The sequence below is a fragment of the Astatotilapia calliptera genome, chromosome 5, assembly GCF_964374335.1.
Source record: "Astatotilapia calliptera chromosome 5, fAstCal68.1, whole genome shotgun sequence".
In the NCBI taxonomy this organism is placed as follows: Eukaryota; Metazoa; Chordata; class Actinopteri; order Cichliformes; family Cichlidae; genus Astatotilapia; species Astatotilapia calliptera.
Window position 1 is genome coordinate 14,210,012 of NC_137426.1, and position 56,243 is coordinate 14,266,254.

At 40.7% G+C, this 56,243-nt stretch overlaps 2 long non-coding RNA genes and 1 other non-coding gene across 6 annotated transcripts; 2 read left to right on the forward strand and 1 right to left on the reverse strand.

The window, feature by feature from the left end:
* The first annotated feature begins 17,267 nt into the window (after positions 1–17,267).
* LOC113023126 (U6 spliceosomal RNA) lies at positions 17,268–17,373 on the forward strand. The gene has a single exon (XR_003272519.1). It is a non-coding gene; the product is annotated as a U6 spliceosomal RNA (small nuclear RNA).
* A 10,922-nt stretch (positions 17,374–28,295) lies between these two features.
* Positions 28,296–37,934, reverse strand: LOC145428676 (uncharacterized). 4 transcript variants are annotated; one of them, XR_013908994.1, is made up of 6 exons: positions 37,772–37,928; positions 35,087–35,206; positions 34,705–34,774; positions 33,426–33,471; positions 29,288–29,494; positions 28,296–28,533 (listed from the first exon to the last, which is right to left on the reverse strand). It is a non-coding gene; the product is annotated as an uncharacterized LOC145428676 (long non-coding RNA). The 4 variants fall into 4 exon arrangements; XR_013908992.1 differs by lacking the exon at positions 34,705–34,774 and having other exon boundaries at positions 37,772–37,934; XR_013908991.1 differs by lacking the exons at positions 34,705–34,774; positions 37,772–37,928 and adding an exon at positions 37,348–37,492.
* Positions 35,825–36,338, forward strand: LOC145428677 (uncharacterized). The gene is made up of 2 exons (XR_013908995.1): positions 35,825–36,076; positions 36,159–36,338. It is a non-coding gene; the product is annotated as an uncharacterized LOC145428677 (long non-coding RNA).
* Positions 37,935–56,243: the final 18,309 nt, after the last annotated feature.

Consider the following 56,243-nt stretch of genomic DNA (forward strand, 5'->3'; position numbering starts at 1 on the left):
GGACGTTTGGATGCATTGCTATGACAATAACCAGGCACATTAGGTGGTACTCGATTGTAATGGAAAACCAGTTGATCTGAGTCAAGTGGAAAGCTGTGGCAAGTCAATCCAAGTAGGTACTAATGGAAAGGGGGCTTAAATTTAGGCATTATCGAGTGATTTTGGTTGAGAACAAGATCAAAGTTCGGGTTAAGATAAACCTCTGCACAATATTAATGCACTCACTGAAGAGAATGTGTCACACGTTAAGGTAATGAGTGCAGAAGTGCTAAGAACTGCAGTTCTCCTAAAGAATTTGGTGTTCCCTTTAAAAGTGAGTCAGTCACCAGTGAGTAAAATGGCCAGTTTTACAGCAGAAACATGCAGCCTGGTGTAAAACCTGTTCTTTATCTCTTCTTCTTTTTGTCTTTCAGTTGGTCCCTGTTTGAGTCACCACAGCAGATCACCTGCCTCCATCTCACACCAACCCTCTCTGTTTCTTCCTTCACTATGTCCATAAACCGTTTCTGTAGTCTTTCTCTTCTCCTTCCGCCTGGCAGTTCCTTTGCCCCATATATATTCACTACTCCTCTTCTGCACAAGTCCAGATCATCTCAATGTTGCTTCTTTAAATTTGTCTCCAAACTGCTCAACCTGAGCTGTACCTCTGATGGACTCATTCTAATCCTGTTCCTCCCAACAAAAACAAAATCTGCACCTCCTGTCTTTTTGTCAGTGGCACAATCTTCAAACCATCATCACTCCGTATTATCTAACTAATTTATGTCATATCGTTAGTTCATGTATTGTAACTTATTAGGGATAGATACCAGATGGAGATATCAGAGAAAGACACAGCACTCAAAGAATGGAAATCTGTAAGTGAATTCTCTGAAAGATGATTTTTAAGTATTCTATTACTTGTTCTAATTATATTTAGAAACCAATAAGTTGGGGACAGAGCAAGAATAACAACCTGCAGCTAGCACTTCAAAAGCACACACGTGCTATCCAAACAAACCATGACGTCCACTGAGGTAAAAACAGGCATGAGCTCCTTGATATACAAAACAAACAAACCCAGAGTAAAGACACAGAGATCAGCATCCACTGTGTTCACGAGCAGAGTGCATGATCAACTGGATCCATCCGATGCAGAAACACTTTCCCTGCGAGTCCTGAGGTGTTTTACTGTAATTCGCAGTCTGTTTCATGTGTGCTCATTCAATTTCCATCAGGTAGTCATGTTTATGTGTGATTTCTATGAAATATATAAAATATCCTCAAAGAAGCGCTGACATGCTAATGCGGATGATGAGTTCTTGAAATAATTAAAATGATAACTACTTGTTTGCTTTGTGTTTCACACATGTACATGTTTAAATTACACAGTTTACACGGAGATTGTGAACTTGACCTTTGACACACTTAGAAAAAAAACACCTCACTGGTTAAGTTGTGTTGTAAACACTTTTATCTGTTTTCATCACAGCAGCCTTTTTTTCTGCCTGTTCCTCACTTTGGATGTGAAACAATTGAAACAGCTCAAACTGTGAAGGTCAAAAACATCTGTTGTTGAAATGCAGATGTTGCCTTTGCAATTTATAAGCCAGAATGCTGAATTGTAAAATTCAGGATATTCACATCTTGTACTGGTTAATAGTCATGTTGATGTTCTAATGTAGCTACATGCTTGTGCTGATAGTGTCTCTAAACCATGAGACTAGAAGGGTTAGGGATCATTGTCCTTGGCTGTCAGTCTTTGTCAGCTATCTCAGCCAGTTCCATGTATGAAGCCAAGTGGAGCTTTATACACTGCAATTAATGTTAAAACGTTTAACAGGGATGGGCCAGTGTCCAGTGGAGCTTTTTTCTTTTTCTGAACTCGCTGACTCTTTCCCCGTATGCAGCTTGCATTCCAATGATTGCACTTTGTAAATAATCACGACTGATGTAATTGTGTCCTTCTTTGAACTCTCTCAGGCAGAGGAAGTCTGAGAGTGTGTCTCTCTCAACATCCTTAGTGAACGTTCTCAACTTGTTTCTCCCTTTCCTTGACCACGTTTTCTTCATCATGTTTGGGTGGCTTTTCGTGTCCAGTATGAAATGCACTTTTTTCATCTGCCTGGGATCTTCCAGTTGCTTCTGCATGTAAATCAGCCCAGGAAAGTTTTCACGTTCTACATCTAAGCCTGTGGACTGCCACTGGATTTTGTTAAGCAGCGCTATACCTGAATACGCACTCCTTCACACAGTCTGGTGAGAGCGTTTGCACGCACAGTACTTCTTGGTGCAAGATGTAATGAAACATAAACAGTTTTCAGTTCATTAACTTCTGCTATAAAACCCTCTTCCTCCCATATTTGGCCATGATTTCTTTCCATCTGAGTTCACAAACATACACATACAATGCTATTTGTTCAATATTGTTCAGGTACATTGACTCATCACGGGTAACTGACTATGCTGGAGCTGAACTGATATTCTGTATTTGCTAACTAGTGATGTTTGTTGCCAATTTTAAGGTCAGAAATACAATCACAAGGGTGATTGTATTTTTGGAGAGAGGCATATTATTATTAGCTTTTTAATTATCTCAGTTTTGTTTTTGAAATCTGAGATTAGAAGCTCTGATGTTATAATAAATTTCATTTAATTTGATTTACAACAACAGTCGCCTCAAGGCACCTTATACTGTAAGGCAAATAAGTGATAATAAAGACCCTAAAACACAGCACTATTTCTGTTGGCCATCTGTGAATGGCTTCTTGCCACTTGCTGTTACCTGAACTGCCTCAAAACTACCAGCAGCCCTGGGGTTTGAAGATTTGAACCAGTTCTTAGAGCGACTGTTGCACTGCACTGCTGTCAGTTTTAAACAGCCTTTCACATGATCTTGTTTGCGTTGGTTTTACCCAGGTTTTTTCACTTTATGTCTCCTTGCTTGTACTCTCTCATTCAATCAGAATCAAAATCAGAATACTTTATTAATCCTAAAGGAAATTATGTGGGTTATAGTTGCTACAAGACAGAAAGATTACAGAGGTGGAATATATATGATTGACATTTGACTCTAACCTGTGAACAGTGTCATTTTCTATTTTACTGTAGACAGTGTTCAAAAAGGTGTAACTATTGCAGTCTTTACAATGTATTAGATGAAGGAGTTGTACAGGGAGATGGCCACGTGCAGGAATGACTTCCTGTGTCATTCAGTGGTGCTTTTTGGTAAACTCAGTCTCTTGCTGAACATGCTCCTGTGACTAGCCAGCACGTCATGGAGTGGGTGGGAGTTATTTTGTCCTATGTTTTTTGTTATATGATTATTTTAGATAAACAGACATTTTTAAATGTGCTATAGAAATAAACTTGACTAGGGAGCAGGCAGGAGAAGTGGGGGCGTGCAGTGGAATCCAAAGTCAATAGCAGCGTGAGAGAATATATGAGTGTGAATGAGAGGTGGAAGGTGAGCATGCAAAGAGTGGCAACAGTGGAGGTGGATGGGTTTAAATGGCTGGCGTCAGCCATACAAAGCAACAGACAGTGTGCAAGAAAGGTGAATAAGAAAGTGCAGGCTGGGTGGAGTGGGTGGAGATGAGTGTCAGGAGTGATTTGTGACAGAATGATAGCAGCAAGAGTGAAAGGGAAGATTTACAAGGTGGTATTAAGACCTACTATGATATATGATCTGCCACTAACAAAATGACAGAAGTTTGCAACCTCTGGTATAAATGAAAACTCTTGAACGTCAAAGAACTGAAGCAACGCTGTAAAGAGTGGCCGAAAACTCCTCTACCGATTCCTCCATCACAACAATGGGAAAACCAATCAAGCCAAATGATAATAACTTCAAGTTATTGCTGCTAAAAGTGGTTCTACAATAGCTGTTCATTCATAGGGTGTACTCAGGTTTTTAGATTGCATCTTTGACCGGATCAGTTTATGATACATTCTTGTTAAACTGAAATTTTGTGTGGATAGACCAAAATATCTTGCAGCTTTTTGAGTTATCCCAAAAAACAATCAAACAAACTGAAACAACTGTTTGAACCTCCTTAGCAATGACAACCTAAGTGTATTTGAATATAATGTTTTATTGTTTTTGCTGAATGTGAGCAAATGCCTGAAACCAAAAGTTTCAACAGACCTTAAAACCAGAGGAGTAGGTTGTTACAGCAGGCTGTAATCATGTGTTCACTGTTGCTTTTTTTATACTGTCACGATGTCCACTGACTTTGGAGCGTGTGCTGTATTGTAAATCCCCTCTTTCTACTCTTTTCTTCTTCCCTGTCTCTCGCACACACACAGAAAGTCAAGCACCGCAGGGACGTACTTAACAAGTAAAAACAGGAAGTTGCTCACATCCCACCACACATTCCACACACCCTTGCACACACAAGCCCCCTAAAGCACACAGATAATGGAAAGAACAATCGAGGGATGGACAGAAAAAAGGAAACTCTAAACCGCTGCTTTAATGCTCATTGCTGAGGAATGAATGGAATACCACTCGTGTCCCTCTAGGCTTTCCTGCAATTGGCTGAGACAAATTGTGTGGGTGGCAAGGAATTCCGTGATTGGCTGCAAAGGAATGCCGGGACCGTTTAAATTGGACTAGGTTCAAGTTGCTGCGTAATTTAATATTGAAGTGACTAACAGACCTCTTCCTCTTCTCAGCGATTTGAAAAAAAAAAAAAAACTCCATTTACTTACGGGAAGGTTGGCAAACCAGACACACCCTCTTGATTTTTTTCCCTTTTTTTCATTTATTGATTTGAAGCAGAATGCCTTACAACACACTGAGTCACCGGATGTTGGCAAAATAAATACCAGCATTTAACCACAATACAAGGAAGGTACAAACATCAATTGATGTGGAAGTTATTATGAAAGATGAGGGCAGAAAGAAAATGTAAACAAGTTTTGTCTAAGAATACAAGGGTCACTAACACTTCCTTTCATCAAACATTAATTCCTGGGAAAAATGATCCTAGACTGATTAATGAATGAGACAAATGTTTGGCCAAAAGCAACGAAGGAAAGGACAAATAAGGAAAAGAGGAAATAGGCAAAATGGGAGAAAGAAAGGAATAATGAAAATGAGCAGGGACAGGAAAATTGAATCCACAAGAAAGAAGAAGGGGAAAGAAGAAAGAAAGGGAAAGTGGAGGGAAAGAAACCAAAAGAGAAATATGAAGAGAAGAATAAAGGAAAGAAAGGCCAGGGAGGTGTCGAAAAGAGAAAAGAAGAGGGCAACACAGAGAAATATTATAATAGAGGAAATGGGGTTGGCTATGAATACAAGCTCAGCGACAACTGAGGGACTTTTAAAGCAATAGACTAAGGAAAGTATATAAAGTTATAGCATTGAGGATAATTATAGAACACTGGAGTCTGAAAAACAGGAACGTGAGCATGCAGGAGAGGAATATCATGATGCCATGAAAATGTGCTCAAAGAGGATATGAAGGAAGACTTTCTCTTTTTCTGGGAAATAGAATTAATAATTATGCAATACTGGTTGTACTGGGAGCAGGTATGGTTGTGACTGTAAAACACGAGTTGAATAAAAACTCAATGACTGATAATTTTAAAATAAAATCCAAGCTCATGTGTAACGATACATTTAAAACAAATATTTCATCTTCTCCTCTTTGGTCTTCATCTGAAAAACAAAAATCCAAAATTAAAACACATAATATATAGTAGAAATTAATTTATTGCCACTTGACACGTGCACAGCTTTGAGTTGCATCATTAATAGTACTCGACCTTCTGACTTCAACTCTCCTTGGCCCCAAAACACACACACACACACACAAAACAGGCCGTGACCCCGTCTCATCAAAGGTTACCGAGGGTCATCGATGATGAGGACCAAATAGGATTTAGGACATTTTCACATCTCTAGTTCAGTTCGTTTGATCTGAAGAAAAGAATCTGGCACTTTACTCTTTTTAGGTTCAACACACAGATGAGCAGGTGTGTCGCTCACTGGTTTGTTTTTTTTATGTCATCCTGAATCATCCGCACACACATGACAAAATCTGATTCAGGTGACTGACGGCAGATCAGTTTGCAAAAATGAAATGAGTGATGATTACTGACAATCACTTCAGGCAATGTCATAGCTAAATATAACCTTTTCTTTGTTAAATATAATTTTGACTCCAATTTGCTAAGCTGTTATTTCATTTTTTAAAAATTCAGCTCTTGTGCCTGATTTTTATACCTTTTGTTAAAGGACACAACGCTTGTTTTGAAGCCAATGGACTGCTGCTATGTGTCTGTGAGCGCAAGGGAGGGAGAAAAAGGAGAGTGGAAAAGTACTAGCTGTCACCGAGCAGAAACAGGAGCTGGAAGCATGTAAATAATAATAATAATAACCACTGCAGCCAAAAAGAGTGTCTGACAAGCCCAGTTGTAAGTAAGCTCTTAAGACTCGACTGTACACTGTGTTCTCGACTTCCTGTTGGGCTCGCTGTAATCACAGCACAATCTCAATTCCCCTGACTTTTTCCAACGCAGATGCCTGAAGATGAGTAGGGTGACCTGGACTCTGAAATACACCCACAGTTCAGCAGATCTGAAAGATAGTCTTTCACTTCTTGCTGCAGAGATTTTTGGCACAAATATGTAGGTCTTTGGAACAGGCAAAGGCGTAAGACATAATGTTGACACCCCGCATGTTGGTATTAGCCATTGAGACTGGGAGACGAGCTCAGTCCCTCTTGGATGACAAGACCCTCAGGGATGGTGATGATTCATCATTCGGGACAAACAACAGACTTTGTCCTGAAAACTGGGCTCCAATGTGTGCACGGACACATGTGGTAGTAATCTGTTCAGAAGCCAGACATAGTGTCCACTTGAGTCCGGTGTCTATAATAGTTTTAGTACTGATTTGGTAGTGTTTACTGATACTGAGAAGATTTGTCTAATATTTTGAATCTTGTGTGATCTTGGTTGCTGCTTGCCCCATTTACCACCAACTTCCTTTATTACATTAAATCCAATAATGGGCTTTTATGCAACACTGGGATTACTGGATACTAGCATTAGAACTAGAAGACGATTTTCAGGGTGACAGTCCAAGTAAAGCTCTGTTTCTATCCACTCATCACATGGGATTTCACTACCATTAACTGCTAAAGGTACTAGTGGTTCTGTTCCCAAAAGCTCAGTAAGTGGCGTGACAGTCTGTCTACATCCTCGAGAAAGATGGCCCTCCTGACCACAGCGGTACCAGTATCTACACAGGTCACCAAGCTGTCACGGCCTAGCTGCACATTTGGCACATTCTCTCTTATACTCTTCTTGCCCTTAACCTTGTTGCTTCTAAAGTCTACAGTGTTGGGAAGGTTACTTTTAAAATGTATTCCACTACAGATTACAGAATACATTACAAAATGTATTTTGTAATGTTTTCTGTTACTTACTAAATGAGAGTAATGTATTCTGAATACTTTGGATTACTTAAGGAGCCTCCGGGATGTAATCTGCCAGCCATATTTGGACAACAACCTAGTCCAGTCTCCTTCATTTGATTCTCATGTTAAACACATCAGAGCTGTTCTACAGGGATAACAAAGACATTGTCACGGTCCGGGGCAGCGGCCGTGTGGAAAGTGGAAGGAGGACCCAAAATGCAGCACTTATTCAGATGTGAGGGTGATTTATTGTTAATAACAAACACAAGGTGGAGATGGCAAACAGAACTAAGGACGAAACTAAACTGGGATAAACTACACAGAGGAGTGGCAAACCTGAACATGAAGGGAGAACAGCAGGGAGAACACGCAGAGGATTACACCAGGTAGGAACACAGACGACGCGACGAGGAGCAGAGGAAATCACACGCTATAAATACACAAAGAGACACTGGGAAATCACACACAGATGGGGGAAACAGCTGGACCTGATTAACCTGACGAGACAGGGGAACACTAACACCAGGGACCAACAGAGGCAGCACAAACCCAGAACCCAGTGTCTAAAATCCCAAGCACAAACCATCCCAAAACAGCCATGAATAATAATGAAAGTAATAACAATAAGTACATAAACATAAAGTCACTGAGTCATGGTCGCAGGACCATGACAGTACCCCCCCCCTCAAGGGCTGGCCCCCGACAGCCACAGAAACACACCACCAGATCCGGGCGGGCGGCAGGGGGCCCAGGACGGAGGGACCGGACCACGACCACGGACGGAGGCCCCAGAGTCCCAAAACAAAGATGAACACAAAACCCACAGGGGAGCAGAGTCCAAAGCACAGTTCAGGAGGCCGTCAACGAAGAAGGCAGCGGACCAGACGAGGATGCAGACACGAAGGCTGGACCAGACGAGGATGCAGACACGGAGGCTGGACCAGACGAGGATGCAGACACGGAGGCTGGACCAGGCGATGGAGACACGGAGGCTGGACCAGACGATGGAGACACGGAGGCTGGACCAGACGATGGAGACACGGAGGCTGGACCAGACGATGCTGATGATGCTGATGCTGATGATGCTGATGATGGACCAGATGATGCTGATGATGCTGATGATGGACCAGACGAAGATGAAGATGAAACCGGGCCAGGCGAGGATGAAACCGGGCCAGGCGAGGATGAAACCGGGCCAGGCGTGGATGAAGCCGGGCCAGGCGAGGATGAAACCGGGCCAGGCGATGAAGAAGCTGCAGCTGAAGCTGGGCCAGGCGAAGCTGACACTGTAGCTGAAGCTGGGCCAGGTGAGGATGAAGCTGGACCAGAATCAGGCGAGGATGAAGCCGGGCCAGGCGAGGATGAAGCCGGGCCAGGCGAGGATGAAGCCGGGCCAGGCGTGGATGAAGCTGTAGCTGAAGCTGGGCTAGGCGAAGCAGACGCTGAAGCTGAAGCTGGGCCAGGTGAGGATGAAGCTGGACCAGAACCAGGCGAGGCTGAAGCTTCAGGCTGAGGCGTGGCAGTAGCAGGTGGTAGCGCTGCAGGTGATGGTACTGCAGGAGGCGGCGCTGCAGCCACAGGTGGAGAAGCAGCCGCAGGTGGAGAAGCAGCCGCAGGTGGCCGGACGGGATCCTCGGGCCCCCCAGCCGACGTGGCAGCAGGTGTGGCATGAGGCTGGACGAGCTCCTCGGGCCCCCCAGCCGAAGAAGCAGGAGGCCGGACGGGCTCCTCGGGCCCCCCAGACGACGTGGCAGTCAGTGTGGCATGAGGCTGGACGAGCTCCTCGGGCCCCCCAGCAGGCGAAGCAGGAGGCTGGACGGGCTCCTCGGGCCCCCCAGCAGGCGAAGCAGGAGGCTGGACGGGCTCCTTGGGCCCCCCAGCTAGTGAAGCAGGAGGCTGGACGGGCTCCTCGGGCCCCCCAGCAGGCGAAGCAGGAGGCTGGACGGGCTCCTTGGGCCCCCCAGCTAGTGAAGCAGGAGGCTGGACAGGCTCCTCGGGCCCCCCAGCGAAAACAGCCGCAGAACCAGTGGGCACCGCAGCCCCCGGCACACACGAAACAAGACCAGTAGGCACGCGGGCCTCCTGGCACACATGAAACAAAACCAGTAGGCACGCGAGCCTCTGGCACATGTGAAACAAAACCAGTAGGCACGTGGGCCTCTGGCACATGTGAAACAAAACCAGTAGGCACGTGGGCCTCTGGCACATGTGAAACAAAACCAGTAGGCACGTGGGCCTCTGGCACACATAAGGAGGGCTGCAGCTGCGCAGAGCACTGACCCTGCTCAGGCAGTGACAGCCCGGTGCAGTTCACAGCTGGCATCTTGGCCACCAGGGGTCCAGAGTAAGCTGAGGGTAGTAACCCCGCCTCTGGGGAAGCCCCGGAGTGAGTAACAGTCACTAATGTTGCCAGCTGTTGAGGAACAGGTCCGTAATGTAACAGTTCATCTCCCTGCCTAGAAACAGCGGTGGAAAAACAGTGTGAAAACTGTGATTCAGCTATTACCGGAACCGTGGGTTGTAGCGATGCTAGCGGTGATGGTGGTGGCTGAGTGGCTAACTGGAGCGGCGGCAGAACAGGCAATTGCGCCCCCAGGGAGGCTAACGGCTGAGCTACTGACTGGGGAGCTTGTGGCCGAGCACTGAACTGAGCCGGAGAATGGCGATAAAGTCCTGGCTCAGAAGGGGTGGCAGAGACACAGTCTGTTAGTCTTGCAGAGGGTCTGCTGGGTCCATCTTGTGGTCGCGTCGTACTGTCACGGTCCGGGGCAGCGGCCGTGTGGAAAGTGGAAGGAGGACCCAAAATGCAGCACTTATTCAGATGTGAGGGTGATTTATTGTTAATAACAAACACAAGGTGGAGATGGCAAACAGAACTAAGGACGAAACTAAACTGGGATAAACTACACAGAGGAGTGGCAAACCTGAACATGAAGGGAGAACAGCAGGGAGAACACGCAGAGGATTACACCAGGTAGGAACACAGACGACGCGACGAGGAGCAGAGGAAATCACACGCTATAAATACACAAAGAGACACTGGGAAATCACACACAGATGGGGGAAACAGCTGGACCTGATTAACCTGACGAGACAGGGGAACACTAACACCAGGGACCAACAGAGGGAGCACAAACCCAGAACCCAGTGTCTAAAATCCCAAACACAAACCATCCCAAAACAGCCATGAATAATAATGAAAGTAATAACAATAAGTACATAAACATAAAGTCACTGAGTCATGGTCGCAGGACCATGACAGACATGGTGTCAAACTCACACTGGTGTCCACAGAAGTGTGACGTCTTCAAGAAGAAAGTGCATTTCCTCAGTTGGATGTGGCAGTGGCTGCTCAGATAAATGAGCAGTGTTGGGACTAACGCGTTATTAAGTAACGCGTTACAGTAACTACGTTATTATTGTGGTAACGAGCACGGTAACTAGTTATTATGCCAAAATCAGGAACGCGTTAGTCGTTACTGGGATTTAGATAGGGTCGTTACTCGTTACTTCGTGTGGTGGCTATCGCGGAGCTTCCACAGATTCAGTAACATTAGCAAGTGTTGGAGGCAGCAGGTGGATGAAGGAAAAGAGACCCGAGGCAGCCGCCGGTCCAAGTGTGAACTGAACTTCCGGTAAGAAGTTATGACCTGCAGTCTCTCTGGGTCAGATATAAACCAAGTTTAGGTGGAGTTTATTTTCGTTATTCTGACTTTTTCCGTACTGCGTGCTAGCTAGCATGACGGAGTTTCTATACAGCTGGGTGGTGCTATGAAGTTAATGATGTTGAACTTTATTTTGTTCATAAGTTATTAGAGTTGCCAACCGCCCCGTCTGGTATTCAGAGAAAATATTACGCGTTTCTTATTGAGGTGAAAAGGAACAGTTTGTCCCGTAATTCAGCTACAATGAAAAAGGCACAAAGCTGGAGTTATTCTGTGTCTTTGCTGCACAGCTGCCTCTTCTTCTTTCATTCTCCCCCCTCCCTCTCCCGTTTCTACTTCAATCATGAAAACTGATCAGTGATCAGCTGATCGGCTCTCTTGTTTGTTTATCGCTCACTTTGCGCCGAAAGAGGAAACCAGTGGATGTCGCGGTAAACAACAGCAGCACGTTTAAGCTTGATCAGCTGTTGTTAGAATTTATTTAATATTAATTTCTAGTATCAGCTGATGTTTGCTGGAGCCACAGCTGCAAAAAAGCTGCTGGTCATGATATGGTTTGGTTATCTGGTGAGAGGGAAACATGAAGATGAAACCAGGAGATGTCCTTACTGAATCATCAGAGCTGAACAGGTGATGGAGAAACAGGTTTACCTTTTAGTTAACATGAATGAGTTGAAGGGAAGTTATGAACTGTTTCTGAGAGACAAATAACCCCAGGATCCTTTTTTAGGTAGCTGACAGCTGGTAACTGTGCAGGGGTGGATCTAGCAAAGTGTTGCCAGGGGGCCAGGTAGGGCATTAACAGGGAAAGGGGGGCACAAAGAAATACTTTTCTGTCTTATTCTCATTTAAAACGTCTCGCTTTAAAAAATAATTATCTGAATCTTTCAACAAACAATTGATAGATTGATACATATATACCATCAGAACAGTACATCACTGTCACAACAGCGTTTGTTTTCATTCAAAGGCTTTATGATTTTTCCTATAATGGTGGGCCAGTCTCTAGTCAAAATGCCCGGGCCAATTTTCTGTCCCAGTCCAGCCCTGTAAGCAGCTCATCTGCAGTCTGGCGTTACCTACATCTTCCTATTCAGAAGGCAGAATTTCTGAGTTCTGAGTACAATCGAAAGCAGTTTTTGTGTTGGATGTAAAAGGCGCACATGACTCTGTGACGTAGGCTAGAATCATGGCAGCAGTCAATGACGGTCCAGGCGTGGGATTTCTCTTGTGGAAATATGCACATTATCTTTTCCTTTCTATTGGTAGGTGGCACAGTGCACTTGTGGCAGGTAAGCAAGCTAGAAGACTGGCAAAGTTATGGAAGCAACACATTAACAAGAGAATTCTGAGTAAAACCAAAGTTACTTTCCCTAGTAACTAGTTACTTTGAAAGTAACGAATAACTTGAAGTAACTGAGTTACTTTTGAGAGAAGTAACTAGTAATGTAACTAAGTTACTATTTTAAAGTAACTTACCCAACACTGTAAATGAGTGACCGGCAAAGTAATCCATTACAAAAGTAAGCTGTCATTAACGCAGAACTGCTGCTGTGTTTCAGGCAAGAGCAGTATACAAGCACTATAAAGAAATATAAGAAATGTTTTGGTAAACTGGACTGTACATACTATGTTGTGTATTGTTTATTGATTTAATGCCTGTCAGTTACCCTGTTAACTAAGGGCCGATTACTCAAGGGTAATTACAGATAATCACTTAGAAAAGTAACGCAGGCCAGTCATGGTAATGCAAGCCGACAGTAACACAGTAACTTCTGATTAGACGTTGACATTAAAATCACAAAGGTTTTTCCTACAAATGCATATTCGCCTGGCTGTGTCACATGAATCTGTGACAGCTGTTTTTATAAAGCAGTTAATCTTTATTTTCTTATTTCATGTAAACAGGTCTTCATGAACACAATCTGAACCTTGTATGTAAGAAAACAAACAGAAAATTCCACTTTTAGATGAAGAATCAAGGACTCCGGTGAGATTATTATCAGCAAACCTACGAGATGTTATAAGAGAAAACAGAAGCGAGTTCTCACGCCCTTACGGAAAAAAATGGTCCCATAATGAAATCCCACAAGCACACAACAAGATAAAGAGCTTTTTTTTTAAATTATTAGACAGAAAGTAGTTTGAACCTTTGAACTGATGATTAAAATGTGTTAGAAATGTCTTTATTTGCATGCAAAAATGCAAAAGCACAAAAAATAAAAAAATTACGTTGAATACTAGACCTGGATGAATTTAGTTTGCAAACTTGTACTCAGTGGACTTAAAGAAGAGAAGAGAAGAAAAGAAAAAAAAAAGCTTAATCTTCAACACCAGTGTTCCCAGCCTGAAGCAAGTCCTGCCATTCACTCACACACAAAGAAACTGAGAGATGCACTGCTTTGTTCATCTTCTAAAGCAGTGACTGTGTGTGTGTGTGTGTGTGTGTGTGTGTGTGTGTGTGTGTGTGTGTGTGTGTGTGTGTGTGTGTGTGTGTGTGTGTGTGTGTGTGTGTGTGTGTGTGTGTGTGCGTTCAATTGTGCTTATGTGAGCAGATCTTTAACTCTCCGCTGACCTTTGACTTTCCATGTCTGTGTCTCGGTCTGTAAACGCAGCCTGTGATTTTCCTCCAACAACGTGGCGCACATCGGTTCTATCGCAGCCGTATCAAGACTTCTTTCTTGACCATGGTTACTTGGTGTGTAGTACAAACATTCAAAACATACAATGGCATCTCATCTGGCCAACAAGTGCTTAGGCTGAGCTTTTAACCAGGGCCCTGCTAGAAAGTCTAGCTATGTCAGTGTCATTTACCTTTAACTCTTTATTATTTGATTATTATCTACTGATGTATGCCTTATTTTATTTCATTGATACATCAGTTGTCTTCCTAGTTTGTTCATGGAGTATGAATTTTTACCTAAATTTTATATGTATATTAAATGCTTCTGTAAAACACTTTTTAACACTGAAAGTATTATTAAAATTAAGTAGTTTTTATCATTATTATTCCTCTTAATAAAAATATTGTAAGCTACTTTAATTAAGCAAAAACTGTGCTCAGAAAAGGCACTAACAGCCACTTTTCGCCATATAGCTACAGTATAATAACAAATATTATAAAACTATACATGGTTTATATGGTACTTTTCATTTCACTTTTTCATCCTTCAAAAACTGAGAAAATATGATTCTTCTCTTTTTCAGAGGATTTTAAATTCAGATTAGTTTCAAATTCCTGTCTACGCTCAACATAAAGTCGCATTAAGCCGATATCATTTCAAACTTGTGTTAAACTGTTAGCCCAACAGTGACTCATAACCAAACACCTATAGCAGTTTAATCTATAAGACCTCTGGATATTAAAATACACTACATTGATGCAATTTAAACAAATGTAAACACACAGGTAAGCATTTTCTCCTGCTAGCCTTTGTTACTTTACCTTCTAGCAGCCATTCCCCAGAAGCCAGTGACTCTCTTTTTTAACTGTAATACATGGGACTCAAACCATCTCTCTATAAAACACAGATGGAAAAAGACCCCTAAATCATTGCACCCCAAATATACATGTAGCATTTCTTCAGTAGCTTTCATAAAGCTGCCATGATGAGACACATAACAGCGTTCGTCTCAGCAGATTCGCGCAAAGTGAACCGAATACTTTCTGCGAGAGTGGACACCCAACATAACTCAGCTGACCTCTGTAACTCCATCTGGTTTTGATCATGAACCAGACACGCCCCCGGACTTCGTAGCCATCCCACTGCTCTGTGTCCCTCATTCATTCTCTTTGCTTTTTCTCACACTCATTCATACACTCATCCTGTGCTTCTGTCAGACTAAACAGTGGAATAACAACCAGTGAACGTGCCGTTCGTCTGCAGGGCGAGTGTTTACACAGTATCCCCTCTCCCACTCTGCGATCACTCTCTCTTTCGTGCACGCTCATTGTCGTTTTATCTCTTGATGTTTTTCCAAGACTGCTGTTCTTGCTGTTTTTCCACTCAGGCTGTAATGACACAGTATGGACGTTAATGGACTGTGCACATGTGTTTTGAGGAAAGAAGAAAGGGATCATATAGCACCTCAAACACATAGTGATAAGGTCCCCCAGCCTAACAATGACATCATCAAAGTCCAGTTCAAACAGCTAAAACAATTATCTTAACGAAAAAGATGAAATAAAATGTTTTGAAGTATTTTAAAGTTATACATTCAACCCTGTTAGATTGCATCAGCGCATCGACTGACTTCCTGCTGCCCTCATTTTTTACTGTTGCAGATTAATTGTCAGATTATAGTCTGCGGTTTTCAGATTGTCTCTCAGATAAGGCCCGATTTAGGCTTCTGCAGGGGAATCTTTGTAAAGCCTACGATGTAACACACGTAAGTGTTTGACATCAGTGCTGACATTTATGCCCGTGTTGGTACATTATGTGTTGATTACCATGTGGTTGTGTCTCAGGGTTTTATAAGCAGTGTCAGCCATGATTGAATCAGCTAACATCCTTTTAGCTAACTTTTTCCCTTCTGGGTCCCCACTCTTTGGTGTGGTCAAACATTTGTCCCTCAGGTTTTTCTACTTCTTCACACATCCGTTCTGATAGTTTCAGCAGTCTATATCCAGGAATTTGCTGACATTTGTGAGTCCTTATTTTGATGCTGTTGTTCATTTTGTTGCTTATCATCCTCTACCTGATAAATTAAAAAGCAGACTGAAATTTATAAAAAGAATCAATGATTGTGAATAGTTGTGGACTGCATTGACCAGCTACAGCGTATTTGCAGCTGAAGTTACCATAATTTGTCTCACTTCCTTTAACTTAACATAAGCAGGGTTGGACATTTTTAAAAAATTAAACATTTTCATGAACATGAATATACAGAACTTTATCCAGGATTTTACTGCTGGCTTCACCTGGATGACATTGAGCACAACGAAGGTGCTATCTCCTTGCAGCTGCTTTGCTCACTAGCAGATTGCCGCAGTCAACCTTAGTTCGAATAGAGCATGTCGGCTTGTAGGCAAACACTCACTAACTAAGTGCTAAACCATAGTGAAACTGGAAACAGGGAATGGTCATCTTCAAAGTAAAACTTTACAGCTGAAAACTTAAATGTTTCGAAAGATCCATCCATTCGCTTCCGCTGGAGCCTATCCCAGCTGTCATAGGGCGAGAGGCGGGGTACACCCTGGACAGGTTGCCGGTCTGTCACAGGGCTAACACACAGGGACAGACAACCATTCGCACTCACATTCACTCCCGCATTCACACCTATGGGCAATTTAGATTAATCAATTAACCTATTCCCAATAAGTACATGTCTTTGGACGGTGGGAGGAAGCTGGAGTACTGGGAGAGAACCCACGCAAACACGGGGAGAACATGCAAACTCCACACAGAAAGACCCCGGCCTGATGGTGGAACTGAACTCAGGACCTTCTTGCTGTGCGGCAACAGTGCTAAGCACCGTGCCACCGTGCTGCATTGCATCTTTCGAAAGATGCAACTTTTAATTTGAAGACAAACCTTCTGGTTTGATCTAATTGTTTTAAGTTTCCGTACCACTCAGTAGGTAAGTAAGTGTTTGCAGAGACGTTGGGATCTTCCACTCGAACTATGGGCGACCCCAGCAACCTGCTAGCAAGCAAAGCAACTGCAAGGTTTAAGAGCAAAAGACAGTCTGGCTCTGTCTTTTGCAAACTGCTTGCAATCAAAGCCTGCTCAAACATGATTGGTGAACAGAGCTTGGACTACAAGCACGGCATATTCTTGCCCTTTGCCTACAAATTCAGTTGCCAGAGATTAAACAGTCAAGACCTCAGCTTCATGTGAGGGTAATTTTGACTCATGTCAAGAGCTTAAAGATGAAAAGAACTGTGTAGCAGGAAGCACTTCCACTTGCATTTAGTTAGTCAGCCTAACCGCCGTGTGCATATGTTTTAAACTACTCTGACACGTTTGCCTTTCTTACATGAAGCACACAGCAGGTGGTAGCTCTCACAAGTGGAAATACTCTGTTTTGGTTTAGGGAAGGAGATTTAGAGTTTGGAGGAGGGAGTACACATGGCACAAACTGACTCACCAGGCAATAAGATACGCGATTGAGCTTGGCAGCCTATACCACTATGTCATCAACGTGCAATGTAGGGCGGAAACGCTATTGTGGCGGAGGGGGTGGTTTGTGTGCTTGCTTCGGCAAGCGCGTACGCTAAATTGGATACGATACAGAGAAGATTAGCATGGCCCCTGCGCAAGGATGACACGCTAATTCGTGAAGCGTTTGTGGCTCAGCTGCAGGGGAGGGGTGGAGCAGCGGATTCAGGGCGTTGTGTCAGCGGGAGGCTGGTTGTCACAGACAGCAAGCATCTTCTAATCTGGCCCTCCCTGTTTCAGTAGCCGCCAGGCTCGGAGGAAGACAGCCGATCGGAGCGGCTGATAGGAGCGGAGCTGGCAGCGGGGATCGAAATGACAGAGGACAGACACTGGAAAGTGTAAAATAAAATAAAAGTTGCACAGAACAGCCATATCTGGGTCGTGTCAGGTCCTTTTACAGCTATATCATGAGGCCAGAAACTAAAACAGCTATTTTTAATTGTTGCACTTTGTAGCATTCAAGTTATATATAAAACTACTTTTTAAAAAAAGGATCTGGTGTGAGTGCGAACATTGCAGCACAACTTGATAAAGACCACGTTGAAGACCACGTTCAGTCTGCCAAATGCTAGAAAATGTATAAGCCTCCAAAGGGCACGTTCCTCATTCCAGTGGTGGAAAAAGTATATTTAAAAACGACTACACTTTTTTCTAGCCATTTTCTACTTGTACTCTGTTACAACTCAAAGAAAAAAAAATGCAAATTCTGTTTGATTACAATATATCTGACAGCTTTATTTGTTACTGTGCAAATCATCAGACACAACGCTCCATGGATTCTGCTCCAAAGCAGGGCCTCTGTGCTCATATGCATCAGACACTAGGGAGCGAACAGGTTAAAGACCCTTTAATGACTTCACAGGACATCAGAACATGCAGCTCACTCGAGCAGTGCATGTGTGAAAACAGTGTTGATATTTTTCTTTTTTTGTTTCATTTTGTGATTTCTGTGGAACTGAGAAAAAAAGCTATCGCAGTTTTGTTTTGTTTTTTTCTCACTGATTTCCTGTTGTTACGGAAGCCCCACCTTTTATCAAGAACATGCTCACCCCAAATAAAACCACACATCCTCTCCAACGTTGCCTTTTATGTTTTTATTTCATCCTTTTTGATTTATTTTTGTCTTTATCCCCTGCACTCTCTTTGTGTCATTTTCATGCTCTGGCAGCTGAATGTGGAGCCGGTCTGTTGTCTAGTTTAAGGGGCATGTGTGATTTTTCATGCTGTGGATATCGGATGTGAAATATCTCCCTCTCTTCCTGAGACCCTCTGCTCATTAAATCAAGTCTGTGAAAGCTCCTGGGGGGTGGTGTCGAGGCAGGGGGCTGGGTAGGGGGGCACCTGTGAGCCATTTGTGGATCTGACCCCTAATTTTGAGAAACCCCCCGCAGTAACGCAAGACTTCTGGGAAAGAGAAAAGTTGAGCTGTGCTTTGAATGTAGGAGGCCTTCAGTAGCTGATAATGACATGTCTGCTGAGTGTTCAGCAGTAAACAAAAAAAGGGTCTTTAAAAGCCATACAAGAGAGTGAACTAAAATTATCACATGGTTTAAAGGTAATCCTTAAGACTGTGATACAATGGGTACCCCGGAATACTCACTGAACTGATTCGGTTTTGTCACCTGTGAACAATGAACATATTTCAACTTTTAAACCATCATAAACTGGAAAATTTCCATAACTTCAGATCAATAAGTGAAGCTTCTGTGTCATGATCTAAACCTCCAAAGGTGCAAAAAAAATGCATCTTTGTTTATTTTGCCTGTTGAGCAATTCTGTGGTAAATGTGGTTAAACTTATTGTTATTTATTTGTTAGTAGCTAAATGTAAATCCATTCATCTCCAAGGAGAACAGATATGCTGCATCGGATTTAGCTACTTGCTCACACACCTGCTTTCTTTGGCTAAAGTAATACAATATTATTCAGTAACTATTATTGCAGGGCAGAGTGGTGCAGTGGTTAGCAATGTTGGCTTACTATTGCCTTCATTTCCACTATTTGGCTGGGGTCTTTCTGTTTGGGGTTTCTTCTTCTGTGCACGTTCCTCCTGTGTCTGATTTAGAAAATAGATTTTCGATGAAATAGATATTCATCTCCCCCAATAAATGGAAAAAAATGGATAGATGGAACAATATCTTTAATTATAAGCTAATATGGTAATTAGTAATAATTAGTACAAATCCAAGGTATGCAAAAAGCATACATAAAACACATTCACTTATATGGTTACATTTAACATCCCAGTTGACCCCATTTCCCATTTTGCGAAGAGATGTTACTCAGAAATCTATTTCTTTTTTTTTATCTGATTGATTTTTGGTTTGTTTGTTTTGTTTTGCTCTCTGTTTTTCTGGTGATATTCTTCTTATTGTTGTTGTTGCTGTTGTTATTATTATAACTCTAGGACTTTTTGGTAAGTTTGAATACAGCAGATCCACATCAGTAACATCTGCTCTTCTCTCATCCTAATTCCTCATTATTTCTTCTTCATATCTTTCATTGACCTCATGATGGTTTCCAGTGAAGTCAAACTAAAGTTAGGAAAAGCCTGGACTGTGACAGTCACTGAGTCTGTGTGCACTGAAAAGTGTTACTTGTTCTTCCTGCATCACAAATGAAGGAAGGCTGCTATAACCAACAACAATGCATGCTACAGTACATGCAGTAAATGCAAACCAGTTCTTATTAGCATTTTTCTGAGTTTCATAACTTGAAACTACTTAAGCATAAATCCAACATTGAACATAGCATTATGGTAAAATGGGATTACTTGTGTGCATGTGTGTGTGCATGTGTGCTATCTTGACCCTTCAAGCACATAATTCCCTCTTTGGAGTTTTCCATTGCAGTCCTGAAGAAATTCCCACGCCTTCTTAGAAATGACTGAATGGAATTCCTCAAGCAGCTTTTCTCATTCTCCTTTCCTTTTTTTTTTTTTGTTGTTGTGACTGCAAGAAGGCTGCAGGCCTCCATTCATTCTCTATGCTTGTCTTTCATCTCCCTCTTTATTCTTTTATGCCCTGCTCCTGCTCTCATAACCTGTGCACATCTTGTCTCACTTTCTCTATTCTTCTTTCTATGATTTTTTTTCTCTTCATTTTCCTTTTCTATATTTCTTTCTGCTATTATGGTAACTGCAGTGAGAGTGAACCACTTTAAAGCCCTGCTCTCTTCCTGTAAGATTTCAAGGCATGTTTTCTTCTTGTTGCCATGTTTTGACTTTGACAGGAACTTGCTGCAGCCATGGAAACGGAGCAACCTCACTTCACCTGTTTGTGTATATGTGTGTGACCGCAGACCACAGACATACACTAATACCCACATCTGCAGATCTTTTCAGGTTGTTCTGTGATGTTTGTGTGCTGCCAAAAGACAGCAAGCTGCAGGGAAGCTTCCTGTCTGAAAGGAAGAGGCCAGAGTTGATTTTGTACTTCTAGGAAACCAAAGTAGTTTTATCACATCAGAGACAACCGGAAAGAGCTGTAGTATGAGGCTGTAGGAGGAGCTGCTGAGCATGACTTTATTCCTTTGTGCATTTATTTAATTTTAAAGTTTAATGTTGTGTTTTGTGTTTGCTTCTCGTTGTGTTTCTTTGTTTTGTGCATCACTTTTCGTTGATGCATGCATGCAGAGAAGTGACATTGTTATGCAATAATAAGGAAGTGACATGTGGTATATTTTTAAATAGATTTAGATAGATTTGAAACCAAACAGTGCTGTTGCTAGCCTCGAACAACAAGCAAAAAAAACACACTGCAGATTCTGACTTCAATACTAAGATCCAGCTCACCCCTGTTATAATAATTCAAAGCTAACTATACTCTTTAAATAGTTTGAATCTAACATTTGATTCTAACTTCAAGCTATTTTTGGTTGTCAGAATTATCTCTACTTTGTGAGTGTGTGTGCATGTGCACATGTACTAATTCATACTTCATATAAATTAAATACATGAAATGCAATGCCTTGCATGTGCTAAAGAAGAGTTGTAAAGACATTACATGCAGCATGATGATGAAGACAGCATTAGCATTTATACATTGTGGTAAAAAGGATGCACATCCTCTTTCTATTATAAGACGTTCTATCAGAAAGAAATAATCTGAGAAGCTCCTAAAATTAGGTAAATACAACCTTACATGAATTAACCTACATGAACTAAAGAACATGGCATACGTCATCATTTTTTTTTTTGTAATTGAAACAAAAATTAAGAAGCAGTCCTGTGGAAAAACTAAGCACATCCTTATTGTTTCCATGGGAACTAACAGGGTAATTAGCAGCCAGGTGCTGCTAATCCAATGTGCTACATTAACGCATCATCAGCAAATGTGAGCACCACAGCTGGACTGGCCATTGGGCGTACCGGGCATTTGCCCGGTGGGCCGATTGTGATTTTTTGTTTTTATGGGCCGATGATTTTTTTGTTTGTTTGTTTTTGTAACGGTATAAACAATGAAAGGTGATGGATTAGCCAATTGGTCATAATGGACTCTGAGGAGCTCGGATGCACGCTCCCCCTTGCTTGGGCAACGGCTCTGAAAGCAATCTTATCAAAGACAAACAGAAGGAAATAGTATTGAGGTGGAAACCAATGCGATTTGTCCCGGACCTCAGAATGCAAAAAAGACACAAAGCTGGAGTTACTCTGTGTCTTTACGGTGCGCACCTGCCTCTTCTTCTCTCATTGTCTGCCCCTACCTCTTCTGTTGCTACTGATCAATGATCAGCTGATCGGCTTTTCTCTCTTGTTTGTTTATTGCCCACTTTGCACCAGAAAGAGGAAACCAGCAGCACGTTTAAGCGTGATAAGCTGTTGTTAGAATTTATTTAATATTACTTTCTAGTATCAGCTGATGTTTGCTTGAGCCACAGCCGTAAAAGCTGCTGGTCATGATATCGGTTTGGATATCTGGTGAGAGGGAAACATGAAGATGAAACCAGGAGATGTCCTTACTGAATCATCAGAGCTGAACAGGTGATGGAGAAACAGGTTTACCTTTCAGGTGACATGAATGAGTTGAAGGGAAGTTATGAACTGTTTCTGAGAGACAAATAACACCAGGATCCTTTTCTAAGTAGCTGACAGCTGGTAACTGTGCAGGGGTGGATCTAGCAAAGTGTTGCCAGGGGCTCATGTAGGGCATTAAAAGGGAAAGGGGAGCACAAAGAAATACTTTCTTATTCTCATTTAAAATGTCTCACTTCTAAAAAAATAATTATCTGAGTCTTACAACCAAAGTGGTCATCTGATGTAAAATGTATTGAAATCATACATATACCAACAAGACAGTGCACATCACTGTCACAACAGCATTTGTTTTCATTCAAAGGCTTTATGGGCCGGTCTCTAGTCAAAATGCCCGGACCAATTTTTTGTCCCAGCCCAGCCCTGGTGAGCACCTCTTTAAAAGCACAAACGTCAGCATGTTAAATGTTAAAGTTAATTTTAATAGAAAACTGCTAAAAAGAGTTAACTTTCTCCTCCATAGTGGTGTGAGAGACAAAAAGTGACACGGAAAACAATTATTTATTTAACTTTATTGTTGCTGCTAAAGTTGGTTCAACAAGCAACTGAATTATGAGGTGCACTTAGTTTCTCACTCAGCATTTCTGCATTTTTGGCTCAGTGTTTGTCAAATAACACAACATGAGAGTACATTGAAATACAGGTTAAATTCTAATGAGTTTTAAAGTCAACATTTGGTATGACCACCTTTATTCTTCAACACAGCCACAGCCTCAATACATATTGACACCTATTTGAACATAAACTGGATTCACAGATTTTAGGTCTTGTTCTTGTATAATTTGGCGTGTTTCCGCCTTTTCTCCTTTGCTTCTTTTTTTAAGTTCAAGACATGTAAGACAAACTTTTTTTATACATACAGTACAAACTTTATTTTTTCTCTTTTAAAGTCCTGTAAAAACAATTTTTATAAAGCAGCTTTTACTTTGCATTTTAATGACTATTTTGTGTGTTTTCACTTTTTTCCAGTAATCTATCTGTAAAGCATTATGTAACCTTGTTTTATAAAAGTGGCATTAGAAGTAAAGCTTTTCATGATAATTAATAACTGTGACTAGATTTTCCCCTTATTGTGACAATACCAATACTCTAATTTTATATTTCCAAACTAATATAGAAAATGCAAACACAGACACTTCAGCGTGTCCTGGTTCCACAGGTAACATCTTGCATATCTATCATCCAGGAGGCATTTTAGTAGAATAATTACATCAGACTACAATCTACTTTTTAACTCTGATGTGCTAGCAATTTTTTTGGTCCAAAGGTTCCCTTATCTTTTGTCTTGTCTTCCTTTTCTCACCCCAGCCGGTCGCAGCAGATGCCCCCAGCTCCCTTAGCCTGGTTCTGCTGGAGGTTTCTTCCTGTTAAAAGGGAGTTTTCCCTTCCCACTCTAGTCAAGGTGCTTGCTCATAGGGGGGGTCATATGATTTTTGGATTTTTCTCTGTATGTATTATTGCAGGGTCTACCTTACAATATAAAGCGCCTCAAGGCGACTGCTGTTGTGATTTGGCTCTTTTTAAATAAAACTGAATTAAATTGAATTGAACTGAAAGGGTCCATCTACAACACAAAGTTTTAATTAATATGTTGCTGCATGGTTTGGGTAACTTGTTCTGAAAAACAAGTAATCCAGATAATTCCCACACTGAAATCTTTGTTGGCTGAGTGATTCTTTTCTGAAGTATTCCAAAATTTAGTTCCCAGGAAATCGTGAGGCTATGTACCGTTGTGTATGAGATTTTAAAAATGGTATTTAAGAACATGCAGCACATGAGTAGTGAAATTATAAAAGCATTAACATGACAAGACAGCGACTTCAGTGAATGCAGTACAACAGGGGTCCCCAATCCCAGTCCACGGGGGTCGGTGTCCCTGCAGGTTTTAGATGTGTCCTTGATCCATCACAGGTGATTTAAATGGATAAATTACCTTCTCAACATGTCTTCAGTTCTCCAGAGGCCTGGTAATGAACTAATCATGTGATTCAGGTGTGTTGACCCAGGGTGAGATCTAAAACCTGCAGGGACACCGGCCCTCGTGGACTGGGACTGGGGACCCCTGCAGTACGTGCTTGAACCCTGAAACAGGTTTATCGTTACTTTGGGATTCATTTTTAAAACATAAAAGTAGATGTTGCTGTTCCTTTTTGCACAACAAATCTATATTCAAGTATAATTTTTAAAGAAGTATAACTCATTCATTTTCTTTATTTTACAGCAATTTTGCCTTTTTTTTTAAAAGGGGGAGTTTGTACACAGCATCTTGCAACAAATTACATAATTTAAAATAGATAAACTAGAATACAGATAAAGAGTTACTTGGGAAAGCTAATAATTACCTATACCTCAATGCCTATGCCAACTGTATATATAGAAGTAAATGTGTAATGTAAAGTGTGGAGGAACTGGACAAAAAAAATCGGCCTTATCAGCAAACCTCCCCTGTGTACATAAAGATTAACCAAACAAAAGTTCTGGAGCCAGCGGTACTTCCATTAGCCACATCTCTTCACTAAGTTAAGTCATCTGTCAACTCACTTGAAAGGGCAAGAAGGCACTCCCACATTTCATAAAGGTAGGTATTACCCAGAAGGCCATTCAACTGTACTATGTACTCACAGTCTGAGGCAATATGTACTTGTGCTGTCAGTAAACTGAGAAAGGTTGGGCTTTGTCAACCTTTCTCAGTCACAAATGCTGGTCTTGCAGTCAGGAGTTGGAGCTATCACAAAATATGATATTTGCCATGATATTTGTATTTTTTAAAAACAAACAAACCAAAACTTTCACTCAGTATCAATTTTAGCTTATTTACAACATTGTTTATTTGGATCAAGATGCTCAACACAGAGGGCAATAAACCAGTCCAGTATGTGAACTGCTAAAGTGTAAAAAGGTAAATTTATTTTCCAAATAGTTTACATTGTAGAAAGACAAAAGTCCAACAATATCTCTAATCAGGTGAATGTCAAAACAAAAAATATATATTTATCTATCGTAAACCTGCAGTACTCAGTTTGGTGCTCTGTGTTAGGTCTACAAACTAAAGTTACTCATTTAGGCCAGCTACATAATACGTACCTGCAAGTTAAAGGGCAGAGCAGTGTGTTTTAATGAAGCATCTATTGTTAGATCAGAGCTCAGTGAACAGAAAAGTAACAATAGTAGAAATAAGAAGCCTGAGGATGAGAAGAAGTTAATGATTAGATTAAGAATTAAATCTGGAAAAGTTTGGTCAGCTTCAGTACTTCAGTCAACAATGTAATGGCCTAACTGCACTTATGTAAGTGACAGTAAATATGACAGTAAATACACAGATTCACGTTTGTTCCATCCTTCACTCAGATTGAAATCAAACTAGAAGCATTTCAGAAGCTCCTGCATAAAGTCTTATTTTTTCTTGCCTTATTTTGAAAATTCTGTCGTTCCTCTTCCTTACCAGAACTTGCATAAAAGTTTGAATTTTTGTTTATATTTAACAATTAAATGGTAAGAAAATGTTTGTGTTTTCAGTACAACTTCATGGTGATTTTGGTTTATGTTTCTAGTAAACTTTTTTTAATTATACAAAAAGATATTACTTGGAATAATCAGGTGGAAAAAAGAAATACCTGCCATTCCTAAAAGCTATTCATCCATCTTTAATAATCTGCCTGTCTGCTGTTATTATTTCAACATTTTCTCTCATTCACTCTTATCTTTCATTTTCAGTCACACATTAAGAAGTCTGACCTGCTGGCACATGCCCTAACCCTTAACTGCACACACGCACACATGCAGAAAAATCCCATGGGAATCAGTGTGTGGGTGTGTTTGGCTTGGCAAGCTCTGCATAATTTCATTTCTTCATGTTATGTAATACACAAAGAATAGAGGTGTACATGTGTACCTGAAGTCTAAAGAGACCAGGAATTGATGCCAAAACCTCTGCAACACCTTTATTTATTTATTCCCAATTTCATCACAGCATTTAAACACAACATTTGTTTGAACATATTTCACAAGTCTTTTGCACCACTTGGCAAAACCAGAGCTGAACTTTGCACACGTTCACGCACACGCACAACAGCTTCCTGTGAGTCCTAGAAATATGTCAGATTGCTCAGCCAAAACAATGAAAATGCTCGAGAGGATTTTGTTTTGCCCAAAGTTCAGCCTCTCAGGCATCTCAGATTCTCCATCCAGGAGTTCAAAGCAAAATCCTTCAGTATTAATGGCAATATCCTTTCTTTGTGGGTATGTCACATCATGTTCTTGTTATCAGAGCATGTTTATAGTAAATTATTCTTGGAGCCTCCTAGGTTTGGGTCACAGATTCAAGCAATAACTAAATGATGTTTGTTAATAAATGTAGTTTTGTGAAATCTTAATGCAAACAGTTACACAAACATTCTGATTTATACAATGGTGAGCATTCAGTTAGCATTAGCATTTGCAAAACGATCACTAGCTAACTTTGGCTAGCAGCAATCCTAATTTTATAACATATTAATTACATGGTATAAATAAGGAAAACCCTTGAAATGCTTTTATATGAAAAAGGGTATTTTTCCCACATTGCAAAGCTATGACATCACAAGAACTTGACTGGTCATTTGCAATTTTGATCCTGGACCAAAGTTAATGATGTAAACGCTATTAATGACGTTGTGCTGTGACAGTCATGACAGACTGGGGGTTTGTCTGGGATTCATTGCCCAGACTTCTCTAACTCAAAGAAACTAATACAAGATTCACTTCCATTTTAACCTAATCATTTATGTCTGCTATATCATCCTGATTATCTCACATCAGAGCAATTCAGTAGTAACACAGCCTATTTATCTTGCGCTGATGGATGGCATTACCTTGAGCTCCAGTAACACTGTGAGTAATCTTGGAGTCATTTTTGACCAGGATATGTCCTTCAGTGTGCATATTAAACAAATATGAATGACTGGTTTATTCCACTTGCAAAGCATCTCTAAAATAAGAAGCTTCCAAAATGATGCTGAAAAACTAGTTCATTTATTACTTCTCGGCTGGACTTCTGTAATTTTTAGGAGGTTCTCCTTAAAATTCCCTGAAAAGCTTTCATTTGATTCAAAATGATCTTGTGAGTGTACTGTATAAGGACTCTTATATTGGTTTATCTTTGCTGGCTTTCAAGGTTTCAAATAATCAATTGTATCTTAAAGACCTCGTAGTACTGTGTCATTTCATCCTCAGACTGTGGGCTTATTTGTGGCTCCTAGAATACTTAAAAGTAGAATGGGGGGGAGAGCCTTCTGTTTTCAGGCCCCTCTTCTCTGGAACCAGCTCCCAGTTTGGATTCAGGAGACAGACACCTTCTCTACTTTTACTATAAGGCTTAAAACTTTCCTTTCTGATAAAGCTTACAGTTACAGCTAGATCAGCTGACCTTTAATATTCCATCAGTCACGCTGCAGTCGGACTCAGCTGCTGGGGGATTCCCATGATTCATTGAGTGTTTCATCTTCATTTACCTGTTTCAGTCACTCTGTTTGTACATAACTCTGGATTTAATTATTAGCTATTATTAATCGCAGGCTCTCTTCCGCAGCATGTCTTTTGTCCTGTCTTCATCCCCTCACCTCCAACCAGCTGCAGCAGATGGCCGCCCCTCCCTGAGCCTGGTTCTGCTGGAGTTTTCCTGTTTAAGGGAGTTTTTCCTTCCCACTATCGCCAAAGGGCTTGCTCATAGGAAGTCATATGATTGTTGGGGTTTTTTCTGTTTTCTCTGTATTATTGGAGGGTCTTTACCTTACAAAATAAAGCATCTTAAGGCCTCTGTTCTAATTTGGCACTATATTAATAAAAATTGAATTGATTTGCTACTGTCTTTCAAATTGTACTGACTTTAAAAACTATAGCGCCACTGCAGACACCGCCTACTCTGAAGCTTGGTTTCAGATTTAACAGAAGTTAAAGCCTGGACTAAGATTATTAGTGCTATTTAAGCTTTACATAATGTATTTCACATGAGATGGCTGGCTTAAATGTTTTCCATAATGAAACGAGCACTATAAAGGAAAAAGATTCGTGTTTTTTTTATTCATCTTTATAATCATGGTCTCTCTGTTTTCTCAGTTTGATAGTAGTGTGAGTTTTACTGACAGAGTGATGCCTCTGTCATACACCGGCACGGCTCTGTAAACAGTGTCCTGCCCTTTCTCATTGTTCAACATGGGAAAGTATTTAAGAGTAGGAGTGAATCACACTGTCAGCTCTTCTGGTATTCAGTGTGTTGCTTATGTTCAGTTTCTGTGGAAAGAGTAAGATAATAAAGTCAGAGTCAACTTTACTCTGAAGTAAAGTTTAAAAACAAGTTTTAACCATCGTGTAAATGTTATACTGTGCCTTCTTAGGATGTTCATGCACATCTTAAAATAATTCAACCTAACAAACCTTAAATTATGACGATATAGATGCCTGTCTGGTAAGTCTCAATAGTTCAGTCTTAGATGGAGCTAAGCTAGTCATGTCTTAGTTATCTGACCAGTCTGGTAGATGTTTGAGTTTCAGGAAGGTTTTGCAATCCTCTTGAACTTTTATTTCCTTACTCACACAACTGACTAATCCTTCAGTCGTGCAGAGCTGTCCCTTACATATACCACAAGTCTATAAAAGGTTTAACCAGTCCTTCAGGTATTTGTCAAGTCCCTCAAGTTGCACACTTTTGACTTGAGGGACTTGCACACTTTTGACTGGTCAACCACACAATATATGTTTAATCCTTGTGTCAGCAGAGTTCACAGTTAACCAAGCCACAGTAGTAGCTAACACAAATCATTCTCAGTTCATCAGAAACTGATGACTGATGGATCCAGTTCACTTTAACTTGAGGGGTACCCCCTTTGTTCCATTTGTACAGGGTCCACCCTCAGTAAACCATCACTGTTTGGTTAACAAATAATATATATATATATGACAAAGTAGGTCTGTCTTGAAAAAGAGATTTTAATATTGTGAGACCTTTACTTGTAAAAATAAAGGATAACAAAAGCTACGTTCTGACCTTTTACAAATCTCTTGAATATTTCCTTTTCTGCTGACACACAGTTTCATCCTTTTCCAGAGTCCAGTATACAGATGATGTGATTTCCTGGCTGTTGATCTACTTATGATGACATCACAGAAAATTGGCAGGCACACGGATATCTCCACAGACCCTCAGACTCACCATCTGATAATGAAACTTACGTCAATCAGACGCGAGCAGACCCTAGAAGAGTCATGGACACAGAATCTGTAAGACCTGTTAAAATCTGCATGGTGACAATATGTAAAGAGTATAGTTAATCTGTTGGCACCTTCAGTGCTACTGAGTGGGCATCATGAGCTGGCCTATCTGGAAATTAAAAGTATTCCCAATAGTGCAAACCTGTCTGAAGTGGACTATCTATGTCTATCTGGCTTCAGAATGTGAGTCCAAAGTTCACGTGTAAACTGTAGACATTCAAAAAGTTTATCAGACACAGAACTATTTAAGCCCGTCGCACTTTTAACCACGACTTTATCATTTTATCGGCTAATTCAAACACTGGGTCATTGAGTGAGGGACTTGATTTTCTTGGTCAACAGCTGTTTGCAATCTATGAACGACAAGCTGTTCAGCTCCTTCAGAACCAAAATTAAAATTTTCCGCAGGAAAATGTGTTGTAATAGTTTCTGTGTAGATAACAGGTGTCATGAGAACATCACTGCTTAGACAAAAGATCACGTGTTTCACAAAATATGTAAGTTCTGGAGTGATTCTAAGTAATTTACACAGAAATATGGTGTGGGAAGTTATATAGATATACTTGTGTTGTATGGGGAGTACGGTCTAACGCAGGGGTGAATCACATGTCCCGTCGTGATTTGGAGCTTGGTGGGCCTGGAGCAGGTATAAATCCTCCCCGTGTGTGTGTGTGTGTGTGTGTGTGTGTGTGTGTGTGTGTGTGTGTGTGTGTGTGTGTGTGTGTGTGTGTGTGTGTGTGTGGGAGAACTCCTCAGGGAAGTCTATTAGTTTTAAAGGTGTCACTCAGGAATGGAAAGTAGCACATGGGCGTAGACGTATATCCCACGATCCTCTGGGACCTAGTTTTAATTTCACAACTCAAATGACACACACTGTTATAGATACATTGTTACTGACTCACTTGTCATCAATATCCTCTTCTTTCTTTCAGCTGCACACTTTTACTCTCGTCTTTCCTTCTACTTCTTTGGTTACCGTTTTCCTCCTCTCTGCCACCATCTCTTTCCACTTCACTTCCCCTTCCCTCGTTATTTCTCTCCCTCTGATGTACAGATGAACAGTTTGGACATAAATTTTCCCGTGTACATCTCTGTAACAGGCAGTAACTTGCATGGCGGGTGTACACGCTACGTTAATCTCCTCAGGCTTTACGGTACAGCTTTATTACAGCTTTTATGTGAAGGATGCCTTTGATTCATTATCTGAAACATTGCACAACTTCATACACTGCAGCACATTGAATAAATGTAATTGCAGAGACCTCAAACAATAGCAGAAGATGGACGTGTTTCAACCTTTAGGACATACATTAATCTACTTTTAGATGTTGAAAGACTGAAGAGAGTTTAAGTTTGTGTAGCCTGGATTAAAGGTAATTGTTTATATCAGATTAATCACACTTGTATCATCAGATGATTCAAGAAAAGACAAGTTTACACCAAGTAACACCCTCAGGGCCAATGTGAAATTGCATTGGCATAATGCTTTTACTTGATGGTCACTTAATGCTGGCTTTCATGTAACAACTGGTTGAGTATTCATATGCAGTCATATTCCCAGAGTTTCACAACACTGCCATTATAACCTGATATTGGTGAGTATTCCTCTGCTGGTACTTTCTTGTCTAATAGGTTTGCTGCAGAACCACTCTGCAAAGTCAATATATAGCAATGTCCCACTTGGTCAGTGCAAATTTGCAGGTCAAAGTTTGACGTTTGTTCAAGTTTGACCTGAAAGATCATGCTGTGAGATAAGAATTCTCCAGAAACAGGCGCTTCAGTCGGTTTGAGCATTCTGGTGCATCTAGTTTAGTTCTTTAAAAGCCTAAATGCCTTCTCCATCCACATTGAAAGTGTAAGTTTAATGTATTATTTGTTCCCTGACTGGTTCTTGGATGGAATTTCCACCTCAACCAATAAACATTTGCTTTATTGTTTTGTTTTTTGTTTTTTTATACTGTAGGTACAGTTTTATTTGATGTAGGAGATGTCTATTATGAAGATAGTACATGTGCAGTTTTTAGTGAAAGCATGAGGTTAAAACATGTATTAGATGAAAGTTATTGTTTGTCCGTTTCCTTTATGTCTTTTTGTTTTTCTCCTCTTTGTTACCTTAATGGGTTTTATGGGAAAAACATAAAATGCGTTGCTATGTGAGGACGGTGGTTTTCTCAGTTCACTGGGAGAGCTACAGGTCTGAAGCAAGAAAGCTACACTTATTAGTTAATCAGGGTTTTCCCTCGTCACTTAGCAAGTTGTGTTTTCTGCTATGGGACAATTTCCTGCACTCAGAACACGCTCCGCTGCCACAGGGAGACGTAAAGTGATACGTGCAGAGACACATTATGGGCCCCTTTACTTCCTCTGGTAAGTGCAACCATGATAAGAGTCTGGAAGTACATACTGTGGAGGCATTTGCAAACCGTGAAGACATTGCACAGCGAGGAGCACTTCTGGCTCTTCCTGCTCCACCTGCACCTGCCCTGAAAGGCCATGTGTCTCTAACAGTTCACTGGACATTATACGGGATTCATCGCAGCTGTGTTTTGCAGTCATCTGTCTCATGCACGTCTGGTCAAACACATACTGTATTTCAATCAATACAGTGGTCTACAATGGCTCCTTACATGATAGTTGCCCTCCCTTTCTTGAGGATCCTCCAGCTCCACTTTCCTGGCTGTCAGTAAATAGAACGAAAATTTTATCTCCAACTTTTATTTTCCCAAACAATGTACCAAAAAAGGAAGTTAAGGCATCTCTTCTAGGCTTTACTTCTTTAATCTTTGCTAAAATTTCCAGCCCCTCTGAATCACATTACACCTGCACAGGAAGAACAATGAAAGAAACCTGTTACTAGGAACTTAACTGACACTATTAAAAATGTTGTTTTTATTTCTAAAAATTGCCCACACTTTTCAAACCACTTTCAAATCCTGGAGAAAAAGTGATTTATTTAAATAATAATAAGACCTGCTGCTTCTGCCAGCTTGACACATGCACGCATGCTGTAACAGATGCCGGCTGCTCTTGCTGCCTTATTTGGTCGTTCCTGTGACACGCTGCACTGATACACGTGAGAGTTTCAAGACTGTTCCTTTCAGCCAAAAGATCACGTTTCAGTGCACAACTGCACACAGACATGGACACACAGAGCGTGCACGTAACAGCTGCTGCAAGCCAAGATATTTCTCCGGAAAAAAGATAGTCGAGAAAAAGAAACTAAAGGAAGCAACTTAGAAAGGAAGATAGGGGAAAAGGTGAAGGGAACAAAATTAAAGGAGAGGACAAAAGACAAAGAAGGGCCACTTCAAGTTTATTATATGCATGCACTTTAATTTTTTTGCATGTTATCTAATGTTAATTAAAATTACTCTGAGAGTCAAAGTTTAGATCCATTCCTAAACCAATACATTGCATGAAATGGCATGCAAAAAAAACAAAAAAACAAATATCAACAAAAAACACACAAAATGTGTTCAAGCGCTTTCATGATAGCAGGGTGTAGATAGAAAAGAAGGAAATCTTCAGCGCTTCAGCACAGCAGATGCAACCTGCCGTAAGACACTTTTTTCAACACAGAAAGCAATGAGCTTAACCCAAAGAACTGAAAAAAAAAAAACCATGGAAAAGGCTCATTTTAGTGCAGTGAAATGGCTGGAGCGTTATGTAGGTCTTCAAAATGCATATTAGCAGTATTCACACGATTGGCATTTGACAGCAAATTTTGTGGCAGTTGTTGCGTCAATTTTGATGAGACCAAGTTTCCTCAGTACACAGAAAGCATCTCCAGAAGAGGAGATAAAAGCAGAAAGAAAGATTTGATGTAGAAAGATTTGCTGCTTTTACTCAGTGGGAAAGGAAAACACCAAGTGACGCATCTTTACAGTGGGAGCAGACTCCAGACAAATACATACTTTCTTATCTTCTGTCCACAGCACAGCTTTCTCGCCTTCAGGGTGACTGCAGGTACAAACATAAAACAGAAAGATGTTGTGAAGCAGCTTCTCTATGCTTAACACATTGGGAAGCTTGAATGAATTATTTTTTTTAGTTTATCAGTACTTGTGAGTGTGCATTTCTTTCTTTCTGCATAAACCTTTGTCCAAGAGCAGTTTCCTGATGGTGGAATCTTGTGAGTGTGTGAGATGTGTCGAAGTATGTGATCAACAGTGAAGAGGATACAACCCACCAAAAGTAAAAATGAGAAAAGGATCCACAATGTAACCTGTCTACAGCTTCAGCTGGACCAGTGATGGTAACAGCTCTCAGAGCATCATTTGCCAGTAAAAGTTGGCTAATGCTAACTATTCAATTCAATTCAATTTTATTTATATAGCGCCAAATCACAACAAAAGTCGCCTCAAGGCGCTAACATGGTGACAAGCAAGCTAAAGAGGCACCTGGAAACCAAACATGCCTTCAGAGATAAACTAGATTTACTTCAAAAAAAGCACTGAGTTTCATGCAGAGACCCTTGGGCTGTGAAAATGGAAATGAAGTGGTAACAAAATATCATGCTATATCTATGGCCTGTCAAAAATGGCTTTGTCTGGCAATACAATCAAAAGAGGAAATGATGGCATGTCTGATGACAGAGGCTATTCTGCAGATATGATGGCCAGACGTGCAATGGAATTTTGGCTTTCTTTGGTCTGCATGGCTCTAATTTGGTCAGTGTTAGTTTAGACCGTTCAGTACACATATACACATGTATGTTCATCCACACTCGCAAAAGTATTCCTTTCACTTATGCTTTTCAGGAAAATTTTCTACTCTATATGAACGACGGCAGTCTTGATTAAATTCATGAAATGACAGAATTTTTCTGTTTTTTTCTGCATGGAAGAACCCTTCCATGACATTCCTGGAAATCAGTGAGTGGGAATTAGATAATGGATGTAGCAGAGGAGCACACTGCACTCTCCGGACATCAATCACCATATAAATGTCAAAAACAGCTGAGCTTGCGGCACACATTCAAACCCACAGCGGTGCACACTCACACACATGCACACGCAGCAGATCGATGAGCAAACTGACAACACGGACATTTTTAGATACATAAACACAAGCGAAGAAACAAGCAGGAACACACATCGCCTAGCTCTTTCACGTCAGGTCATTTATTCACATAAAGCAGACACGTGCGCGAACACAAACACATACACACGGCTGGCCTGCGCATGCTCCCACCTCTCAGCTGCTTTCAGCAGATCGCTGGAATTTCAGAGTCAGCAGGCTTGAAACAGCAACACATTCAGCTCTGGATAACAGTAAAGTGTAGCATTGTGGGTTACAGTTTCAAAATCACTGCAATGGCTTTTATTTTTGCTTTTATTTAGATACATCCAAGATATGTTTTGAGATTTATGATGAAAAAATGGTTTTGAAACATCCACTCTTCTAGCATAGAGTGGATGTTTCAAGCCGAAATCTGCACTTACATTAACAAATTATTGCAAGCTTGCGTAAGCTGCATACAAGCTCCCAGCGATGCCTGTATTTCAATCTGCTAATGACATCATTTGTAATATGTGATGCTGCAACCATTTTAAATGTCTGTAAACAAGGTTACCAAAATAGTCTTATGAAAATCCGCCCTTGGGTCTCAGTACAAATGTGTTCTGTGTTTTCCTGTGGGAGGGAAGCTGAAGCCTGCAGACCACCACAGGATACGCCAGGACATGCCCAGTTTCTGTCAATAGAGAGAGACAGAAGGAGACCCTGGTATTAATTAAGCTCTTTTTGAGTTGAGCGGAGAGAGAGAGGGAGACAAAGAGGGAGGTCTCGCTTGTCTTTTCCTTTCGGGCAACTCAAATTCAAGTCACAATACTGTTAGATCTATAAGCAGTAGTCAAATATAGACATCATCTGCAATCATCTATAATTATACTGTATATATGTATATATTAGGGGTGCAACGATACACAAAATTCACGGTTCAGTTCGGTTGGTGTCACGGTTCGATATTTTTTCGATACAAAAAAAAATGTTCATGCCTTTTTAATTTGTCATTTATTAAAATTATAAATATATATTTTAACTCAAAAGTACAGTTTTTAAATTTAACCCTAACCCTTGTGCGTGTTTTTTATTTTGACAGCGAATACGCACCTGCGGACCACTTATGTGCAGCCCTGGTTATTTAGCTCGTCATATTGCAGCCACAGAAATTCTTTTGTCCATGAAACCATAAAGCTGCACTTTCTTTTTGCCTTATTGTCGTGGTCTGGGTGGTTTTCCACAGCATCAGCTCCTCCCCACTGGGTGGAGTCTTTGTTGCTCCTCACCTGATGGCAATCGTACCAGCAGTATTTATGACCGGTGCACTCAACTGGTCTTCGCCAGATTATCTGCCAACTTTAGTCAGTTCTCGGCCTCACGTCCATTCCTTGGTGACTAATCGTGTGTGTTAACCGAATCTCTGTTTTTTCTCGTCAGCCTCTGAAACCCACCTACCAAGCTCTCCTGGATACCAGTTGCTGCCTGCCTCCCTGCATTGCATGCAGCACCCGCCTGGACCTCTCCTGCCTCCCCCCTCCACGCAACCCCCACCTGCAAGCTTGTAAGACAGCTCAGTGTACTATCCTTGGATTCACTCGCAAACCTCTGTGGGATTCCCCTGACTGCTCTGTCCTCTGTTTCAGTGCCCTGGCCCGCCACAGTTTCCCCTGCCCAGTACCTGCACCCAGTTATCCCTGTCATCTAGTTATCACCACAGTATTTTTCTCTCGCCTCAGACACCTAGTTTATGTTCATTGATTCAGTCTGCACTTTCTGTTAGCCTCTGAGCATTGTAAGAATAAATCTCTTTTCGTTACACCTCACCCCTGGCCTCCGGTTTTGAATCTGCACTTGAGTCCATCCCATGTCCACGGGCCACTGCGCCTGACACTTATAGTCTGATTTGTCATAACTTCTCCTGCTGCTTTTACACACGCACTCACATAAGCTCAGCGATTCTCTGCACGATCAACCTCTCACATGTTTAAGCTTGCTGCGGGAGATTTCACTTGTCATGTTTGCGTAGTAAGCTAACAATTAATAAGACGATGTCAGAGGAATTGGTGCGCAAATTATCACTCACCAATCAGTGCTGTCGCTCTCTATACACAGTTCGCACGATTGCAAATTGAAAGCAAAAAAACAAGCGCAAATTCAAACACGATTTCAATATGTCACATATTGGCAGTGGCTCACCGATGCCAATGACATAATTACCCAGCTACATTTCTGAAAGAATGCAAAAGCATTGACATATATTTTTCCTACAATAGCCCGACGGGCAGGGCAGAGATAGATTTTGGTAGCCCGACTGGAAAAATCGCTAGCCCCAGGACGTCGGGCTAGCGATATTGCGAGCCCTGTATCTGATTGAGGAATCACTCATCTTTGGAAAAGAGAGTTTATTACAGAGAAATGTCTCTTTCCAAAATAAAAGCTATACTATCCGCTTCTTCTGGGCTATATTCTCAGCAGCATAAGGAGAATCATGTGCTAACAGCTGTCTAAATGACTCGGCTAAAGTTAGTAGCATGCTTGCTTTTTTTTTGTCTGCTTCCACTTGTCTTTGCACTAGGATGATGTCGGCGTAAATGTGCAGTCATATTCGTTGTGTTCCCACTAGTGCTTTCAGGTTAATCTCGTTGAAATGACCTTAACGCCACAACACGGCAAATCTCCGTTAACGAGCTACCGCCGATCGCCCGTGCATGGGGCTAGACGGCCAACACGTTAACAAGCTAACTGCGCTAACACACTAGTTCCCACCCATGTAATTGAGCATTGCGTGGCACATCCAACATACTGTTTTACTTTAGTCCATGACTCGCTTACCTTCAGGGTCATACGTCACATGAAAACCAAAATAATTCCAAACGCCAGATCTGAATGAGGGTGGGGGAGGTCCATGTTGCAAGGAGAGCTTAACTTCTCTCTCGCTAGCTTGCCCTGCGCTCTTCCTTCTGACTATGCTGTCTGTGTTGAGCGCTCAGTGAATCTGCGCACAACAGTGCAGCCTAGGCGGAGTAGTCGAATGCAGATTCACTGAGCGCTCAACACAGACAGCATCGTCAGAAGGAAAGTTGATAAAATAAATTACAAATGTTGTATTGTTCGATACATATGCGTACCGAACCGAAAGCACTGTATCGAACGGTTCAATATCGATACGAATATCGTTGCACCCCTAGTATATATATGTTTTCCTGTGTAACTGTATTTAAATATCGCTAAATTGTGGACCAAAATGCAGACAAACCTCGACCTTTGGGGATCCCAAGCTGTACTCCATGATGTTCCATAATCTTCAATTTTATTTTGCGTGACAGGTATATTCATGGCTCTGTTCATCAGACAGAAACACAGACAGTCAGAGAGAAAAGACACATGTCTGGGCATGACTCGAAAAAAGAGAGACCCTCTCTTTGTTATGAGAGGGACAGACGGGATAATCGGAGAGGGTGGGAGGAGAGAGAGAGCGACAGGAAAAACTGCAGATGAACTCTTCATTGTCTCTGTCTGACACGTGTGCGTGAATGAAGACGTGGATGAGAAAGAATCTCATTAAACTGTTTAATATGCCACCTTTTATTTCTGATGCACAGTCTGGCTGAATTATCGGGAACAAAAGAAGTCAGCAGTGTTGTTTCACTGACCTCGTATGGATGTGAAGAACTGACCTTGCTTTTTGTGTTTGTGTCACTGGGAGTTAAATCTGGGGGAAACACGCAGAGGAAAAGGAAATTTCTCTACTTATTTGTCTGTCAGATTGAAGGAAGGAAGGGGTTCGACACGATAGATATTACAGGTCAAAGGTCATGGTCAGGGTTTATATTTGGATATGAGGAAACCTTCACAGGGATGCCAGAGTCGGGGATTCCCCTTTTGCTGATCTAAAAGATTTAGATCAGATTATACTTTTTTTCTGACTCACTTCTAAATTATCGAAGTGGAGAAGTCACTTGTGAAGACACGGTGTCAGACTGTGGAATCTTTGGTCGTGTCAAAAATAAAAACAGGATATTCTAAATTTCTGACTGCACGTGTACTACCACTGCTCTTCTGTGTCCCCAGGGTCGCTGCCAGCAGACAAGCCCCAGGGGCATCGCTGTGTGTCGCTATGTTCACGACTGTGTCTACACTTTGAACTCGCAAGGAGTTTGTTAAATACTCTGTTTTTGTTGTGTTATTGCTTTAAAAAATCTACATCATGCAACGCCCGCTTCAGCTGCCGAAAACCAGTCCGACCTTATCGAGATGAACGTAGCACTTGAAAACTTATTAACAATGTATCTTTTCTCCTAGTCTACCAACAGCAAATGTAATGAAGGCAAAGTTTCCAGTCAGTCACTGTAAGTCGGTTAAAACTGTAAACTGCCAAATTGTTTCAACACATTGGAAGATATTGTAACACTCATAAGGAGGCCCAATAACCTCAAACGTTACAACACGCAGCCCACAAGTGTTACTTGTGCACACTGCTTGCAGGTCTCTGGGTTACTGGGTAAATGGTGCAGTTGAAACGCTAAAACCAGTTTGCTGTAGCTTTGTTGTTTGTGTGTTGCTGCAAAAGTCAGAGGAGATTCTGAAGAAAGATAGATCAAATTTTAAGGCGTGTGTTTGATTAATATCTCTCTCTCGCCTAGTGAGAAAGAGGGAAGTTTGGGAGAAGTGGCAATTTTTTTCTCTCCACTTCTGGATAACAGAAAAAGTCCAGCTGGCAGTTCAACAGGTCATTAATTGTTATTTCCTGGAGAAGGGGGGAGCTGTTCTACATTGGTGGGAGCTGCAGCACCTTTATTAAGGTGTTTCACTGGCTTTTGTTTACAGTTTAAACTTTTTTTTTTTTTCATATATGTCCGTCTAACCTGCACTGTAAATATGCTACACTAAGCCAGTGCTGAACAGACGCTCTGACAAAGGCTCTTTCTCCCTTCACCACTTAGCAATTCTTCATTTCAACTGTATTATTAAAGGTAAGATATGCTTGCTTTTTGGCTCATGGCAGTTCAGAGTCTGAGCAATGACTTTATGGCTTTATTTAAAGTGGATTAACCCAGAGAGCCTTTGCACACTCTGCGGGACAAATTAGCATCCCTGCTTTTCAACCTTTCCTCATCACCTGACTTACACACCTGTACTCAGTCCCTTCATCAGCTCCACCTCTAACCTGAGTGTAAACAGTCCTGCTTTTTCATCCCATGACATGGTCAAATGTCAGTAAACTTTGAGTTTATGCCTCATTTAACAGAGCTGTTACACATTTGTATCAACAGGTAAAAGCAGCAACAATTAATTAACGAGACAAACAAATGAGAAATAACGTGGTTTTTTTTAAAGTGAATTAATTTTTTTTTAAACACGCTTAATTCAAGAGAATCTAAACTAATGCCAGTCTTCATCAGAATCCTGTTTATTTAATTGTTCATTTGTTTTCCAACACATCTGATCAGGTTAATAAAACTGTAGTTACATTTTTTTAAAGGCTTTCATCTTCAGCCAAGCAAAGACAACACAATTTTGTTACTTTTAATGAATAGCAAACAGCCGAGCAGTGAAAACCATCTGCTAACTTCGTATTCTATGTGTCACTGATTCAAACATAATCATAGTGAAACCATGCATGTCATAGTGAAACCAGTTTCTGAATGCTGATCCCATTAACCTCACCACGGTCCTCAGTGAATCAAAGGAGAGAACCACAGAGTGCCGAAGTCACGTTACACTAACAGCTCTACGTTTATTAATCCAGAGATAAGGGAAACACTTGTCTTTTCCAGGAGGAGGGTTACATTAAACCCTGACTCTATAAATGTCTTTATTCATAAAGTTTTGCATTGATGAGGAAATTAATTTGCAGGTTTATATTTTAACAAAATCTGAAATCCCAATAGGACACTAGTTCACTTTTCAACTTAACATCAGCTCTTTTACAATCACTCGGTCATCAGTTTAAGGATGGAGACACTGATTATGTCACAAATGTATTACCAGCTCAGAATAAAGTCTAGAGTCTCCGTCTTTTAAATACTGAGACTGTGAACAGTAATGCAGCTGTCAGGCTGTCAGACAGTCAATATTTTCCGTGCCTCACTGTTCAAATCACACTTTCTGTATCTGTTTAAAGTCTTAGACACAAGACACTGATCAATGATCAGTCAATTATCGTGTCGTAAACGGTCACACTGAGGTAAAATGTCTCTCACAGCTCAGATCTGGGAGATGATGTGAGTAGTTTAACAAAGACGAAATGACTGAGACTCTGAAATTGAACTGATTGCATTTTAAATGTGTTACAGACTGAGTGTAATCTGATGATTGATATATTACTCACTGGGAAGACCAGAGCAGATCTGCCCAAAGGTAGGTAGCCTCTGTAACAAATCAGCAAACCGTGTCCAGGTCAGAGTCCACGTGCACAGCACCGTGGACCTTTAAACTGTTTAGGATCATGGATCCGGCCCAGACTACCTTACTGTCTTATTTTGTCCCAGCACGATCTGTATTCCTCATTTATAATGGCTCATTCTCCCAAAAGTACACTCAATACAAATTAAAAAGATTATAAATCTGTGAAACATTAGATCTTTCTTATATTTCTCTTTACTCGTAAAAGAGAAATATATATAAAAATGAAGTTATTACATCAGTACATTACATTACTTTAAAACCTGAAGGCAGGAGTCATTCAGTCTCTGTCAGGTTCCAGCTGGTAATCATATGTAAATTTAGGATTCCAGTTTCAATTAATGACAATTTGGGTAAATGATGATCAAACAGTACAAAAAGTGTTAATTTTTTTAATCAAACGATTGTACTGCCTGTGATGATGGTGATTGAGACGACTTATTTCTCCCATCGTGTTTTTTTCACATAAATCTCACCGTGAGCACGACGCACACTCATATTCCTCGGTCCACTGGATGAAAACAGAGGCTCTGCTTTTTATTTACCCGTTACCGTGGTTAATCTTGGCATCTGAGCCCCTCTGATGATGGCTTTTTTCTCTACTCAGGCATGAACTTCATCATCTCTGAGTTTATTTTTAAACTCAGAGTTTGTTGAACCTGCTTCCTGGAATAGGGCCCAGCTTTCACAAGCAGCAGCATTCCAACTCCTGGACAGGTGTTGCTCAGGCACAGCTAGAAGTCAGTCATGTAAATAATCCTCTGCACGAGTTAGTCAAGAGAGGCTGTGCGTCAGGCCTCTTATCCCCACAAATAAAGACAGGTTAAATACGCTTAAATCTTTTGGCTCATTTGTTTGTGGTTGTTTATTAAAATTATAGACTTTTATAAAAGATGAGCCTCAATGTGGGAAACAGCTGAAATCAACTCCAGTTGCTAGAAGAAAATTGATAGTAAAGACATTTATGGGAAATCCACAGTGTGCTCTCTTGATCTATGGCCTCAGTAAACACTTCCTCAGTAAGTTTATGGTCTCAGCCACAAGTTTCAGGTCTTATTGAATGCGGTATTATGATTATTGTATAAATTCCAGATAAAGCACGATATGATTTATGGCAGTGCTACTGTGTAATTGAAAGGCTGCTACCATATGTGCATGCAGTATCTTTGGTTTCTCAGATCAGCTTCTTGCTTGTCACGTCTACTTTTAAGTATGTGTATGTGAAGTGCGTGAGAGTGCTGCAGGACATATATGAGGACAGTGTGACAGACACCAGGGAGGGGAAAATAAGAAGACCATAGATGCGGTTTATGGATGTAGTGAGAGAAACATGGAGGCAGATGATCCTCTGTAGCGACACCTGATGGGAGTGGCTGAAAGAAAAAGAGGGTGATGGCAAAAATGCTCACTGAACAATGGGTGAAGTCATGGTGCCTACATATATCCATCTTTCGCACACAGTTTATGAATAGATCAACAGCCAAAATAATACTAACTTCTCTGTACATGCGCTTTTCTACTCTGTTTTCCAAAAAAGAAAAAAGCCTTTTTGCTAAAATCTAAACAACAGAATAAGTTTAAAAAAAAAAAAAAAAAAGACAGACTTAAGTTCTCTTTGTTCAGATGGGGTCATTCGGATTATTACTTCCTAGTGACTGATAACCAAACATCTGTTAGTAATAACTGTGAAATCCCAGCTGTGAGCAGGTCTTCACTGAAAGACACTCCTGAGCTTTAATCTGCTGCCAAGGAAGCACAATAAAACACGGTGACTGTTAATGGCTGACAAAAAACTCTGCAATGAAAATCATTCCTAAGCTACCTACGAAATGTGTCATTCATTCACAACCGCACAGTCACACTGGGATCAACTGCCGTGGATCACAATGACACATTGCATGTTTGTAGCATGAGCGGGGACATGAGGGTATTAGAAGATTTAGGATTAAAGTTCCTAATTTCTCTAATGTATAACTCTATGAAACAGCAATGTGGTGGGCACTGCAGCTACTGCAACTATACATAAAGCAAAAACAAAATCCTGGCATTGACACATTGAGACTGCATCCCGTGGTGCACGACGCAGGATTTTCTCAGGTACTGAGAGTTTGATTGTTCCTGTACGTCCCAGTTTCATGGTTACCTCAACACCTTGGGATCTTCTGTTGTATTTTTCAAGCAGTCCTGGCGCAGTTTATGTAATGTTGTAGGGTCCTACCAAGAGACAACACCCCCTTTTGGGTCTTCTACAGCAGAGAGGAGTTTGATTCAGTTTGGGGGGGGGGTTATATAGCATCAGTCACAGCAACAGTCGACTCAAGGTGCGTTCTGTTTTAATGTGATGACCATATAAGAGAGAAAAACCGCAGTGATCCCTATGAGTAAGCGCTTGTAAAGGAGAGCGGAAGAACATCTTTTACATCAAAACCAGGCTCAGGAAGGAGTAGCCAAGGGGTCAGTGTGAAGAGGAATGTATATTTGGAAGATGAAATTACTAAATGTAAAATGAATTGTCTCTACTATATCTGATATAGTTGGCTGATATTTTCCACAATTTAATGAAGCATGTGAAGGACAAATATGCTGCCTGACTCCCATGGGCAAAGATAACTCTGAGTCCTTTTCTGTAATTGGATATTCTTCATATTTGAACAGCTTACATAGGGCCGTGTAGCAAGGCACTGGGAATCATCAGCCTATTTCTGAGTCAGTGCTGATGTACCTAAAAAACAACCACAGAGCTACGGTTAGGGTTAAAGATTGTTTGTGCTTCTTTCCCAGAAACTTCAGTAACACATTATGCTTTTTTTTTTCATTATCTTGGGTGAAAATCCCACATAACGCATGCTTATGCTTTGCTTTTCCTGGGTTAGGGGAATCTTAAAAACTACAACAACCTGCTACTTTGCGGCAGCAATTTGTCAGCTTTTCATCACAGGGAACCAAGCAGCATCCATAAACAAATGTGTTCTGGTCTCTACAGAGTCCTGACCTCAACCCCATCCAGCAAATTTGGGATGAAACAAAATACCAGCTACAAAGTGAGGCATCATTACCCTTAATTAGTGTCTGACCTCGCTAAAGCACAATTACCACTAGACAGAAAAACCACTAACAACCACCAACCTCGTGCTTTTTGTCAGTGGACTAGGGTACAATCTGCATTCAATTCTGGGTCGATTACTCTGCTTTGGCCACATTTATTCATTGGCTCCAGCTCCTGGGCTAGTGATGGAAAGATTACGCCCCTGCAGATACCTGAATGTTTGTCTCTTTTCTGGTATGTTGCTCTTCGAGAATGCTCCTTATAGCTGCAAGTGAGAGCAAATTCATAAGTTTGAAGTCTCTGACAGAAGCACAACCTGGAGAAAAACATAGGACAAGTTATCCGCTTCACAAGACCGCTCAGCAGGTAATAACTCTGACTGGCTCCTGCTTTAGCTCTGCACCAACTAACAATGACATCTTCTGCCATTAACAAATCAATCCCTTCACAAACTCTGTGCTATAGAGCCCTCTCAATATAATGTGTGACAACCAGAGAGGCGTACTCCATCTAGTGACAAAGGAGATAGATAGATAGATAGATAGATAGATAGATAGATAGATAGATAGATAGATAGATAGATAGATAGATAGATAGATAGATAGATAGATAGATAGATAGATAGATAGATAGATAGATAGATAGATAGATAGATAGATAGATAGATAGATAGATAGATAGATAGATAGATAGATAATATAACCACTTCAAAGACAAAGAAAGACAGAACCTCATCATTGAAGTTAACCTGGAAAGGCTGACCTGTAAACCTCTTGACACTAATAGCAGATATACAGATATTACCTGTAATCAAGGTTTTTAGGCACTGATGGTGTGTTTCAGACTCTGAGCAAACTCAGAACTGAGCAGAAACTCCACTTCTGTTTTTGGTATTCACCTGCAGTCTCAGTTTTTATGGTGTCTCACAAGGTTTGGTGAAGCTCACGCATAAGTTGAAACCTCAGCTCAGCTATAGTTTTAAGTCAGCATGCACCACCTAGAAGAGGAAATCAATCTGTATTCTTGTCTTTACACTGACTCTTTATGCAACTGTGGCACTTTAAAGTTTGAAGATGAAGACTGAAAAATAATCAAACACCCCAAAGAACATTTTTCCAGTTAATGAAACTCTGTCACCGAGATCTTTCTCATATCATTCAAGACATGGAGAATGGCATCTGTTCTCCTGCTAGAGTCTAAGGAACCATAGTCCTGTGTCCTTGAGCGAGGGCCACAGTGTGATTCTAAGTGTATAAATGGAAGGAGTGGCTGACAAACAGTAGCTTGTTCACTCAAGCGCTTTGCATAAATTAAGAATAGTGAGTAGACTTCTAACAATCTCCACCACCCTAACCTCCCAGACACCTTTGGCTGACAATAGCACCAGCGTTAATGTTTTACAGCACCGTATGATAAACTTCACGGGAAAACAGTTTCAAGAAAAAGAAGCTGATAAAATCTTTCTAGATTTCTTTGAGCCACAACAGCACAATGACCCACAATCAAAAGGACTTCTGTTTAATCAGTGAGACTAACAATTCAAAGAAAAGACACACTCACAGTATTTGTTCTTATTTGCACTAAAGTGACCTTTCAGCATACCTAACATGAGCCGATGATCATACAATAAGGGGGAATTAAAGCTGTTTTTAAATCTTCAACAAATCCATGTGGCTTAAACATTTTTATCCTAAAATAAGGTGATAGCAGATGAATCTGTCCAGATGCAAATGCTGCATTTGTTAAGCATCTAGCTGACCCTAATTGTGTTACGATAGATCTAACATGAAATGCTTACAGGTCTGCTTTTTATCATCAGTATATTAGCAGAATTTCTTTGTTCAATATGAAAATGAATTGTTATTATGTAGCTGTTTTGAAAACGATGGTCAACTAAACAAAAAAAAAGACTGGGACTCCCGCATACTCTCCACTAAGCATTACTGATCACACTACGCATATTTATTGGCTTCAAAAAATCTAATAAAACTGACATCAAATAACACAACAAACACAATCTAGGCAACCTTAAAAACTTTCCAGAAGGGAGATTCCTGGTTCCTGGTTGATTAAATGGGGAAAAAATATCAGACTGGATCAGACATTATAGACAGCCTGAGGCTATGGCAGGAAACTGATTCGGGCTTAACTTAAAAACTAATCAGAAATGAAAATTTGAAGCCTAAGTATAGAGTACAGAGGGCGTCTGTCTTCTGAACCCAAACTGGGAGCTGGTTAGGCAGGCGAGAGGGGGCTCTTGTCTGGTTTTAAAGTCTCCAGAAACCAGGAGTACACGTGCAGTCTGGGAAGGAACTGCTCTACTGGGGTAATATGGTACTATGAGGCCATTAAGATGTAATGGGCCTGATCATTTATGCCTCAGGAAATGAATGAAAATTTTTCTTTAACCAGTGAAGAGAACCTAACATTGTAGAACACAAAAGCAGCACAGGCAGACAAATGTCATATAAGCAGTTAATGGCTAAATTGCATTAGGTAGGCTTTTCAGTACATTTCATTTTAAATGTGACATGTTTTATGGTTCAGCTGTGCTTAAAACTGTTTATTTAGTGCCTTATAATGTTTAAACATTCACAGCTGTACATGTCATTCTCAGATGTGTAAGTTCAAATGTTACTGATAAAACAAACTTTAATGTGCCGTACACTGAGTTATACTCCATAAAACACATATCAGTAAGTGAGTTGTGAATAGGGAGTGGTAAATGTTCTAAGGTCACTTTTATTTGTCAACTATTTGAACAGGATGTCCGATTCTTGTTTATCAAAAGATTTTTACTTTCTTTACTGCTCCACACCCTCATCCTAACAAGCAAGGAACTCCATATCCAATCTATCATTACAATGACAGCACTGTTGGTAGTGAATCATTTAACTGTTATAGTTTTCCACCTGACCAGGAGCAGGAACAGGAAGTACTAACTAGGACAATATACAGTGAAGCCCAACACCCCCACACCTGTTTAACTGTTCTAATCTCTGAAAACATTTATTGCCAGTACCACCTACAATTCAGTGTCTGTTATGCATGCTGACATACTAATGACGGCAATAATTCTCATGCTAACAAATTGAATTAAAAGTTACTCCTTCTTCTTCTTTACTAACACTGAAAAAGTTAGTGGAGATCTTTGTTCATGTGAAAACAATATTTTCTGTATTACTTTAAAAATGCACCTAAAACAAGAAAATTAGCAGGAAATCAAGGAATCAAGGCTTTCTTACAGGATGGGTAAATGACCTGTTAAACTGTTGTTTTGGAAATATTAAAATGAGATAGATCCATATCTGAGTGACTTAATTTAAACTCGCTTTTAATACTTAAGATAACAGCTGTGTTTGTATAGACAGTTACAGGAAGTGGAAGGAGTTTTGTTTCATTAGAACAGAATTTCCCTCTAACGGTCACAACCTGGCAGGTGTGGATCAACGCACCTGTAAATCTTACTTACAGGTGAGTGTGTGTGTGTGTGTCTGTGTGTGTGTGTGTAGTCTTCATTTCCATCACAGTGTAAATAAGAGCAAAGCTTGTCCCCAACTTAAATTTGGAGTTACGATATGTATGTGGACTACAGTTAGTTTTCCAAGACTTTCAAGTCACAGCACGCAAAATATTAACAAAATATTCAAATAAACAAGTTCTATTCAAATTTGCCATGTATTATTATTTTTTTTGTTGTTGTTGTTTCTTTCCAATATCTACATGAGATTGAGAATTATAAATGTAACTTTCACCTACTCTCTCGCTTGACTGTAGTGGTTTGTGAATTTTCCACAAAAAGCTACAGAAAGTTAATGGCATAGAAATGAAGCCCACTAATCACTGATGTCAACGAATGACTTGTTCACAACACAGCAAAAAGCAAACAATCCACATAAAGATTTTTTTTTAAAACATCATATATGTCTGTAGAGATTTTCTATTCTCTTTTGTCAGTGATCATTTTTAAACTGCACATAAAAGATTTTCTCTGTGATTTTTCTCGATTACAACAGCCATTGACTTTTGGATGCAGCTGCATGTGAGATTAGCTGGTGTTTACCCTGCTAGCTCCCTGCTACAAAGTCTGAGTGATGTCAGGTTGTAGTCGTGTAAGAAAAGTACAGCTGATACTGCAGTAGTGTGAATACTATTTCCTACTATAATACTGCATATCCATACCCGATTCGAGTTCATGTGTGGAATTAACTTATGTCTAAACCTTCTGCTCTGTAAGTGTGCTGATCAGATGTACAGATCAGCTGGATGATGTCTTGACCAACACCTTCAACAACTACCTGAGCCAGGCAGTTTCAAATTCACCCCCGGCAGCCTATTCTGTTTCAGGAGGCTAGGCTTGAAACCAGTCTGCACTAACCACCTCCCTGGACTCTCTCCAGTTTGGAAACCATTCATTCGCACTTGCTTCAGCCTCATCACATTTGAGGACCTCTGGAGGAGGACGCTTATGTCAGAATACTGTTCACAGACTCTAGTTTAGCATGCAACATAATCATGCTTCAGTATGTCCCAGGAAAACTGAGCTCACTCGACATCAACACCTCTCACTGTAACTGAGTCATGTACTTTCCTGACTGGGAGGCCTCGGGCAAGTTGGATTGGCACTGACCCTCACAAAGAGCACAGGATCCCTATGAGCTGCTTACTCACTTTAGTGATTCATCATTGTATTTTCCGTCCAAACCACTTTCTCAGGTTGCAGATAACACCGTGGTGTGGGTCTCCTCAGCAACAATGAGTCATCAAACAAAAAGGTGCAACTTTTTTGGTGAACAGGCGTGGAAACAAAAAACTGTCTTTGTATGTTCACAAAACAAAAGGATTGTCATTTTGTTGAGGCTTTCCCCCACCACCTACCTCCCCAGTGTATATTTCAAGTTCCTCAGTACCATCTCACTGGATAAGAAAGAAGGGCTCCACTGCTCATTAAGGAGGGCAAACTTCGCCTTATCATCACCACCCATAGACATTAAAGACTAGATATGCACCAATCCTTTTATTTGTTTGTTAACTAAATTAATATATTTTCGTATTTACTCAGAAGAAAAAAATTGCACTTTATCTTTATATGTGATATTTGTAAATGGTATACTAAGGAGGAGTAATGCTATATAAGCACTTGCTAATACCCTAATAATGCTTAACAATGTGACATTATTATAAGTGCTACCAAAGAATTTAATTTAAAAAATTGCCACTCAGAGAAACCATTTTTCTCGTGCAACATTAAAAAAAGGTCCTTGCGAGGTTTTGCTTTGTCATTCACTCTGGATGATTTTGGTTGCTTTCAGCCAGATACTGGACTTGCTTCTTGCACCGTGTGACAGGTCATCTCTACCTGGGTGTGGATAGTATTTCAGTGTCTCTGTTACTCTAGCTGCACCCTCGGCTTAGACGCGCTGTGCTTGTAGTGCTGTTTTTTTCAGCAGTCACTCTGTCAGCTGGTGTGTCCACATCAGCGCTCTGGAGCTGCACAAGCAACACACTGAGTTAATGTGTTACTAGGTGTGCATGTACACAGTGTACCTGGAAAATGTCATAGTGGTGACCGTGTGTGTGTTTAGATTCTATCATGTGCTAAGAAAGCGTGCAGTCAAAGAAGTTAGCATTTACATTTTTGCACTGCATGCAGCTTTGTGTTTGTGTGTGACTGAGAGCCTTTATTTATTAAAACAAAGGGTGTAAATTGAGCTTGACCCTGACCTAATTTGTCCATGTCAGCCCAGGACAGGGTCATCATGAGCTCACGGGTTTCTTGAAAGTATTTGAAGGCATCATTTTATTTTATTTAAGTTGCTTCATTAGAAAAAACAGATCCTAGAAGATGATTTCTAACAGTATTTTCTAAAGTCATGGCTCCTGCTCCTGACAGCCATGACAGACAGTTTGATGCAGTTCTGTCCTGATGCTGCTTGACAGTGGTCTCGTGATAGCTGATAGCTCATGATAGACTATCCCAAAAGGAGCAATCTTGCTGACAAAGTTCTTCAATAAGCAGGTCTGGAAACTCAGCATCTTCATCTAGGAAGGAATCCAGGTTGTTGTTTCAAATCCTCTTATTTATATACGAAAGGGACAATTAGGGTGAAAAAAACAGATTTGAGGAATATTCGACATTGTTCCAAAAATAAAGTTTAACTTGTTAGAAAAAAATGTTTTTTATACTTCAGATATGCACACTTTCAATTGATTACGGCTTAGCTGCTCAATCATGAGCTGATGCAAACAGAGCACTCAACAAATGCCATGTTAATTCACATTACAAATAGAGTAAGCCAAGGAAAAAGGGAAAGTACACTTACCCACATGTTTACAATGATGATGAGTAGAGAGAGATGCTGGCCACCAACAGCTGAACCTCCACTGCGCAGAAAAACATGGCAGGCTAATGTTTCCTGGTTTGGGTGTTAACAGGCTCTTTCAGCCACAATTTTACAGTAAATTTACTGGAATTTACTTGAAGAGGTTTGAATGATTCCTCCATAATTTTCTGATTCTTAACCTTGGAGCAGGCAATAGGTTCATCTTCTGTCTAAAACAAGCTGCTTTAGCATACACACTATAAAAGATGATGTGGTTTGTAATGTTAAAGCTACTGTGGTGTCACCCACTGTTTAATCCATATATGAAGCCTCAAGGTGAGACTTGTCAATCACAAGTCATTAGGCGAGCACATCCTGGATAATTCTTCAGTCTGACATTCAGAATGACAGAAATTAACACGATGCCCCAATATGAGTAAAACTTATTATGCCGGAAAGTGATTACTGAGGTCCGGACAGAGGAACGTTTTCCTATAGACTTCTTTAGAACAATAAGCCTTTTTGCAATCATGGCCATCGCCCATTAATGGCCATTACTAAGAATGCAGCTCATGGGTCAGCTTCATTTTTCGAACTCAGAAGCTTTGACAATCTTTTATACTGTGTGCTTTAGCTACTCCCTGGTTAATCCCACCTTTCCTTTAAGGTGTTTTTGATTGGCTAATCCTCCACAAATAAAAATGAACAGCAGGTGGGCGGGGCTTTTGAGCTTGCAGATGGAGCCGCCTTGCCAGAGACAACCATACAGGGGGCATGTGCTCTCAATGACATCATAGAAAGCTAAAAGCAGAAAAAAAAATCAACATTTAGAGTAATTTGGGGTGTTTGACACATTATGTGAAATTTTAATCAGTATATAAAGAAATGCAGAAAAAGCATGGAGGGGGACTTGAAGCTCAAACTTAAATATTCAGGATATGTTGAGTCCTAAAATCATCTGGCTCCCCTGAACACTGAAAAATGAATTTTCATGATACAACATCCTGAAATGTGTAGCTTACTTTCCAAACCTCAAGCTGTTACCTAACTTTAGTAGATTCACTCTTTTTTTCCAACCACAACCTGAAAGTGAGTTTTAAAACAGATGCAAAGCTGGCTGCAGAAAATGTGCAGGTTGCCCAACTGATTATGTTACCAAGTGTGAGCATTTGTTGACTGGAGCCTGTGTTGCTTCAGCGCAGATGGTTGGTTGTTGCTGAGGGAGGAGAGCCCAAATTATCTGACTCAATCAGGGGTTTGAACCCATAGCACTTCTCCCGGAAACATACCAAGGCATCCTGCCACAGAAACAGTTACAACCACAGACAGAGGTGTCATAATGCAGAAACTGTCTGTTTTTTTCCTTTCTTGCACTTAATTTAATTCTGGAGAAATTCTATATCTTTCTATTGTGTACACATTGTGCATTACTTTAACAAAACTTCAACAAAAAGCGATGCATTAATTTAGTTATTTACCCCTTAAAGAAAGTAACTTTTTAAACCACGTCTACAACATTGCCATAGATGTAATGTAACTACGAGTACAAATATGTCTGTATGAATATGACAATAAACCTTACATATCACCAAAGTTTTAAACATGGAGGCAAACTGTGGCCTCACAATGTGGTGCCTTGCTTTCAATATTTTAACAGTTTTTATGGGTTTCCAAGGAAGTCCATGTGTTTTTTTAGAATCAGCATTAAAAAAAAAGCAAAAATATTAAAAAATAAAACATGAAAACTAGAGGAACGAAACTTAAATTTAAGATTCAGACTAAACGGCTTGATAACAGCATCATCAGGGCGAGAAATGGGTTCTAGAAATCACTCCACCTCCCTGAAATGCATAAATTCCATTTGAATGAGCCAAATGGAGGAAACACGCCTGAAAAGATGCACCTGGTGACAAGAAGTTATAGATTGTAGGTTTGTAATGAAAGCTCTCAACTCTGTGACCAACAGTTGCTCGTCATTTTGCTGACTTTCCAAACGGTGACAGAGACGCTGATCGATAACGCGGGCTAATGTCTCTGCTTGCACATCATCCCACCATTCTACATAATGACATTGTACGTAATCACAAACTGAGACCAATATTTTCTTATGGCCATCACTCATAGTGTGACATATAGAGCAGAAAGTTATTACAGTGCTTGCTGGAAAAATATAATTAGTGCTGCAATCATTAAATATTAATTAAATGTCATTTCACTTAATTTGCTGCCCTGAAATGTTAACAGCTATATTTGTCTTTGATGGGCCAAACCTGAACTGTCCGTGTGTGTGTGTGTGTGTGTGTGTGTGTGTGTGTGTGTGTGTGTGTGTGTGTGTGTGTGTGTGTGTGTGTGTGTGTGTGTGTGTGTGTGTGTGTGTGTATAATATGCAAATATTTAATATATGAGCATGTGCGTGTGCATCTTTCTAATTCTGCATACACAAACTTGGCACATGTGTGCAGTGTATTGCCCTGATGACAAATTCAGCTGGGTGTGTTGTGTGTGTGTATGTTTACATTTCCTTCAATGATTTAGATGGCAAACACTGTAGTACCGACCTTCCTGCACAGCTTGTTCTCATCCCCAGGATGTCAGTTAGTGCCAGTTTGTAAATTATGGACACGGTGTCCTTTAGTCTGTGCTGTGACGCATGTTGCTTTACAGGATCAACGAAGATCCACTCTTAATTTACCACTTACCATCTGTCAACAAAACAAGTTATTGTTGTGAAGGGCTGTCTTTTAACCCAGTCCCTTAATCTAACCAGTGAGTGAATACAATGAACCAACAAGTGGGGGAAAAGTGGGTCTCTGAAATGGGATGGTTAACTCTTAGTTGTTGGATTAAAAGGCTGGAAAATGTATTATGTCAATGATTGTGCTCACAAAGAGAGGTTCTACATATATATGTATGGATCCAGGGACAGATATTCTGGGTTGTGTTCTCACCGGAGTTAGTATTGTCAGTGCTTCACAGTGATATAGCATGTTTTCACCGTGGGATGGGAGAAGACATAAATTCCACTGCAGTCTACGGTTTTGGTGTGAACAGTAAGAATGTTTTCCAGTGGGGTCGGGAATATTGAGAAATCCTGTACAAGCAGGATCAAGAAAACTGCCATGTTCCAAAAAACACAACTTCAGTGAATAATCTTTCAGCTGAAGTGTCAGTACAAGATCTTGTTTCAGCATCAGCACGCATGATTGCCATTGTACTTTAAAGTGAACTTAACCGGTCAAAGCCCATCACGAGCTAAAAAGAAGTGAAAAATTCTGAATTCAGAAGTGTAGAAATAAAATGTCTGTACCACTTGGTAAAAATAAAACATAGATATAGAGACCAGTTAGGAAACTGGCAAGAGATGGACATGTGAAAGCTTCAAAGTCTCAACCGTCGCGGCACAGAAGAGTGTGTAACTCCTCAGTAGTTAACCATTATTTAAACTTTTAAAGTCGGCTCTGTGTTTGTGAGGTCTGTGGAGGGTCAGGCTCCTCCGTTCAGCTGACCTGGACTTCACACGTTACATCGAGTTTTCCTAGAAAATTCTGGTGAATGAAACCTTTGAACATTTCTCCACCAGCTGCTCAAACGATGACAGACTGAGTGAGACAATGATGTCAACCAGGTTCAGCAAGCAAGGTACAAAAATGTGAAGCAACATGATGCAACATAAATGCATTTCAAATCAGTGGAAGAGGGAAAAATTAAAGGATATGTCTTTCTGTCAGCGTCTTTACTTTGAAGTGTGCGTGTGTGTGTGTAGGTGTGTGTGTGTGAGAGTGAAAGTGACTGAGGTGAAAGTATGTGAACATGAACATGTGAGCCACATGTGAGCCACATGTGCCCACGTGCTGCTAAGAACACACCAGAGATTCAGCATGTGATACAGTGTTGCAAGGACACACAAACACAGCTGTGCTGGTTCTTGCTTCTGTGCCACAAAAGTTATTCAGTTAGCTTTAAGTCTTATTGAGGATTATTTAACAATACACTTACATTTTTGTTGTGTCTTTGTATCAGGGCCCAAGTGCATAAGTACAGTAACACCGGACTGAAGGCAGCAGATGTTTCAGATATTGTAAGACATTAGAAACAGTAGTTTACACAGCAGAAACTTGCTTGTGTCCAGGTGGCTCATGCTGCATGGTGTCTGCTTCTCTTTTTGTCATGTCTAAAATCAATTTTAAATCATTGAAAAATCATAAAATGTTTTGATTTTTTAATGAACTATTGTATCTATAACTTGTATCTGCAGTTCTTTTAGTGACCACTTGAGGGTGGGAGTCCAGCAGGGAGTCAGTCCTCACATGACCTGACAGCTTGAGGAAGAGAGTTCAGGATGTGTCAAAGAATAAAGGTGACCATACCAAATACTGATTTTCAAAAACTCTGTTTTTGCCTTATTTACTGCATTTCACCTATTTTCAATTTCCCTAGCAACGCATAACAAAATGAGTGGTGGTTCGGGACCTTTGCACAGTAATCTATGTAATATATGTTCTGAAACTCCATTAACAGTTTCTGAAGTCACATACACTGTCTTAAATCAGCTCTGGATGTGGCACACTGGCACGAGATGTTACATGACTCTTGCACTCAAATTCAGTGACAGCACATCTCTGCAGTGGTTATGGTGTTATCACTAATAAAGTGTTATCTGGACATATATGTGAGTTATTCCTGCCAGCTTTTAACAACACTTCTTTATGTTCTTTATATCCTTTATATGCAGCCCTATTCAGTAATGAGGTTGGGTGACTTCAGTGTGTCAGCTGATTTGTCCTTTTAAACATTATCCTGCATGTGTGTGTGTGTGTGTATTTCTGATAAAACTCTGCTGCTGCTGTCACACCTTCACTTCCTGACTATCACGTTCACATCACATGAACACCGCATGCACACATGCCTTTCTATAGCTGTGAGGACACTGAGTCACATAATGGATCCCCTATTCTAACACAACTGAATGCCTCAACCGAAACCTTACCCTCACATACGCCTAACCTGACCCCAGCGCTCTGTTAGAAAATTAGCTCCGCTTTCCTCATTCCTGAGGTCTAAAAGTGAACCGAGTTCTCACAAAGGTAGACGTACAGCTGCACACACATCACACACGTAAAGCATGTTCCTCCCCTGCAGCTTTACTTTCAGGCGAAACTCGACCAGCATTTTTTTCTTAAGGGCAAAACGAACACACACAGAGAAACGGCTCCTGTTCATCCCACGAACATGTTCACATTTGTGAATGAAAGACACACACCCTCTCCCTCCCTCTCGCTCTCTCCCTCGGAGGAATGCGTTCTTCAAAGGGCTCCAGAAGCTTCTCAGTGGCGGGAAAATGCAAAATGAAAATCTACACTGTAAAAAGCGACGAGCAAGCTGCACAAATATTAACAAAGACCTCATTGGCACCTCATTTAAAAAGGAAGATTATGAAAAGCATGAATTTTCTAATAAGATGCTTTTAAAATTATGTCAAACATTGCATCAGTTTGGATGCTTCTTAAATGTTTTCGTCCCGTCACTGCGAGGATTTGCACCACAGGATGCTGCTAGCTTTGCTCCGTCAACAAATTTAAATAACATGCAGCTGCATCCTCATTTTAAAGCTTTAAAACTTTCCAGACTGTTTTTATCTAAGTGAATCTAACAGTTTCAATCTGTAAGCGCTTGCAAATAGATAACTTGTGCTGTGCGATGAAGGTGATGCTGAACTGGAGAACAGTGTTGGGGAGTAACGGAATACATGTACCGCCGTTACGTATTTAAAATACAAAATATGAGAAACTGTATTCCGTTACAGTTACCGTTTAAAAAGGTGGTATTCAGAATACAGTTACTTTGTTGAAATAAATGGATTACACTGCGGTACTTTCCTGTTTCATTTTGTCGCGGGTCAGGACTGTTTGGGTTTTGTTTGACAGCTACGTTCTGTTGTTCCAGGCAGCGTTACG